Genomic DNA, 72,089 nt, shown 5'->3' with positions numbered 1-72,089 from the left:
ATGCAGTGGCCGCAAGCAAAGTAAGTAAGTCTCACACAAGGGGAAATCCCCAAAGAGGATTATCTCGTGGAAGCCTCAACGGGATAAATATTGATGAATATCTGGGTAGAAGATATTGACTGTGGGAAAGGTGACCACTAACTCGTGCGATAAGCAAAACTTTGTCTCTCTTCTTTGAGTCCTGTGATTTGCTCACGGAGGATATTAACCAGCTGGCACAAAGTAGGTACGTGTAACCTCCCGCATTCGTTTTCTTCGTGCGTGCTGGATGATGTGTGCTCGCCTAAGCATTATGTCTTCTCTATAAACGACGAAAGCTGTCAGTAGAAATGCTATTTATACGTCGCGTGCCGCAAATTTGAACGGAGGAAGGACTGATGTAGGGAAGGTAATCAGAACAGAGCTTCTTTTTACAAACTTTTGTGAATCACAATTATACAAACATACGGCATAATTGGGAGTTAGTCCAAGGATGGGCTCAAACACATTCATAATTTTAGTTGACCGTTGACAGCGCCTAACGCTAAGAGTGTGCGTGCTCGCAATATCTCGGAAACGACGGCACATTTAGTTTTACGTTAGATCAACCGACCACAAAATAACCTGGGGTGCTAGCCCACTGGAAGATCAGCTTCCTGTCAGGCGGAAGTTTCCTCAAGGTTGGTTACTAGTTAGGCACGAGCTAGTCAGTTAGACAGTTATTAATTGAACTGAACACGTGTGCCAGGATGGGATATTCCAAAGTAAGTTGAATACACAACCGCCAAAGTTGTTTTCACTGAGCAGAGATTAATAGAATGCTTGTGCTATCCTTAAACCCAACCAAACCGAGACCAGTTTCTCGAAATGCGGAAATACCAGCTTCGAGACAACCAGTGGGCGAAGATGGAATAAAGTTGAATTTCATCCATAAAAAATCAGGCAAACAAAACTGATAATGATTGAAAGAATGCGACCGTCACGTGTCATGTGTCCGAAGCCTGTACTGACTATATTAAAAAGCAAACCGTTTAGTGGATAACGACGATCGAAAAAAACCTATGAGGGTGTACACAAAAGGGTTCAGTACATTTTCATTCTCGCTGATAAAGAACATCTTTCTGGTGCTTCGAATGGAACATAGGGTCCAAAATAAAACGCCTACGGGGATAATGGTTTCCCATGGAATATAGCTCAGCTCAGGGGGACCACAAACTATACTATGGTGAACGGGGAATAGTCTTGTGGAACCTTCATGCGCCCCATTAGATCCACGCGTAGCTGCTAGATTGCCGCCGATTTTGTGCGTTGTTAACTCATGCATGGCAAGCCAGCGTCGTGGGCACGTATGACAACTGCTGACTAACGCAACACTGAATGAAAGTATGTGTTTTCCTGCACACAAAAANATGAAAGTATTGTTTTCCTGCACACAAAAAAAAATCTGAAACTACCTTAAACTTCAGCGAATCTCATTAGGTTTCAGCTATTTTGACTGAGGCTACATTACAACAATTTGTTTCCACCTATCCAACTGTGGAATTTTATGCAGCTTAGAAGTATTGATTTTGTATGTAGATTCCATTCTCATTATAGCTGCTCTGTCACATGGATTCACAATGGATTATCAGTCATCAGGCAAATATCATGTCAAAATGGTACGTATATTACACGACAAACCACAAGTCTCATAATTTGTCAATTGGGCTCAGGAGGGGTAAATCCTTCATGATTAGAAACATATGTGAATTCAGACACTGACGTAGAAGTATCGCAACTTCAAACTACCCTAGGTATTCTTACAGCGTCCTTTGAAGGCGGAAGCATTCTTCTATGTAAATGAATAAACAGCACCTTCGACAAAAACAGCAAGAATGCAGTACTCTCTCGTTGATGCTTCCTCAAAAGAATCAATCAGATTCAGGCGTATAGTGATGGCGATGATAATATGAAACCAATAGAAGCTCAACATTGAAATAACCGTGCACAACGGGGTTTTCTTAAAATAATTGTCTTTAGAGATAAGTAATTCCATTATAATGGTTAAACCTTTTCTCATTCACGTTTTTCCCTTCTTGAGTGACCGAGAGCAAGTAACCCTTTTTAGTAACATTAGAAGAGAGATGACAGTTGTTGCCATGCCTGCTCTAAGACAAAAAGGCATATTTTGTTCTCTTGAAGAATTCTCATGGTTTCGGTCTATATCGTTCACTTTTACGTCGGGTAATCCAGTAAATTATGTGGTCAAGAGTTCAGTCCTTTGACGTCCAATCAGTTAACTACCTACTAAAAGTGTATCATTTCATATCAACTGTGACGAGACACAATCCAATGCGTGCTACTGAAGACGCATGGTGTGTCCTAGCCAAACCGTACTGTGGGTCATCTCAGCCTTGAAAGAAACGGTTGTAAAAACCTGGAAAATATTATATGGAACTGTAAACGTCAGTGGACAAATCGTCATCGTGAATCCCTCTCTGACCAGTGTTATGGAGCTGAGTAACAGCATAGAATTGCGATGCCAGGTAAGATAAAAATTTATAGTAGTAAAGAGTGGCCTCATCGCAATCAACGAGACTACATTTGGCTGTCTGGAGTTTTTTAGACAATGATCACAACAATTAGAGGCAGCGGGTGAAGCTTACAATAGACTGTGGCTGCACGCTATTGACAGTCTGTTAGGTTGAGGTGCCGGTTTAGGTACGAATCAAATTAATTCTTGCTTGAACTGCGGAACAAGGAACATGGGGCCGGTAGTTTCCATAACCCCTGAAGATCATACCTTGCATAAAATGGCTGGCGTCAGAATAGCATTAATGTTGCAAAATCAATGAAAAGCGCTATTCATGCTACTCTATGCCACACATTCCAGTCTTATTGGACGCAACAAAATGTCTATGGATTTAAAAGTACTTCGTGCTTTCTGTCACACAGTAAACGCAAGTACAAGTCTTACCGAGGATTCCTTTTTGCGTTGCAGAAAAAGTAGGAAGTTTGCTTGTCGATCGGTCCACTTTGCTGAGGAGGCCTGGAGGTTCGCATGTCCAACAAACCCCTCAGTTTGTACTGGAAGATGCAGGCGTAGCATTCTCCATCCCTCCCAGAGCTCAGAGGGGTTGGGGCAGACGCAGCAAATTTCTCTTAACTATCAGATCATTCTGATTAGTCTAGCCAATTATCGTGGCTTCGCTGTTAGACATATGAACCACAGGTATTGGATGAAGATGGTTAGTGGAATGACGATGATGACGATGGTACCGAAGATACTGATGATAACGATAGTGATGATGACTGTCAAATTGTTATTGTTATCGGTATTAAAACGATGGGGAGTCGAATGCATTAGACTACTTTCACAAAACGAATCAACCACTGCTGAGTAAGTAAAATCATACCATATTCGAATTAAACTAGATATGTTGATTAGTGGCCAACTTTTCTCCAAAACAATTAGTTTGGGACTGTGAGACATAAATAACTTATGAGTGTCCAAATTACGGTGAACCGGATCAACCCTGAAAATCAGTGACTTCTGTGCGATCCTCAAATTAGTCAACAGACAGCCACTTGGATGATTTCCTCCCTAGTCTGTGGTTTAGTCATTCGGAACCTCAGTGAATTATTTCGTCTTGGTCTTACAACAGCGCACTAGTCAGTCACAACTCGTGTGCCCAACTCAGTTTCTCTTGATGGTGGTTGGAATCCATCATATGAAACAAAATATCCAAACACATTCAAGTATGATCCATGGTTTTCCATTTACCAAAATAAAGAGCTGCCTGTAGTTACCGTTTGCATTTGAACAGAAACAAATGAACAATTCAATGAGGGTTTATCCTCTGTCCAGAGAGTTAATACATCCGACACTCCAATAAATCCTCGATTATAGAAAACGAAACATGGATAAATGAGTTGAAAGTGCAACTCAGTTTAGGTGAAAACGAAATAAACACCAATCTTGTTCCTCAAGCATTCTAATAGAAAAGCTCTCCCGCAATTCTGCATTCACAACACAAGCAGACGAACCACATTCCTTTTCTCTTGGACCTGATTATTTTTCCACCCACTACGTAACTTGGCCTCCTCTGTTTCCTCATCTCAAGAAGTGCTGCTCTATAAGCATGTAGATGTAAAAGAGAAATTTTATTATTGTTATTATTCATACCATCTTGGTTTCCTCTTTAAGTACAGATAAACTGGACCATGATCGTTACTCGATGATTTGACGTCAACAAAAGTGACATCCTCCAATTCGCACACACTACGAAGATTACTGAATTCGGGAGAAGTGGCAGAGATAGGTCCGCTCTCGAGGAGGAAATGGCGGCGAACAGGAGTATTTTCCCATTGAATTGCTGATTCGCGGGAAATAAAAACGGTTGGAGGGGTTGTGGCGCCACTAGAGTGGGATTCGTTTTGCGTACTGACTGGCAATGAATCCCCTGAAGTCACACAAGCTTCGTCACCTGGCCACATATTAGAGTTCATGTACATATGGTTGGTGATGTTACTGTTTCTTAAGCCATTAACGCTTGCGTGGTACTGTCCACCTTTCAATTCTTCTTCATTAGAAGTTTCTCCTTCCGAAACATTCTCTAGACAAACGCCTTCAATAGTTCTCCGTTTTTCCTGATATTCTGGCACTGTGACAATATCAATCGGAGTTCCACAGTGAATGCGATATCCTGGATCCTGCAGTGCTGTCTGAATATAATGTTCAACTTGCGCGGCTTCGTCCTTTTTGTTGCACCTGTAAACTTCATAATATCGATGGTCTTCACGATTTGTGATAATAGACAGAACAAATACTTCTCTCTTTCTGGGACTTCGGTTGATGTCTTGTATCTCCTCGTAGGCTATCCACGAACGAAAGGGTTCTTTCCCTTTCGGTTTATGCTTCTCAAATATCAGACGATCCTCCAGCATAAAACAAACGCAGCGAGCAACTCTTTTACGTATATGCTTCTTCATCACAGCTATGGCTTCCTCGGGTCCAAGCTGTTCTCCAGCCTCCAAAGTTTTCCTGAACACCGTATACACACACACATAGTAGAACAGTCTTTGTCTGGTATCAGTGTGCACGAGGTAACCGTCGACCATATGTGAACCTCTTGGTGGGTCGGTTTTACTAGACTTTTTTGACGTCCCTTTTCTTGACATTGTTTTACAAGAATCAGATACAACACGCATACACAAATATTTTCAGCATATATAAGGCTGTGAATTTGGTCACGTTACACGCGTTGGCGACATCTGATCACGTGTCTGCTGTTTAGAAGCTAGCCATTATCAGAACCTGAATCAAACACAAATGGCAACAAATAACGGATTGTTCTACGTGATTCCAGTTGGCACCTTCCTTTGCGCCATGCCCTGACTCCTGTGCACACGATCTTGATCAGCATCAACTTCGATAGATGAACTCATGCTACTTATGCGTTTTCCAGTAGTACGATATGTGATTGCAGCTCTGCGTGCTTCCCAAGCAGAGGAAAAAAGAACCTGGTACATAATCCACTGACACAAATCCGCTAGATCATGCACCAAAATTCAATCTCAATAGAGAAGTAGCTAACATTTTCCCCAACTAGCACATTCCGAAGGAAACTCATCACAATTATTCGAGCGTAATTTTCTAACTCACATGGTCAGCTTGATACACAAAATGTAAGCAAAATAGTGATTGTAAAAGCTATTGATCCTTAATGAGGTTGGCATGTAATACAATACACTCTGTAGATCTGCGACAGATCATCTAGGAGATGGATGACCTTTCGTGTTTAAATGGTTTATGATGTATGGTAGCCCACTGAGAAAGAGAACAAGCGTGACGAGAAAATTCTTTCTTAAGGAAAACGGTGCAATGAAGTGAATACTCCGAATAAGAACTTCCACCGAAGAACAGCACGAATAAAGCTACCCGTAAGGTTTCTGAGAAACTCCGGGTTTGCCCTTCTCGAGCCTCAGTAGATAGGCTAATTCCACTGTATATTCTACCTGAATCAGCACTGTACGCAGGTCTTGAAATGAAATAAGTTGTTAACTAATTTGCTTTCAACGAGAGATTACGCCGACTCCCAGCTGAACTTCCTATTTATTATATGCCCCAGTTGGGTCTCTCATTAAAAAAAATTCGTTTATAAGTGTGTGAGATTCAATCCTTCCTAGTAATTGTACCGAACTCAATGATAAACTAGCAAAATACGGTCATTTGCAAATAAATTTGGTTTTGCGAGACTCATTATCTGAATCCCTCGTTTATGATGCTTTTAATTCCGCGCCACTTGGGTTCAAGTAGAACATAAGGTTGACGGAAACTCGGAGACTGCGTCTATCAGATGAGCTCCGTGGAGGGAGAAATCGGTCGTGGGTTTTCGAAGAGTTTTCAGCCACCTTGTGAGTAGTGAAGTACGTCTAGAGGAAGAACTCCTTATTCACGACAACCGAAAATTAGCAATGATAATGTTCCCTGAAAAGAAAATTGTAAGAGTCTACCAACTGGCTTTGGGTAGAAAACCTATCTAGGCGCTGCGAGCTTGGAGCGCAAAGAGAGCTTGGTAACCTGTGGCTAAAAATGGGAAATTTCCCGGCTATATTATCGCCCGCGTTTTACGCCCGAATAATTACACACAGGCAACTCACTTTCGGTATGCGCATGAGGAGAATCACGGGTCTCTACGAGATTCCCAAAGGTACATGTCTGTACTCGCTATTCGACTACTCCACCGAAGTCACCTTGTTATTTTGTATAGAAAGATGCCGTGTAATTTAAAAAACGGCTCTGAGGCCAACAGACGCATGTCAATCAGGCGCTCCAATGAGACGTCAAAAATCAGGTTATCGTAAGGGGCTTGGTCATTAGAAATGTAGGCTGCTCTGATGGTCTTACGCCAGCCACCACTTCACTGCGACATCGGTTGAGAGCCCTCGTTATCCTTTCGTCTAGGTTCGGGCGCCTTGGCAGAATCCCACCCCACGTACAACCATGAATTATACACCTGCAAATAAACTCAGGCCACATCACCGTCCCGTGGTGCCATCGATTGAATCACCATAGTGGCTGCATACAGCAGCAAGAGCAATCAGAGCTAGGATCCTACTAATATCTCCCTTCTTCCTCTTTCATAAATTTCCTCCACTCCCTCTTCTAACCCGTTTCTAGCGACATATCCGTAGACCCAATCTCAAGGCCTGACGGATCCGTTCGCCGCTGACTGCCGTTAGCTTCAACTTCTACAGCCTCCTCCTTCGAAATCATCCTTCAAACTCAGACGGTCAGTTCAGCCTCTGGACTTTCGCACTCTGAAACCAACTGGACAGCAAAACGTTGGACTCACTTTCTATTGATGTGCGGTTTGTTTGACCAAATTATGCTCATTGAACTGGCAGGTTTCCTCCAGACTTCGGTGGCCCAACTCTGGTGATCCGGGTGCCGCTACTACCGGCTTTGCAGGGTTGTTCAATGTCCTAAGCCAGTGAAGCAGAAGGTCTCTGCTTGAACGATTGCCTGTTGATAGTCGCCTCTATGTGTTCGTTTACCAACGTCTATCAACTTATCCCGTAAACTCAACGATAATCGCTGCCTGTTCATTGTATCTGCTTACGCCCAAACAGCCTGTAGCTCTGACACATTCAAAGACAGTTTTCACAACGCTTTGAGTGTATTGTTGTGTGCTAAGCTGGTATTATTGTTGTTGCTGCTGCTCCTGATGATGACGATGATGATGATGATGACATTAGTGAGTGGACTAAACTCTTCTGAGACTCAATTTGGTGGTCGTCTAGGACTGGATAGAAGACGTACAGACAACGGCGAACGTCTACCGTGATGACGATATGATGATGACATTAGTGAGTGGACTAAACTCTTCTGAGACTCAATTTGGTGGTCGTCTAGGACTGGATAGAAGACGTACAGACAACGGCGAACGTCTACCGCTACTAAGTGTTGACCAGTATCTGATTCTGTGCAGCACTAACTTCCGAAACGAACGAAGCCTTTTGCTCGCATGGTATCCCCACACATGCAAGTCAACCTACAACACAAAGTGATCACATCACTTTGGGCTATAGGTGGTGTGGGCCAGTTACTGGAACAGCTACATGGATTCGGACCACATGGTTGTTTATTGTCGCTCGCAAATGAACCATTTAAGAGCGTTCGAAATGAGAGCACCTCGTTTGGCTAATAAGGTCACTGACTCTGAATTGGCGGCATTTTTGTACGACTGCGATAGTTGACGTTTCCAGGCCTAGGATCTGAAACATCTCAGGTTTTTGACTACGATGTCTCAGGACTATAGCTGGAATCGTTGAGACAGGCGAATTCTCAGTGAGGTGATTAGGAGAAGGGTTGTCGTCGGAGCAGAGTATAGTTCACTTAAAGAATGCGTCCAACATTGCTAGATGTGTTGCTTAGGCCAGGTGTTACGCAAGCCTAATTACCGCCTGCCAAAATGAAGGCTATTTTTCATGCCTGATGTAGAGTGCAGGAAACCTGGAGGTGGACCGAATTTGAGATAGCGGATGGGGATAAATGATGTTACAGAAAGCTTTGGTGCTGTTGTTTCTGTTCGGCTTCCGGCATGATGTCCGCGTGACCCTATTTGTGCTTGACTGGAGACGCTGGAGGATGTGATGGCTAACCAATACCAGTGAAAGAAAGAAGGCCTCCGCTGCGTAGTTGTATATTAGGAAACACCAACTAAACAGTTGCAGGCTGTTGGAGAGGGAAGCAAAACTCATATATGCATCTTGTTTACAAAAACCGAACATCCATCTTCTACTTGAAGGCGTCTTCCTAAACTTTCCTGAATATTCATTGACTGTCACTCAAATGGAAGCAAAGGCTACAAAGCGACTCCACAAATTCTGTAACAGATCTAGCTTTTCAAGAGACGCGAAGCGGAGTTACGAGAAAACATACTATTCGCATGCCCATCAGTAGTATCCACCGTTACACCAGCAGCATATCAACCGTCAGTTTCTACCTAGCTGGTCTAACAGAATGTTGGTGTACACACTTCGGATGTCTGTCGTAGGTTAGCTCTAGGTCCCTCTGCCTGTTTTATTTTTTGGTCTTACCATTATAAGGCTTTGATGAAGCAAACTGGTCCCACGGCAGCGGAGCCCCAAGTTTCTCATCATGTGTTGCCGTCAATGATGGTGGTGATGCTCAGGAAATAAAACTTGGGAATAATATCTTGAAAAGGCAATAATCGAGAAGGAGAATGTTTGATTGGGGAATTGAAATTCACTTCGGCGGTATATCATGATGCTTTGAGACTAATAAATGAGGTTTTCACGCTTGACAATTCAGATAAATGCATTGGCCACACGACGAAAGAGTGTATATCACGAACGAGGGATTTAGCTGGGTTTCAGGTGGGCCTCTCTCAATACTAAATTTATTGCAAACGAGTGTATTTCGCTGATGTATATTTACCCGTTTAGCAGTGACCCATTGGGGCGTAGAGATGATGTAACAGACCTCGAAGCCCACAACTTACACCCCCAAGCTATGTGGCTGAAGAAATTCACAGAAGGGGATTGGTTAAATGGAGTAAATAACCCAGTCCCCGTAGGAAGGTATTAACAAATTTCACGGATTCGGTAATGAAGGATCTTTGTGTATTTACTCTGGGGAACCGTGGATTTGTTTGACTAGGGTTCCTGAGGAAGGTGGAAATCGACTGAGATAAAGGTCCTCCAGGGATGTGACCGGAAAATGGACTTACAGCGAATTTGAAACATGAGCTGAACAAACAAAAAGCAACGCATCGACGGAACCTCGGTAACAAGAAAGACAACCGCGTGAGATAGAAGCTACACGAGTCAACAGATAACCAGAAGACTGAAAACTGTGTGAGTATAGACTGCGTGGGCGCCCTGTATTTGATGCATCGCAAAGTTTGATGCATTTCACAGCTATGTGTACTAACGTGTCTATCTTCCGTTCGTGCACGTTCATCGGAGAAACTTACTCACAGACAAGGATGGGTTAACACTAGGAAGTACATGCATTTCTTTTTCGAAACCGACTGAATGTTATCGCAAATGTACCTGAATTATTCAGAATTACTCTGTAACAATTTATTCTGAAATTATCGAGACACATACGAAAATCTATTTTTATACTTTGGCGTTTTGGAGCTCGAATGTACACCGAAAATTGCTGCACCAATATCATCTAATACGTCCAATACTAACTACAGAACCTAATTTGAAAGTGCAACGCGGAATGCATCTGGCTTGCTCGCTGTAGGGCACGGAATATATAACTCTTTCTAAGCATTATGTTCCCAGTGAACTAGATCTTACCATCAACCAACAATTCTGGTTTTACAGTAATCAACACTCGAGTGTTCCAACAGAGTTTGCCGACTTATTGATTATTTTTCAGTGAGTCATGATACGGCCTTTGTAATGACAAACAAAAATAACAGGAATCAAAATGTTGAAGTTTTTGCCACATATATCTACAAACAGGCTGGACCTCAAGTATGAGTCGAAATACCATAGATGAACCTAACAGTGATTGATTAGAGCCATAGTGAACCCAGTGGCGAAGGTCTGCATTCTTAAAGCACCAGTATTTCGAACTGGACCTCCGTGAATGCTCTCTTGACGTTTCAAATGAACGAACAAATTCGTTGTGCATGCCTAGTCTGTGGCAGAATAACGTGAGTGGTGCTAGAGAAGTCCAGCCAAAGTAAACGATGGTGAAATACAATACCACGAAGATGAACTGACCGTCAACAGTGGTGACGAATTCCACTTCGATAGTAGAGTTCATCGCTCGTGGCATCTACAAAGTAAATTTATAGTTGTGAGTGAAGTGTTGTGCATACACAACCAGGATTGTTCTACGGTTCCCAATGTAGGCTTCGATTTTCGCTATTGAAATTTACAATGGAATCGGTGGATTAATGTTTTGACACATGTAACAATTTCTGACAGGTGCAGTACCCCAATCGTTAGTATTTGGATAGAACTGTCGTGTAGATTACTTTAGTTCAGTTCGCCAAAATGGGCAGTTTAGCTGCGAACATTTGACCAACCGAGATGAAATCATCGGTGTACGCGTTCTGATTGACCGGAACACAGAGGCTGCGAACTGCACTGCTTTGATTCATACACGTCTTTTTGATTTTCATTTAATTCCATTCCTTTTGGTTGGCTTGCTCTGTATAGCCTGAATTCTAAGTGACCTTTGAGCTTGACCATTCTTAGTCTCACCCACTGATATTTCCCCTTAGGGTTCCACGTTTACCATAATTACCAGTCAATTCTCCAGTATGAAAGGCGATTTCTTCTGAGTCGCAAAGTTAAACCGAAGATTCTTTGCTCATTGTAGTCTGTAGATTGAGTCGATTTCAATTAATCGGTTGATTGGGTCTGCACTGCTGTACCACGCTTCAGGGAATTCTCCCTTATCTCTCATAGTTCCACATGTCAAGTTCTTCACTTTTTCTGGACAGATTGTTTGTCCCTCTGGACTTTCGTGCACGGAATACAGATCTTCTTGTGGTCGCATTGTGTTCTTTCATCCTCTAAAAATATCTTCACCCAGCTTCTCTAGCATAACATATATATGACATTCCATTCGACTCAGCAGCCTACTTTGCTTCTTGCTTACTCCTTGGCCTTGTCTTTGAGTCTTGAAATCAATTTTCACAATGTAGCAGTTGGTTTTGGGATAACTGAATTTCTTTGGCTGTAGTCGCCTTGTTGTGATTTCGGACATATTTTTTATGTACAGTAGGATAACTTTTTTCTGGTTCAATCGCTCTGTTGTCGCTTATTCTAGCGAAATATGTTCTAAAATATTCGATTTTCCTCAGTTCTGCTATAATGCAGCACATTTCTAATTTTCTCAACACATTATGAGGACACCTCTTCCTCCGGTTCATTTGATGTTTGCTGCGGTAGTTTAGTATCTTGCCCGTGTCTATTTATTCCCGATAGACGCAGTTCTGGAGTTTCCCGTCCGTAATCCTGCCAAGAATGATGGCGAGTGTCTTCTAAAAGTTCAGTTGTACTTTTAGTACTGAGAATTTCACGTGCTTTATGTGTAACTGTCAGTTTTCCATTGTCCAAAACTTTGTCGACGTAAACAATCCAAGGTTTGGGGTTGGTGATTACCAGGTGACGTTTTCTAGTGTTCACGTCAAAAATCCGATGAAATTATTACACTTTCTTCCCTTCGATATGGATTGTCGTGGTTGATTTTGTAGGCCTCAGAAACATCAACATGTGTAGTCCAGGATATTCGCAGTCACTCGATTTCTGGATTTTGGGGATTCCCCTTTGACCAGAGCAGGTATTGGGTTTGTTAGTCATTACCAAACTTCACATGTAATTCTTCGTTGAAATAGGTAAACAACCAAGGCAATCGCTCTCGATCGGAAAGTAGGTTTTTTAGTCTACCAATAACAGTGAGAGTGCCGGAGATGAACTTAAATGCAGTAAACGTAACTTCCACAAGTTGCACTCTGGTCCAGCAGCACAACACTCCTGAAGAGAATACACTCCGAACAACAGCACAATGCACTTATTGGCAGTCAGATTACAGTCTACAGAGTGCACTTCCAAACCGATTCACAATTTACTCATCAAGTCGCTACTTTTTGGGTACATTCAGTGCAGTGTCTCTCTCAATCTCACAAGCAGTTGAATTCGTGACCAACCTCACATATGTTCCATCCCACGGGGCAGAGAAACAGGTCTCCAACTGTCAGCACTTACGCGAAGAAAATGCGACAAACTGCCATCAATGATTTAAATCAGTTCCTCATGCTTTGGTTTTGGAACATTCGGTAGCCAACTTATGATTACGGAAAACTGACTACACGGGTGCCGTTTCAGGGGGCTAGTGTCCTTCCTCTACATTCGTAAACTGAACCATGGAAGACTTTCTAACCTGCTCTACAGTCAACCGTAAAATGTTTATGTACGTCTGGAGTTGCGTACGACAAACTATTGTGTAAACTGCTCAAGTGCTGAACGGGCACTTACATTTTATGTTTTGAGGAAGAATCTATTACAGCAGTTTTAGGGAAGGAGTTGCTTTCTAAATTGGAGTTAGATGAGTTAACAATGTTTCTTCATTTCCGGTTGAAAGTAAAAATTTGGTATTCACGGCAGACCCAAGTGAATCTCTCGTTTATGATGTCCTTCAACTAAATGTGCTACACTCAGGCCACCTCAAGTTTTAATAGGTACGATATACGAGGTATCATAGTATATTCGTCGCACTCAGTCCAATATGGGTTCAAGTAAAACATAAGGTTGACGGAAACTCGGGACTGCACCCAACTGATGAGCCCCAAGAGGAGTGAATCCGGTGATGGGCTATCGAAGACTTTTCAGAAACCTTGTGAGTAGTTTTCTTTTGTGGGAATAAAACTTTGGCACCTTTTCTGTTTCATTAAAAATATCTATCTCGGAATTGGGTGACACTATTCGTCCAAAATGTTCACTAAAATCGGGCAGAATTTGACATCCATAATTGGTATACAGAAGTTCCTCCAACGAGCTATGCCTTTCGGGATCGCTGTTTCATTGTCTGTTGCGAATGTTTGATTGTTGATCTGTTCGCCGAACCTGGCAGTTGGATTGCAAACGTTTCATCACCAATCGGGGTGACGTCGTCAGTGCCGGGTTGAGTGGGATGTCGTGTATTGTAGGAACCTCGATAAATTAACTGAGGTAGATTTTGTGGACTAATTTTACTTGTCACACTGATAGTGCGAAAATTATTGCTTACAGTGAAAGGTACTTCAATGTCTTGATTGCCGCTCGCTTGTAACCACGTACAGTCCTCGGACCCCACCATTAGCTGAAGGACATGAAATGAAAGTTGATAAACCCGTCCAGCTCCTAAATAAGTCTCCCATATTTACATGAGTGAGTTATTCTCTCACAGATAGTGATTAAACAACCAACGCCCGTGTAACCGGACAAGAGCAAGGAATAAATTTATAATCAAGGCCAAAGCCGTACAGAGTTCCTGTACCTCGCAGACTTTCTCCGTATTTGAGAGTCGTCCTCTGAACACATCCAGTACAAGTATAGGGCAAGAAATTCAAACAAAACGGCGTCTGGTGGACACAGTATTTCCGATAGGTGAAGTGGAGCTAAGCAAGCACTACCGAGTACCGAATTAACAGTTGACTTTCTGCCAACCGTAGCGGAGATCACACTCAGACAACACATACAATCAACCAACAAAGCATACGCATCCCGGGTATCCTGGAGAAAGAGCTTCAAGAAAATTTGTTTGGTTTATGGGCATGTCTATCCATAACCTTGTTTGAGTTGTAGTTACCCCGAGGAGGGGAGTGAATCGAAAAGATCTCAACGACTACCATAAATCTACATGTGTATGGGAAGTTGATGGGGATTTCGGATACCCTGAACTCGGTGGAAAATAAACTTACGCAATGAGTGTGCTCATTGTCATTAATGATGGGAGTCAAAGGAGAGGTGTGTTCAGCAGATGATGCAGCATGGAGTATGAAATCACTCTGAAGTGATCGAGAGTCAAACTACCTGTTAACTAGGCCATGGGCGAATTCCATACAAGATTGGTGTGACAGTTGAAAAAAAAACGGGCAGCCAGATCCATCCAACACAATTCCATCATAGTTTACAGTAGTGTCCAGTGGATAACAACTGCTACTTTTTAGTTAATCACGAAAAGCGATACGGCTTATGTGGTCTTGAGGAAATGCACCCGGTTGTGGATGGTTTCTATTTGTTGGAGATAACAACAAGCGCCTAAAAGTAGACAGATTAGGCCTGTACTCCCCCGCCCAGAATTCTGTCGAAATTATTTGACACGTTTTTAAGGAATGACTGAAGACTGACTTGGATCACATGGTTTCTACCTCACGTCACAGGGACCGCTCGCCATGTGTTCTAGTGCCGTTTCCTGTGTATAGAAAGCCTACACTTCTCTTTGCTGTATGTGAACAGTTATTGACCAGCTATTTGCACTTATTACTTGGTTTAAGACGTTTCTCAATGCGCGGATCTGTGGGGTAGTAAATCCTTCGGGGGCAGCCAACTTTGGGAGTCCAGTATATATATGAGCCGGATTTCTTATAATGGATTATACAATGATCTCACTGAATACTCTCGAGTGGAACATAGAATGGTGCACAGAACTTTGACTCACTTGTTAGCATCAACGAGTACTTCTTTATCCAACAGCATCTGAACCTCGGATTTTACTCCAAGGCCATAATAAAACTACACAATCACTGACCAGAAGAACGAGTAGAAGGTTATTTCAGTTGACTATTCAGTGTCGGGCACCCGTAGCAGCTACTCAGATCCACATATCCATAGCCCAAACCCTGTTATTTTCTAACACCGACGGGTTAGTGTACACTTTTCACTAAGGATCCTTTATTGTAAGGATAGCAGTGTTCGGTGGGTTTCCGTGGGTTACTCAAAAAGGCAACATACGTAACCTTACTGACAGAACCGTCTGTTGCAACGTTAACGCTGAAATCTGTTTAATTTTGTTCAGTACATGTTGACTAAATGGACCTGAAGCTAATTTGGGTCGGCTTAAGCCATTCCTGTCAACATGAGGGAGTTTTGCTCCCCATTTTTTCTCCTAGGGATTTACTCCAATGATGGGGCTAAAATTATTATTGGTTACTTTGGGTTACTTTTGGAGAACTCACAGACATGGTTCACTCCTGACTGAACACCATTCATCACTTGAAATTTTGAGAACAGAGGAGCCAAATCAATAAAATCAGGCATCTTGCAACAGAATGCGCTTTCGCCAAGTCTAGCCTTTATATTGCGGAATTAAAACTGCTTTACACTGGAGATTAACAATCGAAATTCTCAGTGAATCCATCACAACTCAGTCAGTCAACTGCTACGTCACCATCAAAGCAGTTGGCAATTACAATGCGTAGTGGTAAGCGTACAGTGATTTAGTGCATTGGTGAGAAATTCCCGTCAAGTCGTAAATCAAACTTCAGCTGCACAGTTGCTGCGACGCTGAAAACGCGATATGTCTTATGTATCGTTCGTGTACCCCTTTAGTCTCTTTCGTCGGCTGTGAATGACAAAACTACCACCGACAAAAAACTTCGCAAAATGTAATGTTTTTTTCTTCCCGAACGTTTCAAGAAAAATTTCTGTGCAGTGAAAAGTGTTGATTCACCAGCCAATAACCAACAGTTTCCAGGAATTCACAATGCTGCGTGCAAACGCAAAAGGACGGGTGTACGAAGGTATCTTTTGGACAGAACTCTAAACACTAGATTTCATTTCCTTGTAGGGTGTATTGTTATCTTGACCCCGGGTGCCACCGGAAAATTGAGAGGGTCCGGTTGGAAGAGCAGGTCAGTAATGCCGAGATATGCCAGATGGTTTTCGGGAAAGTCCATTCCGCCTTGATTGATCAGCTGTCACATTCCACGGGTTAAGGCAGTTAGGCTGTATACTTCGCGTGCCAGAGGACTTTTGCCACGTGAAGCCCTCTTTGCCCAAGCTGATGGAGACGCCCAGGGGGTGTATGCGAAGTATGCAACCCATAACAGTGAAATCAATCGCTTTGGCAAATGTAATCTCCTCACATGAGGACCGCACGGCGACACACCAACGGTTAATGACCCTGAGAGATACGATCATTTAACGCAATTAATGGCGGTGTTTCACCGAATCTATTGTCTTCATTGCGTAGCTCTCAATCCCCAACATATCATCATCATGGACGGCACGACATCAGTGTTCAATACTGATGCTTCGCTGCCGTACAACCATGATTTATTTGAAAGCCTTATTATGAAGAAAATAATGAAGGTTGATGAGGAAGGGACTTAGTGCTACCGATGCGCCCGCACATCCAGACAATCCCCCAAGCAACCTGGGCGGAAACTGACAACAAGAATGCCACCAACATCTATTAGCAACCACATCTTGCAGCGTAGTCTGTCAGGTGCAGTGGAGTTCAATTGGTTCCCATCCTTGAAAGAGAGTCGCACCAACAGCACCCAGACTTTTCGCAATCTCTTTTATACCACTCTGCTGCGTCAAAGTATGGCCACCTCTCTGCTTCCACCACTCCGAATAGCGCACAGAAAAAAGCGCCGTTTGACGAACGATGGTTTGGCGTGCGTGATACATGGCACAACCAACGTAACTTCTGATGTTGGACACATTTTTCAGTGGAAGTTCTCGTTGTACAACCGAAAACTCGCTTTCTAGTTGCCTCGTTGCGAATTCTCCGATACCAACCCACACGAGCTATGGTTCTGATGCAACGAGTATCGAACACCTAAAGACGTCTCAGTTCTGCTGCTCGAACAGGCCAAGTCTCACGGTCATATAACGTCCCTTGAGATTCATGGATATACCACTTTGACGCCACAGGTGTCACAAATTAGCAAACGTGACCCGAGTCTTGCAGATTCATTCATCGCCCTCATCTACCACGCTACAATAAGAACTAATACAAATTCCAAGCTATGTATAACGGCCCACAACTTGGAGTGTCACTTCCTGGATTGTAAGTGGCGTGTTTAATGACTGGATATCTAGGAACATGACCCTATATTTCGTGAGTGCAAAGTGCATACCAAAAGATTCTGGCCAGCTCATTCGAAGACAGCTGCGCCTTCTCCTGCTTTTCGGAAACGATTACGATGTCTTCTGCATGTCCTAGATAGACTAGGTTTAAGAGAGGGACCATTTGAACGTCATGGTTTTGAAGAGCATCCAACGTTTGTCACATTTTCTCATCGATCACGAAATTAACTAGGAATGGAGGGAGCAGGTATCCCTGACAGACACCGCATTGTGTACGTGCGGACTTCTGAGAATACAGAGAACCCATTATGTTCACAAACTTCCGGAGTATTGCTTGAAGGGCCAGTGTGTTAAAGAGAACATACCGGTTAGCCGAGTCATATGCGTCTTGGAACTCCAGGAATGTTAAGACTGTGGGTTGTTTGTATGTTTGACGTTTTCCTAACATTGACGGAGTGTGAAGGTCTGGTCAACGCAACACCTACCAGGTCCGAATCCCGCTTGCTGCTCTCGCGTCAGTGTCTTACGAGCTACCATTAGGCGGTCAAGCGAAAGTAATGCTATCAATCTCATTACGACCGAGATCAGGTTTATCCCCCTGTGGCTACCACACTCACTATGAGCCCCTTTTTAGAGGGTACACTAACCTCCCCAGTTGACTGTGACCGTCTCCTTTTCCCAAATGCAAGCAAACAAATCAGACAAGTGGCGATCTTTGAACATCTTTGAACAATGCAGGTGAGAGGTCATCCAGACCGAAAGCTCGATGGCGCTTGAGAGGACGTTTGCAGTCATAAACTTCCGAGGCCGTACGGGGTCCCGCGTTCACCGTCCAGGGCTCTAGTCAACTGCGGGCTCTAGATGGGTAGCAGCTGGTGGCCACGATGAGTGTTGCTTGAAGTATTCGGTCCGTTGGTCCATTCCGGTTCCTGATGGCCTCACTCACAGGTGGTTTCCGGGGACCGGTCGCATGGATTAACTGAAGTAATTTTCGAGCATTCTCGGCTTTCTGGGGCCTCTTCCATTTCCTTGGATTTCCGTGTCCACCAGACTTCACGGTCTGTTCGTTCGTCCACTTGCACTTGACGTCTGATAATTCGCCACACCAAGTTATGTTCCGCACAGGCTTGGAGATTTATCTCAGAGTTGAACAGTACTTGACATGTCAGTCAAACAGAACAATTCGAGGCCAATGGTCTGACTGGGCCGTCGGCTTCTAGCATGTGACCTTCATTTCCTCATTCTCCTCAATGTCGGTGAATGGAGCTGGACCCACTAGCACCCCCTGGACTGCTGTAATCGGTCTTTGAGTTAAAAAACTAAACAAAAGAGCATGAATAGTGTCTCCAAGATTTCCAGTCAATCCCATATGATTACGCTGAATCAACCAAACCGGAGGTGCACGAAACATTCAGGCATCCTATTCAAACACCAGGCACTTTGTCGAGTCATTAATTAAGGCTGTTCGTGTGACGAATGTATTATTTCATCCGGTGAAACGAATGAGGATGAAACTTTTTCCCCTTCCTGGAACTTTCTTATTTGTTGCGGTTCTCTGGCTTTCCCTAGCTCTGGCGTTCCATGGATATGTTTGCCTCGTCTCACCAGCGAAGATTTTAAAGCATCTATCATAGTCAGTGAGCCAAATGGTATTCAGTGTTAATCTGGCCTTGCCGGTGATGTAGTGCACATGGGCTTACGCATTACAGGCATAATTTGTTCTACTACTGAAGTAAGTAGTATGGAACGTTTGCTCAAGATCCGCAGGCATCCCACTAACTGTTTCTCGTGTTTGGAGTCCATCGCGTAGCCACAATTCTTGAAAAATGAAAAGATCGGTCGCTGAATTGAACAGCGGTTTGGTCATATGTATGGTGAATTTATCGGTGATAGACACTCGACGTAATCCCTTACAGTCAATGATAGGTTGCCATTCTCTTCCATAATGTCCAGTACATATACTGCCTAGAGTTTGCATTGCCAGGGAGTTCAATCAAGCCTCTGTTTCGAGTGAGATTTCATCTTGTCATTGAGGCCAATCTATACCAAAAGCCATGAAGCATTGCAATACTGTTTCGTTCTTGTTGAAATTCATCAGCAATACGCATCTAACCGAGCTCAGAGAGTTTTGAAGAAGCGACACTCCGGCAAGCGGTTAAAAACTTAACAATGTGATTAGCTCTCACGCGGGCGACCGAGGTTTTAATTAATGGCGGGTAGGTCGGTGGTTCGAACCTTTCCGAGCTTCGTGAGATATGCACTACTGGTGATTCCCAACAAGGATGAGAGTGTATTACAATGCTTCTCTGCTTTGAAACATAGACTGGCGTCACTGATAGGACGAAAGCCTAATTGGAATTGAAAAATCTCCTCACAAAACAAAGCTCCTCTTGTTGCTGAATTAAGCAGCGTATGACGGTTGTTCAGAAGGCTCACAGACAGTCTACGACCGGCATCATCCGCCTCACATTGCACAAGATCTTAAATCTAAACACTCGGCTTAGGTCAGGGACTGAGTTTTTCGGCTCCCGGGGACTACGCCTACCTGATTCATCTATGTATCGTGCGAGCGTTGATACTGAAGATCGCTGGTACATAGCAAAAGACGATTATCAGCAAATAGTTAGAGAAGCCACCGTTCGCAGCGACTCTGGATCTAACTCAGCCGATAAGACTGAGGATCCGAATTGCTGACAAGTGTGACTTCTGGATGAATCAGCTCGGAGGAATCCCGACGGAAAGCATCTTTCGCAGCCTTCGAGTTAGTCACAACACTAAAGACGAGCACTGCTTACCACAGCGCAAACAATTTCTTTCTGCTGAAATCAGGCCAAGCTTGGAGCGTTTAGCATTGGAACCGAATTCAACTACCATGTCACATGTGTCGTTAAGAGTGAAATGTAGAAGTTGGATGCTCTCACTGTGATTTAGGGTGTACTTTCAGGTCTAGGTCTTATGTTGATGCTTCAGGAACAAAGCATATCGATTTTGGGTGAGTACGAATAAGGTGTCTGCTATCTTGCTGGAAGCGGCATAGCTGGAAGTCAACTTAAGGTAAACCTCATTTGCATATCAACTTGGTTTTTACGGGGGACTCAGCTGAATCCTGGCTCTCTAGTGCCCAGCTCAGCGGGTAAGCTAACGAGCAGGATGCCCTTTCCTTGTCAAATTATTTGTCGGGTTTTGTGCAAACTTTGGGTCCAAGTGGAACATGAAGTTGACAAAAACTCGAGAACTACGCCTACTCAGTGGGCCCGAATAAGGAAGAAATCGGTGGTGAACTGTCGAAGAGTTTTCAGTCACCATATAAGCAGTGTGTGACGCCACTGGAAACCTTTTTTGTGAATTGACTTCTGTGAATCCGGTAAACGTTCGTTATATCTGATTCTAATTGACGGTGGATTAGGTAAGGTAGTTCGGGTAGACAGCTGTAGAAATTGACAGTGCCTGCTTGGGGTGAGGAAAGTTCAAAGGGAAACAGCAATAAACAGAGAACAGTGAAAGCGAATCCTAGTTTTCGACTGTCCATGTTAATGAAGTGGGTTAATTGAGGGAATTCCACATCAAGCCTTCAACTCAAATCACTGAACTTGAGGACTGCCTGTTACGATTTCTCTGGAAGGAAGAATGCCGAACTTCCAGTGGTTCTACGCTATTCTGCTAAGTAAGGTTTTTCATCAGCTCTTTATGTTAGGCGTAGACCAATAAAACCCAGCCAAACCAATCACTAGGAACAACAACTGAGTGGCATTTCAGAAGCAATACGAAAGAGACCCTGCATTGGTCGCAACCAGAACATTTTTGTCCTACTCCGTATACAACATAAGGCAGACAACTTGGCAGGCGTCTATCATTCTATATGCATAAGATTATCCTTTTTAGGGAAGTAGAGGGTCTAATAATAAGTGGGCGCGGTATTTGGACACAATCGGCTTAATTAAAAGATGGGAAGAATGCACTGGTTGATGGACAGTTTGGGTTATTTGGTCAATGTATTCGGCAAACGCCATTCGTTACCGACTGACTGACTGATCGACAGAGCGGAAGGTTTTTGGAGAACGTCTGGGGACGATAAAAACAAAGTACCTGGATTCGTTCTCCAATGTTTCTTTTTAACTTACAGCATCATCAATTTGGGGCGTGTAATGTATTGCCTGTAGGGATGATTTCAATTTAGTGGCCTCAAATGAAGTACATCATAACAAAGAACTCTTCGATACCCTAAAAATTGGCACAAATCGACCTTGACACAGCCACTGAGCAGCAAATCTCGTAGATGAAAACATAAATGAAAGAGTAATTTTCAACTGTCTTTTACCACTATCTCAAATCGCAAGTGAGTTTTTAACTAAAAAAACATGAGCGCAGACCTAAAGTACGTATTCTGTAGTTCACATAAGCAGGAATTTCCCGTTTGTGTATTGTTGCTTCAATAATCTTAGAATCTATGCGAGGAGGTGATCAGTGGTACTGGCGTTCTCCAGAGGCTTATCCCATTAGTTAAATGCGCGGCGAAGCGCATGTGCAGTTGAGTTACGTTTGGTAACGTCGTGGTAGCTCATAGGCTACAGCAACCATCTGGGAGTCAGAGTGGGTCGGTTTGCGTCCAATCCGCGTTACATGTAATTATAATTTATTATTGTAAGTCTGTCGAGCGGCTTGCCTCCTCAGAGAAATCACGCATCTGTATGAAAGCTGGTCAGCCACAATATGCTTTACTCTAGTGGAAAATACAACCTTCGATTGCTAAGCGTTAAGTTCCGGAGTGCCGTAGTTCAAATCATCCATGGCTTGAATGAAGAAGAGTGACTAAGTGCATTCTGAGCCAGCTGTGATTGAACCGTTTTGAGCACTAATAATTTGAATGATGCCGCTCAGCAAGCCGTTTGTGCTACTTCCTCGAGTTAGAGTGGAAGCCGGGTACTCAAGGCATCATTTCATCCAATGGCCCGGCGGTTGATTGGTGTGTCAAACTGTTGTTTCAAACAACAGTTTTAAACAACCTGTGAATTTTATAACTGCCTTAGCTTCTTGATTTGTTCACTGCTAAGCCTACATGCATTGGTGGACCGGTCTAAAAAATAAACTGTTTCGCACAATATGAATGTGCTAAGAAAACGCGAAATAAAATGATAACCTTTCTTTTTTTGAAACAATTTAGGCGTAATTTGCTCGTTGGTGTCTGACAGATCGATGAACGCAGTTGGCAAACATCTCACAGCCTCCGTGTTTGGCGCGTGTATGCGCGCGTGTATGCGGAAGGTAGGAGGAGGCAAACTCAACTCGAATACAACACTGGCTACAGGAACAGCGAGCGCACTGATGAGAAAACGACTTGACTTCAATGCACAGAACCGGTGTGCAATTTGATACCTGCAGGTCGATACACAAGTGTGTGTGTATCTAGGCTGCTCTGACGATGATTCGATTATGTGGGTCCTCGTGTCCCGTAGGCGAAGAGTAGCAGCCCAACGTTTTGTGAATAAAGAAAAGTCGCTTGCAGCTTAGCAGTTGCATCAAATTTATGGTTAATTTATCACAAAACTGACGAATTCCAGACTAGAGATAACACTTCAAAAGCTTATCGAAACCTGTTCGATAGCCCCCTGGCCGCTTGGTGTGTCTGAGGAGACAGTTCCAGAGTCCCCATTAATTTTAGCTCCTGATTGATTAACAATTCGTAAGTGTGAGAATTCCTGGAGTGTTGGTACTGAGCGGACAATGACAGGGTATTTCATAGCCTTATAAGTGACGTTTCGCTTTGAAACAGTATTGTGAATATTTTCCGTTTCAGCTGAAGATTACTATGGACGACAGACTGGGTGAATGCATGGTTCATTCCTCCGTTAAGAGTAGGATAACATCACTGAGTGAAAGAACGGAATCCTCCATTTGCAGTACACGTTAACTTCACACAAGTTCGTTTCTTACCCTTCGTTGGTTCTAGCTACATGCGGACCTTGAACGGTCCGCCAAAGTAACGAGCAACTGAACGTCGGTAAATGAATTAACGTTCTTACCTTTTTTTATACCCGTTGTACCATTAATATGAATCTGTGTGCTATGGAAGCATTCAACACAGCTGAATGCGATTGCGACCTAAATGTCCAAGTCCTTTTTGATACAGGGTATAGGCGTAAAATGAGAAACGTAAGATTTTGCGAAGCATAAACCTATCGAAACAGCATAATGTCTACGCAGGTTTTGTAGTATATTGTCTGTTAAATCGCTGTGGTTTGGTGTTTTTAATTAGAAGAGACTGAGTTGGAGATACCTGGATTTTGAATTCATGGAATTCAGGACAGAGTTGACTAGAACGGAACCTACCATCTCTCACTTGTTAAATGCACATACTGCCAGTCAAGCTATTCTGGACGCCTGTTCAAATATGGCCTGCGTTCCACAGAAAGCTCTCTCTGATAGATTCGGTGCCGATGACTTTTAGAAACATTGACGGGCCCTTTTGCTTCTGCGTTGTTTACGTGGATGATCATTCGTTATTACCGGAGTTCTCAGTACTTCCAACCGTTTCAAGTTAGCATCTTTCGGAAACCTGGATTGTACCGGTCCCAGATCATTGGAGACGTAACACACAAAAGCTAGCACACCAGAGGCAACACACATCCGTCTATGATCTAACGGATGTCAGCTGTCAACTTTTTGAGAATCATATGGGAATCATATGAGAACGTTTAACGTGGACCAGTGACTACGGCAGTCTGGCATGTAGGACACTCCTCTAAGAAGTAAGCACTCACTCCCCGAAAGCTGTGGTTCTGTCTGTAATGTTTAACCAGACAGTCTTACCAATAAGTTTTTTTAACTTTTTTCACCACGCAATTCTGATTATAATGGTTGAGGAGTTGACAGTCCCCGGTTATCTTGTGCACAAAGTCCATTGGAAATCGAGGAGAAAATAGTGGTGTAACAGTGCATCCATAACCGATTAGTGGGCTATCAATGAACTCTGAAAGAAACAGCTAACAATTTCTATACGAGCTGAGAGCGGCGACACAATTTCCAGTCAGGGATCGCACTGATCTGCAGACGGATCAATCGGATATCGATCGCAATCAAGAAGCGTGTTTTTCACTAGTTAGCAGATGTCTCTATACTCTCAAGTTTACAGGAGAATACAATTAGAACGAAATTCATTGCAAAGTACCTCCTTCTTTCTGCAACATATTTTGGAGCCTCGACTGTTGTTCACATTGGAAATGTTCTGTTCTATGTGAGCTCTTGTCCAGGTGATTAAGCACATGAACTTTTCTAGAAGTATGCTGGCTCAACTATCTCGGTTTTCATGAGGTGTAAACAGAAGTAAACTAGGTACAGGCGTGCTAGTGATCAATTAAATGCAGTAGCCTCGTTGCATGTGGGAAGGCCATTACAATGCAATCGTAGTATTTCTCACCTCAGCGTATTGCTTAGATGGATGGTCGACCTGAAACCAACTGGGAATAAGCGGGCACAGAATAGCCTCATTTGTAAACTTTGAATCTTGAAACCGGCTGTAACCAGTAAATGTGTATTGTTCTAGCCCCCAAGCAGAGCATTTCCTTACACAATCCACTTTCATCGCAGTGACTCAACCTTTAGTTCAATTGTTCATAACGTTTTTTTTTCATTTTACTCTGAACATGTTGCCTAAAACTGGCTCACAACGGATGCTTACACAATATCCTGTTGCTGTGAAACTAGCGTTTGACTGCGCATTGATGATCGCAAAACGGATTTTGGATTGTTTTGGGTCAGAGGAATCCAGTCAGTCCCGGTCGGTCCGGCGAGCAAGATGGGAGCAAGAAGATAGGGAGACTAAGCTCTGTAGAACCTATTTATGGTGCCTGATTATTGGATGATGATACTGTCCAAGAGAAACCGTACTGTGCAAATCCAAAGATTCTTTGGTGGAATTTACCTGTGAAGGGTTGTGTTTCGTTTACAACATTAAGCAGTCATTAATGGCTCAAACTATTTTTTCTGCATGTTGATCAGATGCGAATATCCATCTTAGACACAATGTTGAACTGACGACTGTACTAACCAGCTGCAACTCCGTTTTAAGGCGCTCGCAAGCACTTGAAACCGACTGAATAAAAATTATTGAGATTGTTGCTGATGACGGGGTTGTTGAACTGGTTACTAGCATTCACAACCAACGGACATTGTGAGGAATCCAAGTGGTAAACAAACATTCACATTCGGAGCGTCTTTGGAGTTCTTGAGACCCACACAGTTCATTTATGGCACAACCACTAGGAAATGTTCGTGGTCTCACCAGCATGTAGATACTTGGTGTCTTGGAATCTTCTAGTCCTCGGAACAGTCTCCTTGACTACGGCGTGGAAGTTCAGAGCTTCCGACCTACAAAGCTTAGGTGGTTTTGGTTAGAAATTCAGTGTCCTGTGGTATCAGAGGTCAGAACATCAAAGCTCACCAATCATATAGAAGCGCACCACTCATCGTGATCGTTGCAGCAACAGAATTCGAAAACAGCTTGGCTTCCTGTGCATATATGCAGAGATCGCGAGTCCTAAATTTACTGCGTCAGTCGGGTCATCGAAGGAGGAACACTTGGGCAGGACAGAGGAAAAATTACGGGCAAGATTATAACACCAATATATTTTTTCATTCGTCAAGTGAGTAGCACGCAAATTTACTGACAGGAAGATCCGTGGTTCGAACCCGACCTCTGCCTCTCGACTTACTCTGTCTAGGTTTATGCAACCTGGCAGTATCCAGCCCTTGTGTTTCCTTTGGGTGGCATGGCAGCTGGACACCGAAAGGGTGTTACAGCTGAATGACGCTTAACACATCATAAAACATGACTTTTTACGTCTAGAGCTTGGCACCGTCTATCTAAAAAAGCATAAAATCATTCAAACATGGAGTGGATTTTCTAGATCAATTTGACCTTCATAATAACACGTTTTGGGATTTGTTCACAGTTTACTTATTTCCATCCCTGTGCCCACACAAAGAGATGTTCGGTGGTCTTGGCAAGTTCTGACCGAAAACGCAGAACTGATGGACAGTATTTACGACAGAATGTTAAGGTCTACACATTTTGTTTACTGGATTTTAGCAAGTGACATTACTGAGTCATCTCCTCTACGCAACACGCTACTCTTAAGGTCACCGAAAACTCCTCGATGGCCCATGACCTATTTCGTTCTTCTTGGGGCTTATCAGGTGGTCAATGTTGTATTCCATTTGAACCCAAAGTGCGCATATTTTAACAAATACTCTCGTTTGTAAACCAATTTGGTCTTGACAGAAAACTCTACGGAATCCAGCTAAATCTTTTGTTTATGATCATCTGCAGACCATCACAAAAAAGAGATTCCGTTAAATCCAGCTGAGTCACCTGTCAAAGCCAAATTCGTGTGCAGACGAAATTATTTGGGTCACTCATATTTCTTTATCAGGTTGAGTCGTCTCCATAGACAATGTTAGTCTTTATCTCATATCAGAAAATGTATGATCCTCTTTGAAGGGCAGTGGTATGACGACCTTCGTTTGAACGGATCGGTCGTATATTCAGGGGTATCGCCCTCTAGAATAGTACGCTCCAGACATCTCTTTTCCCTATTTATCCTAACTATACGATGTTCCTTCCTGTTTGGAATTGTCATAGCCAAGGGACGCTTGTGAGTCACAGGGCAAAAGTTGAAATAGGTACATCCTGAGCACTACGGGATGTTTTACTAGGCTATTATTCCGGAGTCTTCTGACAGTGGTATTGCTGAACTACCGCTCAGCTGCTAAGCTAGGATGAATAGTATTCATATGAGCTACAGAAAGTTTGCATAGCATGGCATTTGTAGTATGTTTACAAGCTTAATCCTCTACCATGGCTAAGGACGTAAGTAAGCAACTTTTTCAGGAGTTTGAAGGATATCTCCTACGTTGTCTTCAATAGGTTCAGTTGAGTTCATAGTGCAATAGTATGCCTAAACATAAGGGATGAATGACACAGACATGAACGTGAGTTAATGCGCATAATGCGAAAGAGGAAAACAGATGCAATTAAATAATAATCGAATCCAGGTCTCATAATGAAACATTCATCGCCTTCAGGCAATAGAACAGATACTGATAATCTGAGAGATACGAAAAGTCGCTCACACCTGTATACCTGATAGTGCGTAGAAATATCACTTGTTTAGTGACGTGAATGTGCGTACTCAGTTTTGATAATCTAAGTATCTCACAGGCTGTGGAGGTACCCATAATCAGCATCCGTTAGGCTTGTGGGGAAAAGGTTTTGATATTATCATCAAGGAACGGAATTCTGTACTGACCCTGAATGAAAAATAAATCATTGCAGGAGGATAGGAAGTGAACCCGACAACTTTCTTTATTTGTTTGTAGTTCACAAAAATGCAACTTTGTGTACTTCTGATCAGAAAGTGGCTTCTTCGTTAATATCAGCTACTGTCCTCTGGGAACTAGTGAGTTTCCACTTATACTCCAAGCTTATAAAATGTGAAAATTAGCAAGAGTGGATGGTGCCATTGTAAATAACCGGATATAATCGAGTAAAACTGGAAGCAGAAGCTACTGGTCAAATGTGGTTGCCCCACCGGTTGATGGCACATAGACGATGAGATCAGGATTTATAGGCGTTGTTGAATGAGGTGATGCTGAGTAACCCCGAAGGGACAAAGCTGGCAGGCGAAAACGTCGAGGCTCGACACCAGCCTTCTCAGAAACAATGGTGCGTCAATGAACACTACAACAAAATATCTTTTCATCATTCATATGCGGCCATTATCCACCATCTCTCAAGTCCTAGTCAACTGCACCATTGGCCCGAAATAATGTTGCACCAGGAGTCCCGAAAGAGCGAGTTTGCGTACTATTTCGACGATAACCTGGAAGCATTCCAGTAGATTTCTGATAATCCATATTACCATTTTTAAGATAAAAATGGTACCCGCAGTTACTAGTTAATGACTAGAACGGTCTTAAGTCAGCCAGTCAGGATTGGCAACCAAACTTGTGTATGTTAGCACATACGTACCACCGATCAACACGTTACACGGTTTTACAACATGCGACGCACCGAATATGTTCTTTAAGTGGATGGTGAAAGGCGTATAATCAAATTGGTCAGCAAAAAAATCACGCCCACATTTAGCAGGTAGATCGGTGTGAGTAGGTTGGCGACTCACAGGAACGTAGCCACGAATGTTCTCTCCTCTGCATTTTTCGAACTTCCGTATTCTAGTGGTTGCAATGAGAGGGCTGAATTTCTACTGAATGGTTCCTCCTTTCCCGAACTATTTTGACTTGTCAGGTACCAGAAATTCTGGCGCCTGCAAAGATGACGTCTTCTCGCGCCATCTTGTTAACTTTCAGGTCCCACCACGATCTAACATATAGATGAATTACTGCATGGTTAGTTCAGCAACATAATTCACCGTTAGGTTAAACTCAGTTTTTTCAGCTGACCGCAGCTACGTTACACGGTGACGCAGTTCTTAACTGCTTGTCTCCGATAACCTAATGATTGGAGTAAATTCTTCATCCGACCCCATTGAAACCCATTAACCTTAGCGTTCGAAATTCGCTCGGTGAATTTTAGAAAGACCGTGTGTGAGCACTGTGAAGGAAATTCGTCAGGCACCCAAACATATCGTCTGTAGAGTGCCCAGGTACTAGTAACAAGAGTACCGTATCGTGTTATCTCGATTCCTACCACAGCTCGGCTGGACTCCACGATTCATGCTTCCGGTTCACTGGCAGCATGAGAACTGTGGACCGTATGTTAATAAGATTNATGCTCAACATGCTTTTTAGCTATTTACAAGAATGGCTGGTGGTTGGATCATCGGTACCTGCTCGCAATTGACTGGTGTTTTTGAAGTAATCATATTGAGACAAAAACAACGTACCGTTGAAGCCCAGACTGAAAATCCACTTCAGAATGCAAATATAAAAAGAAGTCGTGTGTAAAGCATCATAATTCGGGCACTGTACCCGGTCAGCGGTGTTCAGTTCGAGAAACGATCTAAAATGATTGAATGGTTATACAGCCGGGTAGTGAACTGGGTACAAAGATCTGATAGATCTAAGGGTGCTAGGTGTAGACTGAACAGAGGTAGGCAAGGATAAAAGCTTGTGGGAATATTTACGCATATTCGTAACAGAACTTTTATATTGGCCGGAAACTATTGGCTCTGGTTTGTGACGCCGTACATTCTAAGTCCATTTGAAAAATGACTTTTCAACTTTTGTGCACATAAATTCTATTGTTTCTGATTCAGTAGAGTAGCTTTTTTGAATACAAGGTGTGTTGGAATCCACACAAAAAATCGTCCTAGAAGCGTGTGTGATTGCGGCGGGATCACAGGTCACTGTGTACTATAATCTGATAGTTTTGGGGAAGTCCTTCTCACACTCAGTCATTGCGACCAGATTCGCCTCACCAAGAGATTTACAAGGATATAATCAGATCAATTTGGACACAGTTTCGAGGAAATGTTGCCTGCAAGTAGGGTGATTACCCATGTGCGAAGGACAAGTGTGGAATATCAACCGCTTTAATGGGATGCATTACAGAACCTCTGCATGAATAAGTGAAAGATAAATAAATCAGAGGGAACGATAAGAGGATACTTCAAAGAGTTGATGTATCCAAGCCACTTGTTATGGTAAATGTTACGCGCACTGTTTGATGTCGGTAGTAAATTACCACCAGTTTTCGAATTATATCTGCTAGCTAGTGAGCAAAGTAAACTGGTTTCATAGCGCGGCCACGAGTAGTCTGTTTGAGAACAAATTTTAAAGGAAGCGTGCGTAATACGAGTGGCTTAGGTAACGTAAAACTGAGTAGACTTCCAAGTTGTTAAGTTCAGCACACAGTTAATACGGCTAACAAGTTGATGTTGGAAGAACTTTGGTGTTTTACTCAACTACACGGTTAACAGATGCTTATGTCCGTTCTCAAAATTCTCTGTCGTGTCAACTCGGTAGACTCTACGCCAAGACAGTTACTGTCAAACCGCATTAGAAACAGCCGAAGCAAACTGTAGCCTGCTAAATTAGAAGGTATAAGACCCAAAGCCAAAAAATGAGGAAAGTTCAAGTGCCAAAGACATTCAGAGCCAGAAGACTGTGGGTGTTCAATATGGACTCACGCGTGTTGCACTCATAAATTGTGGATGGTACACTGAAGTCTTTTCAAGCCGTATTCTTGTCACTGGTTTGCATGGCTGCATATTTTCCTAGGATGTACTAACCCAAGTAACTACAGACGCTCTGTGGTCCCGCTCGCTAAATCGGAGGCGGATGTGCATCTGAAGAGTTTTCCTCCTACCACTTATAAGCACAATAACGGTAAGACCGATAAAATATCGAGAAACCTGGATGTGAAAGATAGTTCAGATAAGTTGTGTCATACAAAGGGATTGTTCTGTTCGATGCCCGCACGAAACGCTTCTTTCTAGTACGCTACGTTTTTGATGACACTAAAACTGAAATCTTTTCAAAGTCGTTGTTGAGATCGAGCTGTATACCACTTCACCAGTCTGAATTTGTTGGAGCTCATCTGTCTACCTCGTACACACGCAATGTCGCCTAACCGTTTGTTTCTTCTAAAAGCATTTAAGAACACTCCAGCAAAACGCGGTCATCGCCAAATCACTTTCTGGGTGTACAGAAAAGATATGGTAAGTTGACGCTTGTGAAAGACCTCCGTGGTTCGCACTTGTCCAATACAGGAAGAAAGAGTCTTTTCCCCTCTATATTTCCACACGGTAAAAGAGCAACTCAGTACGCGGGTACTTTATTCTCACTGACAGCTCCGTGCTGTCTTCCGACTTCTTATGGGACAAACAATGATGTTAGCGTCGGGTTTCGAAGAAATCGAGTACATCTCCTTTTTCCTATTCGGTTCATACCATAGGGATAGTTGCCTGCATTTTTGTGCGATTTATCCTTCGGCCCTCCACATAGCTGGGTATACACCTACTTATCAATGGCGACCGTATGCGCAGTTATCTTGTAGGTACTCAACTTTGTAGCAACTTCGTGCCAACGTCTAACCATTACCTGGTATTCATTTCTATATCAAAGTGCATAGATCACTCACTCATGACACTCTCAATGGATGGTATCTCTGCATGAACCTCCCTCATCCTTTGGAAGCATTAGAAACTAACATGGCTTATCTACCGGAACGTTCGACTGACTATGGCGTGGGAGTTAAATGCTCAAGTACTATTTAAAGTATTCTGATGAAACGGTTCTATACGCGCTATGACAGGTCGACAAAGTTCACAACGTAAGTTTCAAGAATAAGCCACGTCACACAAAAAGGCTTTTGAGTTCAACAGCTTTTTCAGAAGATCTACCTTTGTTGTAGGGGCTTAATCAACTTTCCCTGTAGAAATCAAGACACAGTGAGTGATCGGCAGCGTGAGCTTCACTGGATTCTATTTGATCCACTTCCTCCTCCGACTGGTCGATCAAGACATCCCTGTTTACTGACTTGGAGATAAATGGAGTTCTGTTCATGGGAATGACCCCTGCGGACAGCATCTGAGCTAACGTTATATGCGCTGTTGAGAGCGCCCACATCTCGATGCGCTGCGCATGTGCATCCAACCCAAATATGCGTAGATGGCGTAGTTTAGAGTAAAACATTGCTGTCTGGTACCCAGTCGCCGATTCTTTTCTCTTTGACAATATAAGTGCAATCGATATAACGATAATAAAGTTTCCTTTAAGAAAACATACTGCGATATCTCGAATATCGTGCCAACTGAAACATGAGGCGGCCTGTGTGTAGCACATTCAGTTGTAGAATACCATAAACGAGAAATTCAGTTGAGTCTGTCGTGAAAACCAAATTGATTTGAAAATGAGTGTATTTTTCGGAAACAGTCCAATTTGGGTTCAAGTAGATGATAAGGTTGACGGAAACTCGGGGACTGCGCCTACCTGATGAGCCCCGAGAAAGGCAAAACCGGTCGTGGGCTATCGAAGAGTTTTCAGCAACCTTGTGAGTAGTTTCCTTTATGAAAATATACTGCGATATCTCGAATATCGTGCCCACTGAAACACGAGGCGGTCTCTTTGTAGCACTTTTATTTGTAGAATATCATAAACGAGAGATTCAGTTGAGTCTCCCGTGAAAACGAAATTGATTTGCAAATGAGTGTATTTCTCGCAAACTCACCAATCACACTTTCAACTCCCAGCCCCCAATCCCATTACACATCTAAAACCCATATGACGAAGGTGAGTATTCATAAAGAAACCACTCCCTCACGTGACGTTGCATCGCCATTTATATCGGACATAACTGTGCCGGGTGCGGTTTGCTTATCATACGAATTATACCAGTAGTTAATTACCCAATCATTTCAGAATTTTTGAGCTTAGTTTGTCTTGATTTTAATATGAAACATAGGCATTGACTATCAGTTCAAAAGCATCGAAATCGGAACACTGTCTGGAATTAAATCTATCAATTGTTGACCACCCTTTTATGAGAGGAGTTACAAGGGTTTCCTATCGAATTCCTACTTACTAGCTAGATAATTTGCTTATCATTGAGGATGAACGCATTCTGGTCATGTACTGAAGCGCTAGTATGGACTACTCAGCCACGGAAGACACATTATTTTCGGAATTTAATGACACCCGGAAACTGGTCGTTTGGTTTCACGTTAATCATGTGGCCTTGAGTTCGTACTCATTGCAATGAATCCAAAGACCATGTTGGCTATACTTACTAAGTTCCTAAGCTAATAATCAGTTAGGTTCTTTGGTGCCAGTAGTTTGAGCTGGTCCGCTCGGTTTGTTGGTCCAGTGAGGGACCTGACACGAACTAATGAGGGGACCTGACACTCCAGTGATTTACAAACAAGCCTTATCTGATTTTAAGTGAGAACACTTACAACAGTAGTAAAATTAAAACACCTGTTTTGGTCAATTAGTCCACTAATATCAAACTACCAGAAACAAGTTCCTTTCGGCTTTTGTTTGAGCCAACGAATGAGCATTCCGCCAATCACATCTCACAGTAAAATTTTAATTACGCCGATATCGCTTCCAACATTATTGAGGGAGCGCGATCACGAAGTTGTAAAAGCGGCATCACTTGCTTGGCTTGGGTATTCTTTGAAAAACAACTGTCAGCTCACCTCGACACACCGGGGAACCATAGCCCAGAAAAGTGCATCTTGTCGCAGTGTGTAGAGGAACAGTACATCCAAGGTCATAGTAGCTCAGCCGTAACATATCCTGGAACAATTGATTCCGGATTCACTCTCCCGGGGCACCATATTTTGCAACGGGGCCATTTTGATTTCGAACCACATTGTTCTCAAAATCGCATCAACTAGCCATTTCAAAAGTTAAAATAGGGCCTTTCCACTGTGAAGCGTCACTTGCGATCCTAGTGTCACCCCTAGTCAACCACAGAAATAATGTGACCGTTCACAGTATTTTCGTCGGTGGTTCGATCGACACATCCAGGCTGAGCATGAATTGTTAGAGTTTCTGCATTTTGACGTTGTGCATGCCGTGTTAGATATGCGCGGTATAGTTTGGTTTTGAAAAAAATAGCAAGGTAATGAAATGCAGTTTTTCCTAGTTTGTAAAGTTGCTGGAATTATGGGGTGGAAAAATGGCCACTCGTAAGCACAATACATCCAACGTATCCGACTTTGCAATGAACCAGCATTAATGTCGTTCCCAGCTGAAATGCTATCCTGATCTCACCCGGAGCTGAAAGTAGACCTCAGCAACAGAGTACTTCCAACTTTATTTTCGCGGTTAGACTAACTGAGTCACCATAAGCTCCCCCATTGCATCAACTGGAGGTGATACTTTTCTGAAACGTTTGCAGTTCAATGTCAGTGAATTACTTGAATGACTACCGCATGTCCGGTGGTGATATAGTAACCTTCATTAGCACTCTATGCAACGGTGTAAAAGTAATGACTTAACCAGAGGCTGACGAGCGTTCAATGGAGTTCATTATTCGCCAAGAACCGAGTGACTCAACTCTGGTTGTTGACCTTGTTACTAGGTCGGTATTAGAATCGCTGATAAGAGAGAGCGAACTTAATTCTGGTCATATGAGTCCCCACACAATAAAAAATGACGAAAGACATTCAAGTAGAATGACTGCTTTACTGCTCCCACAGGAAAAACCATCAATTCACATGTGGGTTATATGCCAGAAATTACAAATGGTCAAATTTACTGTACGCCTGAAGGACGTACAGTCTAGTCTGAATTTAATGTATGCACCAAACAACGCAATAAGCAAGCACTGAGTACATCCGAAAGAGGCCTGATTCTCCCACCACCTATGTATACAATACAATGCACTGACTGTGAAGTTAGTCTTGTAGGTGAAACAGGACCGGTACATTATCCACTCGAGAATTCCATGCGACTCTATGAACCAGGAAAAAGGGCTTGCAAGTCGCGCTCGGTGCACTGGCGCTTGACCGCAGAGCACCGTCGCTCCAGCCCATCACAGGTAAGTCCGTGTGTCGTTGCTCAAGTAGCTCATGCTTAGCCCTGATGTGCCGACCCAGCTGATGGCCAATAGCCATATCCCTTGTGGGTATGACTGATCCATAGCGAAGTACAGGAACACGAGCCACATTTACGAATATGAAGGTGCCCGGTCAGGAAGGTGAATAGGGCATTGACTGTTTCAGTGATGGTAGCAGTCGGTGCAAGTTCATTTGCCCATAATTTTCATTGTTCTGCACCTTATCTAGTTAGCTGACCTGAATTTTGCCCAAAATATTTGTGTTCGTTCCCGACATGGCACTAACCCAAACTGTGCAGATTATGGAAACTATCCTACCGTTGTGTCTGCTACTGAAATGGTAGTTCTGTACACAATGTGCCTCTCGCCTTTTTTGGCTTGTGTATTTGAATGTACTTATTCTTCGTTTCCTCTCTCACACAGCAGGATGTCTCTCTAGTGGGAGCTTATATTCGTTTGTCACGAGTGTTTGTTTCCTCAGGAGGGGCATTGCAAAGAAATCCAATGTGATCACGACAACTAGCTAGCTGAAAGGAACCTATCCTCTTAGGACCTCTTACCCTTAGGTTATGTTTCTCTTTACAGTTTCTTCATAATTTACTATAAATAGCAGACTGCTTACACTTTCTGACCTCAGAGGACTGAAAATCTTGACTGATGTTGCACAAATCGGTGACTCTTACCCCATGATATTCTGCAATAACTCAAAGCTTCTTGAATGGAGGCAGATACCTTTGGACCACAACGTTACGATATGCTAGAAATGGTTGTATGCTGTCTTCAGATGATGCAGATGAATGGGTAAAGATTGTCATGAAAAACTGAACACTGGATGTGTTCACAAGTATACATTATTTCACATCTTATCTTGAAAGCAAGGTCGATTTATAGGCACGCTCAGCCGAATTTTCGAGAAAAATTACTGTCATTTGATCAAATACCCGGAGAAAGACGTGTGGTTTCCCGACATTTGATTTAAACGTGGTAAATGTATGCAAATATTTGAATGCTCTCGAGGACTTGGGTAAATACGAGCTATGGTAACCTGAATTTGAGTCGCCATGATGACTGTGGCACAGAGCACTTGTCGCAGTTTACGAGCAAATGAGAGTCCAGCTACGTCAACGTGTGGTGTGCGCACCAATCAGACAGTTCTCCACTAATAAGTCAAAATGTGCTGAGTTTGTAGTGTCTGCTCGCAACGTCTGAAGCCTGTGCAAAAGGCACTTAAACTTGTTGCACACCCAGAGGCTCAGTTGTTCGACGTTCGAAGTGGAGTATGGGAACAATGCCTTCGCGGAAAAGCAAATCACTCATCGTCAACCAACAGCCCCCAGATTCTAGATATTCGTTGGATCAAAGTGTCTTGAGAAAATCTTTGGATCAAAAGACCAAACAACAACTATTCTTCGAATGCCATGTGTGTATTTTGGGTCGAGTCGCTTTACACCGAGATGAGCAATTTTCGCAAGCCAAAGCGGATGTTTTGATGAAACGTCTACATTCGAAACGTCAATCACATTGCATTGCCTACTTTCTAGAGGATATGATCCGCTTCCGAAAGACAAAACTACTTGGATCTCAACCGGCAAGAAATTTCGTCACCTACAGAGCAATCAAGCATGTTTTTCTCTTTGAAGATAAACCAGACACGTTTATGCTGTGCATTGACAATGGTCGCTCTATCAAAAAAACCTACGAGGCATTCAAGTGTAAAAGCAGGGAGGATGTGCTCGCCATTTGCGAAATTATCTACAAGGCCTCCCTAGATTCGGACTACAGGCTCCGGGATGTGACACCCATTAGAGAGTTTTCGCGCTTGTCCGAACTGTCCCTACCGGCGCATTATCATTCCACCACAGAACTAGATAGAACCGAACGCTTGGCACGGTCCACAACGAGCCTCGTGGTGGATGGACCTTCCCAACGAGTGTCCGATCCCGTCATTGATGACTATCAGCCAAGAAGATATGATAGTACACCATTAGAACTTTATCGAGTACCGGTAGTAAAGACTTCTCCGAAGGGATATCAAAAAGTCTATGAACGCAAACAAACGGCATCGCCAGACGCGAGGCGGAAACCTTACGAATGGAGAGAAGCGATCGACCATTTGGACAATCTGAACCTTGCCGAAAAGAAGGAGTACTCTGATGATTGGGAAGTGAATGTGACGTACCTTAAGTGGGATAACCAATTTGGTGCCGTCGTTAATGATTGTGGTCCAATTTATATGTATTTTGCACGTCGCTTAAATCCACACGCAAACTATGGATGAACTGTCAAAGTTTCCTGATGAGTAGCTTCCTGGAGAAGCCACCCATGGGCGCCGAGAGTACTATACTCCGCTTTTAATTCAGTTTTGTTTCTGTGCGACCGTACAAGATAAGTTTAACTGCTTTTAATCGAACAAACTGTTTTTATCGCATTCCCAATATGCTACCAAGCGCTTTGTGTACCGAAGTTCAATTCTATTAGTCTACATCATTATATTTTTTCCATTGGAGGAACGTAATAAAAGCTTAGGTTTTGATAATGGAAACGTTGCACCCAAACTGACTGAGTGGTTTTTGTTTTTAAGTGCACTGTTCCCCGAGGGTCTTACACTGATTACTTACTACTCATAGTGTCTTTGAAAACCCCGGACAACTATGCGCTTCTTGGAGCTCATCAGGTAGGCCTATTCAATAAATTTCCATCAATCTTAGTTTCTAATACGGAAATGTTCCAGATTATACAGACACGCAACGTGGTTTATGTATCTTCTCCAGTTAATTGAAGAATTTTAACCCTTCGCATTTACACTACATTTACCTACGTGATTGCCACAGTACAAGAAATCAAACGGGGAGCTATTTTGAAGGTCTGAACCAGCGTGGGGAGATAGTCTCGTATTTTAAGCCAGACGATATGTATGCCTCACGTCGAACAAGGAACCTTGGCCGCAGCAGTGTAACGTGTTTAGCACGTGATTCCTGCACCGCGCTGACCAAGCTAATACAAAAGCTGCACTTGTTCCAGACGCTTCTGAAAGCTAATCTTCGCGATGAGAATGCTAATGATAATGGAGTCGTCGGAGTTCTTTTGGGCATTGATTACTTCAGTTTTGTTTCGCAAAACAGTGAAAATGAAGGCGTAAATTGCAGACGTGTTTAGTGTCTTCCAGGGGAAACAAAAGTGAGTCACGGATGCTTCTTGCGAGATATCTTGTCAGTCCATTTGAAGATGTTAGAAGATTTACAGTCAAAGGGATGAATACTTGATACCGAGGTAAGTGCTGAAAATGATGCAGAGGAGCAGCACTGTCAAAATCATTCACAGTTACAATAATGCACTTCTAGGAATATCACACCGATAAGTTTGCCGGTGCACGCGAGGGACTGGAAGCAAAGATATGTAGTGAAGACTCAGGTAGCACACTTCCAGGGCTTAAACACCGTCATGTTGCATGAAGCCGAATCTCCCGTATGGCTTGCAATACTAAATGAAAAACAAACAGGTGTACCGCAAATTTAAACGTTCTCTATGTAGTTAGATTAGGGTTCCGGCAAGCCTTCTGGTTAATTGCGGCACTTTACAGTAAGCCTTTCATTGAGGTGCATCGTCTCACTTCTCCAATTGCGGTGTTTTCTTCTTGATTGTACTGTACCGGATCTAACATCGGTACAGCGGGTCATGGAAAAACCGTGCAAAATATTTTGAGTGCTTCCAGTAGATTTTGTACCAGACATTTGATGATCTTCGAGATAGTGTAACTATAGCATAATTCGTACCGAAAATTCCTAAGTTCAGTCGTAAAATTTTTGGCCATTTAAAGGCAAACTGTTTCAATAACTCGGTGGTCTAAGAAGCATTGTTCAACTTCATTTTCTGCTTTCGCTTGTTGTGACCTAGTAATTTTTAAAGACTGCGATTGAAATCCCCATTCACATCCACCTTCATTCTAGCAAAAACGATGTCGTAGTCTAAAATCATTTCATTCGGGTGACACAGACACTTGGCGCTCACAAGTGAGCTTTTTCCCCAGATTTAGTCACTTTTATTTCCAAACTACAGACGGTTTGTAATGCAGGCTTATCCGCTTCCAGAGCACTTTCAAGCTAACTACACTACAGTAATAAGATGGCTGAAAGGAGACGCACCTGGAATATTACTTTGTATCTTAACCGCTGAAAAAGCCGACTGCATCGTCGAGAAAATGCTGCGTTATAGGAGCAAAAACATCATGAGGATGCGAGAGTAACACGCATTCGCAAACGGCGTCAACTAAAGGAAGTGTGGGTGTCCCCTCGAAACTCTCGCTGGGGAGAATTTGATTGACAAGGGACTATAACATGACTATGGACGTAAACTGAATGTGGCTGCAGTCAAACTGGATGCCGCTGCTAGATCTGTGCACCCTCCTCATAGAATGTGGGTAAAAACCTACAGGAAACTTAATCTCACTAACCTCAGTGACGAGCTTGCTGCCGTTTCCTAGTCAGACTAACGTTAATCTCTCACGGTGCCTGTCTAATTTTGCTAATGACATCTTGGTCCTGGAGATTGTCCACATGTTCTTCTTTAGTTACCGTTCGAATGCGCAAATATCTTATTATTTATGTATGTGTGATATTCTGTTAGAGCTAAAGGCCTTAGTGCACCAGGTTTAGATATTTCTTATTCCCTCGTCTCTTTTATTAACACGTTCCTTCATGGTCACTGTGTGGAATGGAAGTGGGATTATCTGTTAACGGTGTACTGCATGCGATTAAGGTTTTGCCTCCACTCCCGCGCAACACATCGTTCTCCAAAAACTTTGGGGTTCACAAGTATACGATTATTAGTCGCATGTCCAAGCGAATGACTACTGAAAGACCAACTGAAGCTAAAGACTGTCCCTCATAAATTAAGAGAGGGCTCAAGCTGGACTGAAAACTAACCTGATATTGAGTATTTGAATTAGGCCAACCACGTTTTTGGCATAAATGCTTTGCACTGCGTCCCAAGCTTAAGTGGTTCAGTAATGACAAAACCTGAATTGTTTTTTGATATACTTGGCCACGGGAGATTGAGTTTATTACCTATCTAGGGGGAGTGGAATCGATCCTTGAGAAACAACGTCTTGGATGACTTATGAGTGGTTCCTTCAGAGGTAAAACTTCGCACCAAGTACATAATGTGGACACCCCTGAGATATTGGCCTCCCTCTGAGTGGGTCCTCTCTGAGAATATACCTCACTTCTATTTATGAGCCAAACAGTACTACTTCACTGTTGTTCCGTAATTTAATGGGTCCATTGCATTCTTTTTAGTACGCCCAAACGTGTTCCAGCGAAGCACAACTCAACAAGAGATCTTACTATCTAGAATTGGCGGTGACCTCAAGGAAAAGACGATCTACCGATGCATCTCCTTGATCGACACTAAGTCAATACCTTATACTCTCAGAAATCAAAAAAATTGCGGTCCTTGAACTAAGATTAGATTTAGTATTCTGCTTGGTACGCCAGTTTCACAACTAATCGTAATTTTGCTAAATGTCTTTCACGGTTCCAAAGCATTTTCGCAATATTTCCACTTGACTGTAGACCTTAGTTAATTACCAAATTGTTCAACTCATCTGAAAGTCTATTCTTCCGAGCCAGCCTGTTCAGTTGGCCTAATGAAGCTTTTGTGTCAGAAGCGAAACGTTACCCAAATAAGAACTACCGGTTGTTCACCAACCTCTTCTGAAACGAAACAGCCTATATATTCTTTGTTGTCATGTCATTCTGTCTTAGAGAAGCTTTGACTAAAATCAGTAAAGCTTTTTCCAGAACAGGTAACCCACCCAACAATCTTTTGCTAGTGTCTCAGAAATCACCTCACCAATGATCAGGCAATGGGAGTTAACTGCGGGGTCTTCAGGTATAGAAATTCCCACCCAAGTTATTTTCCTCAGTAATTACAGATTATGAATGCAATTCCAATACGATTTTCCGTTGCGGAAACAGATGAGTATAACATAAAAATCTTGTGTACAATGGTCTCTTCAAGCTGCATTTAGTTCGCAGGCTACTCTCTGAGGCAACGTTTTTATTCCAATAGCCAGTTTAGAGTACGCTGGAAGGACAGGTTGATGGTCGAATTTTATAAAAAATTAAGCTGTCCTAATAAGCACAAAACAGTATTGTCCAGAGGTAACAGGTTACTCATAAGTTTGCTAGAAACTCCTCGGCGGCTCCTTTTGGGGCCGAGGTGGGCGGCAATCCCCTAACCTAGAGAACCCAAATTGGACGGATTTCGGCAAATATTTCCTTTTGCACACGAATTTGGTTTTGACAGGAAGCTCAATCGAATGTAGCCAAATCTCCCCCTTAAAGATGGTCCATCTCAACTAAGTGTGTTGCACCAGGCTATCCCGTGTTTCAGTTGGCACGATAGCTGAAACATTGCAATACGTTTTTGCCCAGACGTAACACAACAACCTTAGAAATTTCTTGACAGCCAGCGGTTAATTTTTCTCTTCTTGAGGCTCATCAGATAGGTGCAGTCTTCCGGTTTTCGTCAACTAAATGGTCTACTTGAACCCAAATTGAAGATCTCGAATATCGTAATGAGGCCACCTGATTTAACACACCATTATGAACGAGAAATTCAGCTGGGTTCAGTTCAGCCTCATAACAAAATTAGATTCATGTGCAAATGTGAATATCTGTCCAGCATGATGAAAACAAAGGAGTGGTTTCGATGCTGAGGGTTTTGACCATCAACAGGACTCGATTTAATCAAGCCAACCCATCAATTCTTTTGTGGTCTTCAGGTGATCCACACTTTCTCACCGGTTTGCTTACACATGTCGGTCTGCGAACAAGCATGTTTTCTAGACACTCAACGGATATTTGTTGTCCCATCTAAGCAACAATATAGACTGAACAGCTGCAAGTTCTTTGATGTCCCCAAGTTGCAGCTTATGAATTCTGGGCGATATCTCAGCGGCCGCTACATGATATTCTAAAATAGATATCAGTTCCCAAAGTGAAGCATTCTGGTTTTTCTGGCTACCTGTAATTACCTGTCCTTGTGCAGTCCGTCCCCCGCAATATGCCTATTCGTAGTTTTGTTCTGTGTACATTTCTTACCCGATATAACTATGGTCACAGCAGTTGTGGTTGTCAATACTGGGGAAAGAAAAACGCCCCCCGCTGCGGAATTGCTTACTAGCGAACACGAACTGAGCAGTAACAAGCAATTAGATACGAAAGTAAATTACCTCATCTGCACATATTTTTTGGAAAGCGAAAACTCCCAAACGTCCTCTTGAACTTTCCTGGACGTTCTTCGAACCCGAAACAATGATTAACAAACACTACAAAATGGTTTCATAATCCTCCCATTAGCCTTTACTTTTCATAGGATGCGGGGGCGGATGTTAAACACTAAGCCAGGCGCTACTCGCCCGCGTCCTCAGTAGTATACACTAGTAGTATCAGTTTGGCAACAAGAGGTGCCGTAATCCAGAAGGTTACAGCACTTACGGGTGTTTGGCAGCTTTGTACACACCACCTGGTTTTTAGCTCGGCTATGTACAAAGGAAATGTCATGACATCTTCACCCAATCCAGATAACATAAGGATTCTACCCATTAGTTAATTAGTTATACAATGGAGGAGGGAAATCCCGATTCCCGTAAGTTGTGGTACAAAATGGGTTGCGCTAAAGAAACTCGGAAATCGGATGAATGATGCAACTTTGCTACTGAAAGATCGAATGCCCCTCATTGTTGTTTACCCATGGGTTTGAACTGGTTGCTTCTCAAACGATGCCATCCATATAATCAAGCTTCTGGAACCAAGCGAGGGTCACGTGAACCTTTCAACAAACCAACTACTACCTGTCTCGTAAAATTAACCTTTTGCCTTATCTCCTTAGAGAAATAAGTTGTGGGAACCGCAAAAGCTCTTCTTAATCGATTTGTCGATGTGTGTCATTAGCGTACACTGTAAGTTCCTGTACTCCTAAAACTAATGATCCCTATGAAAGATCTATCAGTCAGTTTGAGTACTGTTGTAGCCTACACGATGTAAGTAAAAAGTGGAATCAAGTACTCCACCCACTCAACCACGCACCGGTGATGTCTCCTCGATTGGTCACGAACCGTTTGCAATCCAGTCACCACGACTAACCCAACAGTCAGTCCACTAAGCTCCTTGTATGCACAGGCTCGATCTCCCAGTGTTTGCTTACCAACCAGTGTGCTGAGCATGATTAACATACTGGAATACGAGCCACAAAAGATCGATTTCCCTCTACCCACTCTATCAGCTCCACTTAGGAAAAGCACGTGGTATGGTAAACCTGACAAATTGGCAACATCTCCTTCCTCACTGAAACCAACCGTATTCTGCCATTTAGTGATGAAAGCCAGTAACAGTGTATGTTTTTCTGAAATGATCAATTTTAACAATACGCGATCCCGTCATTTTAATGGAAGAATAACATTGTTTGGGAATCGAAGATTTCCCTATATAGACTTCCGTAACAAAGCATTCCAAACGAATCCTTTTGTAAACTGATCGCGAAATCTGAGCCTCAGATCTTAGAAGGTTCTTGTGATTGACAACACAGTTATTCAATTTACAAGGCAAACATTTAATGGGAATTACTTGATGAACACAATCAGCAGACAACATTGAAACATCAATAACATCTTGAAATCACTTTCTTCCTAGTAAGCCGAGATTTCACATAGGTTACTGAATGATTCATTTCTCCTAAATATGGCCGGCTGAGAATGTGACCGATTTCGTAGATTTCTTGAGTTTGTAACAGTTGGGGGGATGACGCGCCACTTTAAATTTATTCGAATTCTATTTTGCCCTAAATGTTAATGCAGTGACAAGGCAAACTTGTGTTTTTTCGATGATTCTTCATGAGTTAGGTGGAGGATGGATCGAACTACCAACTGGGCACCGAAACGCGAGCTCTGAGCTACACGCCGTCAGCTTATTCACAAGGCGAAGAAATGAAAATTTCAATGCCGACAAAACGCAGTTTCCAGTTTTTGGAGTCTATTTATTGGTTCTTAGTAAACCAGCTTAAGCATATCACCAATCTACAGCATCAGTCGACAGTTTTTACTCGATCTGCTGTGCATTTTCTCACCAGCCAAATCGAAATAGCGCTAGGGAAAATGAGGCCACTAGCATTGCCCAGTGTTCAGTATATACCAAAAAATCCAGCTCAGCTATAAAGTAAACCTACACAGTCGCATTTCTGGGTTGATTTGGTGAGACTCGAAAAATTTCCTTGAGTGGTTCTATCATGACCTTGGTCCTTCGAGGGTCACCAGATCATCTTATGGAACCCTCCGAACGGCTAAATTTCTCTCCACGCCGACATTTGTTAGCATACAGAAATAGCTTAGTTCTGTTTCCCTGGTTCCCGCATGCCGAAAGCTTGTCCCGTTCGCATTCGATTGTTGCCCCTACCTCTGTCAACCAAGAGCTTTAGCCTGCTATGTTACATCTGGTAGTTCTACAGTGCAACATATAGATCAACAGTTGGTTGTTTAAAGGGGCGTTTCCAAAGCGTTTTCAAATCCCATTTTGATCATCTTTAGCAATTTTGTCGGTCGTGTCTACTGACGGTTTGAAAAGCCAAGACATATGATGAAAATGAGTATGTAGGTTGCACAAGCAGAATGGATGCTGAAATAAAGAAAATAAATCTCGCGTTCTGGCTGGCAACGTAGTTAAGTTTTGACCAAAGGAAAATTCAAAAGCTGCTCAAAAACCTTTATTCAGTGTGCCGTCGAGTTTTTTAAGCGCGCCAGAAACAATGCCGTGTGATCGAACGGGATAAGTAGCACATTGGCGTCTGACGCCAAAAAAAAGCCACGAGGTTTCTTTTTTTCACAGAATCGAAGATAGTAAGAAACGCAGTCACTGGATCTCACAGAAATGCAACCACATTAAGAAGTTCAGAAGAACTAATTAATTTTCGGAGCTGATTGGGAAGCTGATGGAGTTACACTGTTTTGTCCAGACTCACTTCTATGACAACCTGATTCTCACGCCATGAAAACTATGTACTTGTACTCTCAAGGTTAACGTGAACCAAATTTCAAGAAATCGTAGTATAAAAAATGTACTTTATTGTAAAATGCTATTTCGGTGGTTCATTTGTTTGATATAAATAGTTTCAGAATTGTAAATGACTCCGCATGCTCTTTTCAGAATCCCGTTCTACTTCATAGGAGTAGGTTGCTGTCTTTGATGCAGGCAAACCTAAGATTTTGTTTGTCTTCGAGTAGCATAGCAGGAATTTGCCTGTCGTGAGTAGGCCAAGCAAGCAACTTTTGTAATAAAGTACTACAGCATGAAGCAAGACGTGACTATGAGGACAATGAAGTTCTCGAGTCCAAAAATCAGCTTCAAAGGCTAGTGACTCTCTAATAAAAATGGTCTGTGCTGTCAGGTTAGGAAGATTTTCTCTAGTGCAAGCGGTTTAGGACGTTTCAGGGGTATACGTTTTCTCAAGGGGTGCGGACTAATAGAACTGTTGACTTTATGTAAGACTCACACTACCCAAGTTCGGGTCTTTCATAGCGTTACTGGATGGTTAACTGGCTGCAAAATAGGTCAAACTGTAGCATTGGTGTTGTCTATAGAGTAATTCTAATCTCTGGGAGACACTGAACACTTCTTGCTATAAGGTACACTTGAACTGTCTGTATGTACATTGGTATACGCTGTCAGATGTCAGTGAATGACGCTCGGAGTTTTATTGGACTGCCTAAGCATCAAAATTGGGTGCATTCTCGTTATGATCTGGAGCATCAAATACACATAGCGGAAAGCAGCCCACAGTCCAACAATACCTGATTATTTCACAGAATACACTCACCCGCAAAACAACTTTATTTTATTCAGGAAATTAAGTGACTCTCAACCGGCCATTTTTCAGCCCGGTGTTCTCATCTAGTGATTTCAAGGTCATTTCTCGCGGCGTTTGCAGGTACCATTTGCAAGGGTGGGTAAAGTCGGCAGAGCAGAAAGTGCTCGCGTTACCTCTATATTGTCAAACCAGCCATCAATACGAAGCGGTGACCACGTGACCAAACACGTCGCTCCACTACACATCCTATTCTCACTAAGACCGTCACCGACAAGTGAGTTATTTCGCTCATTAGCGGACCGTGAAGTCTGACTGTTGCAATCCATGATTAAAACAAGAAGGGTTGTCTGCACCATTTAATGCACTTGACAGATGAGTGCTTCTCATTTATTGGGGGGAGTTTGGAACAAACACATTTTTCTAACAGCTGCTCACTAACCTGTGAGCACTAACCAGTGAACGTTACGGAGTCACTGATTGAAAGGTCTGTGGTTGGTGCCGAAATTGTTACACAGCTGCAAAATTATTAATAGTTAGCACTCCCCAAAAGCATTACAACAAGGACGTCGCGCAGGAGTTAAACAAGAATCTTCGTGAGAGTTGTGTCTACCCAACATTTAACCTCTGAGCACATCTGTGAATGTCATCTGTATAAACTCGAATGACCGGGAGTTTCACTAACATTGCTGCCTCGCAAAAGTGGTTTACAGTCTTTGAAAGCAGGGTAGTTTCACTCGCAATCGTAAATTCACTCATCCAGCTATATTGAGCTGTCAGGGGGGTTGCAAAACCCAGAAATTTCCATTTGGATTATTTACCGGGGACAGCTGGTCACCTGTCAAGCACATCCACATTGAAATTTTGCGTTCCAAACTAAGGGTATGTTTCAGAGGTAGTGTCTGAGATTCAATGATGGAACACTGTGTGAAAAAATTTTCAAACAATAATGCTGCTGATGGTCATTTACAGCTACAACTTATCTCAGAAAGAAAATCTGGTCAAACTAATTATTCTGTATCACAAATAACAGGTGTCGCTGAAAATTACTGGTTGCAATGAACGTTGGCAGCTTGGCCGGCACTAAAAAACTCATGGGATTGTAGGGCTCATGATCTCCAAAGTAACACGGTGTAATGTGTTGGAACTCAATCGTCTGCAGCATGAGCCTCAATTGATGGAATTATGACTTCGAAGTTAGGGAGAAGCACCACACCAGAAAAGCGGTGGGTCGTGGGGCCGTTGCGCATGGTTTGTTGGTTCTCACTAACTAAAACAACCCATTGCGATGTCGTTTACTGCACGGTAAACAGAGGACGCTCGCCTGAGGATGAGAACGGCAGCGGAAACCAAACTCAAGAAATGGGTTCACAATCATTGTACTTTCTCAATGCAGATGAATATTGTTCAAGCGCCTGTCATGAGTTAGGTCTGTTGAACGGGTTACCATTCCAAGCAGAGCGAAAAAAGGAAAAAAACCTACCTCGACAATAATACTCATCTGCACATCAGTTTTGTTTTCACGAAAGGCTCAAATGAATCTCTTGTTTATGATATTCATCAACTGAATGTGCTGTACCAAAGCAATATCATGTATCAGCTTGTACGGTATTCGAGATGTCGCAGTATATTTCCATGAAGGAAACTACTTACGAGGTTTCTGTAAATTCTTCGACAGTCCATGATGGGTTTCGTCCTTCTTGGGGATAATCAGGTAGGCGCAGTCCCCGAGTATCCGTCAACCTTATGTTCCTCTATGAAAATGTGCGGCGATATCTCGAATATCTTACTAACTGAAACATGAAATGTTCTTTGCACAGCGCCTCACGGAGACACTCTTGTTTCATTGGGCACGATATTCGGCGTGGGCGCAACGTGATTAGTCGCGGACGAGATCACTCCGAGGTTTGGAGCTGCTAATTTACTGACCGGAAGGTCTGTCGTTCGAACCCGACCTCTGCTTCTCGAATTCCCCAGTCTAGGTTTGGGGAGCCTGGCAGCATCTCAGCCCTCGTGCCTCCTCGTCCTGCTACATGCACGGAGCTATCGTACAACGGATATGAGAGAAGTTACGTGAAAACATATGACCCTTCAGCCTGTAGCGCGTGACCGGTAACTACCCTATATGGTCCACTCAACTCAGGTATTTTTACTTTTGTTAACTTTTTTCAATTGTTGTTAACATAATTCATCCCAAGACAAAATTTCTCGTCGCCGGATGGCCTACCGAAAAGACACAGAAGTTCGAAAATAGTGCGGAAGGAAAGCGACGGAATCCCAAACGTCCAGAACGTATACTTTGTAAGCCACCAGACCCGCAGGAAAGGAGTTATAAATGAACAGTGAGATAGTTGGAAGGCTGTGATGGCTATGGTGGCCTCAGACGACACATTAATGCACACAATGCCGTGCTCATTTGTACCTCGCGCCACCTCACACAGTAAAACAGTTGCACTGCCTTCCCAAATATCTTAGAATACTTTTTACCAACAAGTTACACTACTTTTCTACATCTGTCTTTTATTTAGCTGAAATAGATTCTTTGTATGTGACACCAGACAAGAAACCTTCAAGTTCATCCTTTGGGAGCCACACTGCTTGAGTTCTTCTTCAACCTTTGTTTTGCATATTTCTCATCCAAGAATTAGGCAGTGATAACGAATAAGGATATTATTTTGTCATCAGCAGTATACCTGCCAGCCTAAATTCAGTTTATATATTCGTCATGCATATTCGGTGACTGGAAGAAACGTGACACTCATCGAAAAGTTGACGACATGTTATGTAGTTGGCTCAAATAGAACTCGCAATCGAGCGAGTATTTGCAGAGTGTCTTTAGAGTGCCCGGGACCTCGTAAAGTTCACGGACTAGTAATCCATGTCTTCTACAAACAGAAACGAATGCATGAACGCAATGCCATGCTTCAGGTACAAAACCAGATGTGGATCGATAGACTTACAAAGAACCAATAGTGAACTGAATTCAAATCTTACTCAAACACAGTGTGATGATTAAATTAAGGCGGATGTTAACCGTGAACACGCAGTTGATGAGTCACCTCAGTCAACTAGTTCTAGAAGACAGCATACTAAGTGACTTGCAAAGTCAGAAAACAATAGCCTCACCCTGGTTTGATTCAGATTCCGCTTTGTATGCATCACATCTCGCATAAATCATACTTCATTTAAATGCCATATTAGAATTCATAATTGAACGTACCGAGCCTACGGGGCCATGGTGAATCGAAAGCCTTTAGTCCGTACATGTGACTTCAGTTGTCAAATTAATGGGGCTAAAGTGATTGTCAGTACTTTGTAAGACGAGTAAACGCGTGTGGTTGAATGATTTGCTAAATTCGCCAGATTGCCTTCCAAAAGAAAAGCGAAATTAGTATGGACAATGTGCTGTGTTGGGATGTAGAACACAACATCTAACAGCACACAAGAAAATTTTACAGTGGATCGTTTGCTTTCGATCCCGCTGAATTTATTTTCATATACTCCCAGTGTAACGTGATTCAATACGGACAACGCGAGCTTTAACGCGCTTTCGCAGCCAAGAAGCGGTATTCATAGCTCAATAGCTGTTGAATCTGTGTGTGAATTTTCAGTCCTTCCTCAACGGATGATGCGTGGACATCCTGTCAGTATCCTAGCCCACGTACAACTGTAGCGGTCACTTACCACATTACGCGTCACAAACACTTAAACCACGTGCCAATTCCTTAGCCTGAAACATGTACCGTACAACTTCCCATCCACTTATGTTTATGCGGCTACCACCTGCATCTACACATCAGGCCAACTTGTATTCATGTTCGTACAAGTATCAAACACGAAGGGGCACTCGGCCCCCGTTCACACAATAAATAGGCATACAACTCAGCCCAACACACTCGCGCGCGCAGGACTGAGAGTCAGCCGAGTTCCGTAACTTTCCACGGCCAAACATGGAACACATGTAGCAGCTCTACTGAAGAGAAAACACGTCCTGCGTCCGGAACTTCACTCAGGAACTCTCAAAAATAGCCTTCAAACGATAAGTCACTTTTTGGCTTATTCCATTTTTCGCATTGTCTATTTTTATCAAGTGCACTTAACTATTGTATTCATCATCATTCTGGTAAAACAGACATTGTTTAGTGCTTCTCACCTTCTCGTAATCAATTTAATTACGTTACAACTACAGCACTAACACAACCACACACACAACCACAAATGAACTCAGGCCACCTCGGCCGTCGCGTGGTGCCATCGACCGAATGAATCACGATACTTGTTGCATACAGAAGCAAGAGCAATCAGAAATAGGATCCTACTGGCACCTCCCTTCTTTCTCTTTCATAAATTCCCTCCACTCCCTCTACTCACCGCGTTTCTAGCGACATATTCGTAGGCCCAATCTCAAGGCCTGACGGATCCGTTCGTCGCTGATTGCCGTTAGCTTCAACATCTACGGCTTCCTCGGTCATCACAGCCACAAACACTTCGAAATCATCGCAGCTTGTTCATTGTGTCTGCTTACGCCCCAACAGAGTGTAGCTTTGGTATATTCAAATACAGCTTTCACGACACTTTGAGTGCCATGTTGTGATCCAAGTTATTATTATTATTATTGCTGTTGCTGATGGTGATGATGAAATTAATGAACAATTAGGTAGACTAAACACTGCTGAGACTCATTTGGGTGATCGAATAGAACTGGAATCAAGACACACAGACAACGGTGAACGTCTACCGCTACTAAGTATTGACCATTACCTGATTCTGTGCAGTACTAACTTCCGAAACGAACGAAGCCGTTTGCTCGCATGATGCCCCCCACTTGCGAGCCAACCTGCAACACGGAGAGACCACACCACTTTCGGCTATAGGTGGTGTTGGCCAGTTACTAACTGTCTTTCGTTCTGAAGCACTTATGTGGATTCGGACCACAAGATTGTTTGTTGCCGCTCCTAACTGCGCTCAAAATGAGAGCTCATCGTTTGGCTAATAAGAAGTTCACTAACCCTAACGTTAAACAAGTCCACAAGAATCACTTACTGAACTCCCTTTCAGACATGTTTTCTTATATGAGTTCTTACTCGGAGTTACTGCTTGTAGTTTGGCAAGATGCTGGACACTGCTGGTTCAACCAACTGGACCTAGGCAGTGAATCTCGAGCAGGAATGTAACGTTTACCGAAGCTTGGCATGTATTCCTTCTGGTCAAGAATACAATGCCTCTAACCGAACTGTCAAACTTCAGGTGAAATGAGGCATCGGCGTTGATCGAGAAGTGTGTTTGATCCAGAATGCTGAAGAGGCAGAGGCAAAAACTCTGGGGATGTGCGTAAACTCTTCAGACTGATACGTGCAACGGATCAAGATAGGTCCCTTTTGTGTAAAACAACGGCTCGCTTATCTGTTTGGTGAATATTTTTATGGAAGATTTTGAACAGAAGGCTTTAGCCTGATTCCCCTACCCACTCAAGATATTCTGGTGTTATGTAGAGGATAATTCTGTCGTTGTAAAGGTCAGTGAAGGTTACAATTATCTCAATGATTTAAATCCATACATCAAATTTAGTGCGGAGATAGAGTCAATCCAGATATACTGACCTTGTACTGCACGACACTAAAGATCTGTATGCGGGAAGACAATTGATACTGTCGCAATTTTGAAATACTCATCTTCTCATTAGAAGTCGGTATTCGCTAGTAGTTCCTCATCAATATTTGGGCATGTAAGGGCCCTGTGCACAAAAGAAGCTGATCGGACAACGGCTCATACTGAAGTAAAGAGTAGACTTCGGGGTATTGGCCATCTAGCTAGTTGTGAAGGGTGCTGGTACCGGTGGCGAACCTAACAAGGAATGGATTGGGACTGTTGTCATCCCATATAAACCATGGATATCGGAGGTCGTTCGAAGGATTCTAAACACGGCCAGCATAAGAGTAGCTTTCCAGAAGGGAAACACTGCTCTCTGTACTGGTATGATTGCAGGATCGCATTCCGATGAACAGAATCAGAGACGGTGCCTACAAAATTAAGTGTAATGACTGCATGAAGGTCTATATAGGACAGACGGTTAAGGAAATTCACTCCAGAATCGGAGGGCACAGGAGAAAAATAAACAGGCCACCGAGGAACGCAAATAAATTTTAAAAAAACGCAATAAAAATAAAGTTACTGAAAGACCCGGCAATGACGGAATATGCACTGGACACGGGGCACAAAATTGACCTAGGAATGTTGAAGTTTTGAGGGGAGGACAATGGCCCACGTCACAGAGATTGATGGTTGAGGCGGTGGAAATCGCTATGCATCCCAGTGTAGATAGAATAGAAGGTGTATAACTGGCACGTGTGAAGAACTTGCCGAGCTGACACGTGTTGGTGTGCGATTATCAGGAGGAAGAGTTATCTGAAATGCACCTAATCTCACCCGCCTACTCACTTAACTAGATTGTCGTCGCACTCACAAGCCCACACAGATTAACGAAATCTATCACTGGGAGCCAAGGTGAATCATCAGTTGAACAACCTTGAGGTGTGCGATATCAGGAGGAAGAGTTATCTGAAATGCACCTAATCTCACCCGCCTACTCACTTAACTAGATTGTCGTCGCACTCACAAGCCCACACAGATTAACGAAATCTATCACTGGGAGCCAAGGTGAATCATCAGTTGAACAACCTTGAAGTGGAAGCTTAAGGAACCAAACTCGATCAAAAGTAGATTCCAACTCATAAAGGAAACTGCTCACATTCCGCCTGTTGATGTTTGATTATTTCATAACAAGTCGCCTTTTTGGAACTAAGTTATCTTCAATTCACAGAAGGAATATTTATGCCCCAAGTTTACTTTTATTCACGACATTTTTGTCACTGTACTTTCAACCGTCCACATTCCGCCTTCTCCTTGGTGCTATTCAGGTTAGGAAGAAACATTTGGAGCCCACAGAGTCGCATCCAAATTTGTGGACAATATGCGTTTCTCCACCCACTCTTACTCCTGTTAATCATCTAAGCTGTATGCAAAAGTGAAGCTCCAGAGTGCCATTTCTACCCGTAGCACAAATTACCAGGTGCGTCACTTTTACCGGGGACCAGGGTAGTCTCGTTATCAGATCTCTGAGCCTTCCTAATTTTTAGACACGTAGTTCGTCCCCTAAGACGGATCTGCTAAAATCAGTTGGTGGAGTAAGCCACGTGGTCTTGTAGATGAACGAGTGATTTTTCCCACTGGACCCCCGGAATTCGGACTTCCATAGAACATGTTCTGCATCTGCGCCATGCTGGTTACAAAACTCATTAGGTAGCGATGGGGCATGTACATCTAGCAACCATCGACCGGCGTTATGCACTTTCCATCACTTGTTTTACAGAAGCATACTGAACTTGCAGAAAGATACCAACACTAGTGCCACATCCACTTGCTCTCACACATATGGTTTTCGAGATTCGGAATACCCATATTTCGGAACATTCCTGTTGAATTGTACCCATTCTTTATCACCGGAACCGTCTCCGCAAGTGTGAGAATCCGTGCTACATAGTTTGTGCTCGCGCTGTTATGTCACAGACCGCTCCTGGATATTCCTCCTTGTTACCATACACATTATGTCGAATATTTTTTCATATGCCGGAAGTAGTGACATTAGATTCTACTTTTTTGTTTTCCTATTTAAGCGTGAAGCCGCAGCTCCCACAAAGAAATGTGTTTTATGATACTGCAGCGAATTCCAATGTTTTGCCATTCATCATACAATCCAAAAAAAACCTGGATTGGTAGATATTAAACCGCAGCATAAAACGGATAACGCCTAACTGTGTGTTAGTCGACATCATAGTACACCTAGTACATTAGCAAAGGCACGAAGCTGAGAGGTTCAGCCACTCATTCCAGTTTCGAATGTCTTGAGGTCGTTTTATTCCTCATTGGGACACCCCTTTCGAAAAGGAACATCAATATTCATGCGAAAAGTATTGGTCTATTTCATGCTTGAATTAAATTCGGAACCAGCTTCGTGTACCAGGTCTCAGATGATAGGAGTGGCTGTGATTTTCCCCAGATCTAATGTTTCGATTTATTGTGGCACAAGATGAGGCAGATGAAAGCCAGCACGTTTTTTCCGTCATTCCTCACTCATAGAGAAGTTCACGATGACCAAACTCATCAAGATTTCTGGAGAGTTGTTCTCTTCTGGATATAGTAAATCTGTCTACCTGAATAGCCCATAATTTCGTTTTATGAGGAGAGAGTTTTCTGCCTTCATGGAGAACGGCTGTGATCCATAAAAAAACTGCGTCAAAGATCGAATGACAGTCATAAGCGACTTGTATTTTGAACAAAAGGAGACGCACCATAGCTGTTCACTACTTCGTTATACACATCTAAGAAGCAATTTAGAGACCCTATTGGCCCTGTTCAGCTTAGTTTCATACTGTATGGAAAAATATTCAACTTTAGTTTCCTCCACATACTGGCGAAGACGGCCTTACGCCTTGTACGCAGAAAGATGAACCCCATCTGGAACTGATGTTGCTTACCTTAGCTAAAACATGCCGAACAAGATCTCCGTGTAACAGGCTTCATCAGCATGCTTAATTCTACGTTGAACTATCTCAGTCTAAATCAGTTATCCCGTATTATTTCACTGTGATGTGAGAACGTAGGCTACAGTTACCCTCGACCAGCGTGATTTGCTGCTCCTCAAGTGATATGGACTTCCTCAGCCTGCGAATTCTTTAGTGGATTGAAGCTGAAAAAAGACCATACTTCAACAGAATCTTGATGCCTGATATTCGTTTGAATTTTTCCGTGAGAAACAAAAGTTGATTTGTTTGAGGCCGGAGTCCAAATAACTAACCCATTTGATCATGTTTATTTGAAAGCTAGCCTCTATTTTGCTATTCTTATATCATTTCTAAAGAGGATCATCAAAACTGTTACTCAACATCTGTACAGGTAGCTAGTTCTGAGCCGAAAATGTTTACTGCAATTCGTTAGGGAAAATCAAAGGAAAATATAGCTAGCTCCGCTTCGTGCAGCTACAGCATCAGTGCCTATTTTTTCAGATCTGACCAAAGGGCACAGCTCAAGGTTTGTTTCCCCAAATGTGCCACCAGCACGGGGTTATACCCAGAAGTCAGCTTCGTGAATTTTCATTGAAAAAAGAGAGAAAATCTACCGTTCATTAGTTATCTTTAGCGGTTGTGGTTCCCTTCTTCATACATTTATTGGCCACGAAAATTTCAAAAGCCACCAAAAGCTGCGTCTGGCCGAATCACACTAATTCAACAATGTCCCCTCAATACTGTCGTTTTCCCTTAGTTGAAGCAACTTTACTGGGGCTATACTATACATAAATATCATTTGAAGACTTGCCCCAATCTTTTTAAAATAGAAGCTACAAGATTGATCCGGAATGAAAAAGCTTTCCGTTTGGTTCTTTTTTTTCAATAGTTCTAAGTAACACGACTTGACTTCTGCGGAAACCTTAGCATGAAGCGAAAACGCAATCGTTTCACCGACAAGTTATCGAGATTTTCACTACTCGTGAGTAGCATGAAATTTGTCAGATTGAGAATTCTGATGTGTAGCAAAACCAAGAATCTGTCACGAGCATTGAAGAGTGTAACGGCAGAGGCAGCGCATATTGGCTTCGTGGTTCGACCCTGTTAGCAATATATTACAAGAACCTCCATATTAGACATGCCTTTTGACTCGATGCGCTAGGGAGGACTGAGGTGTGAATTGAAGGGACTTCAATTAAGTGAACTGAACCATAAGGCATCTGACGATGCTGGGTATCCACATTCTAATGAGTTCAGCTGGGTGAATTCCGTACAAGCCCATTATGTAACCAATGAGAGATGGTCTTCTTAAATGATGTCTGCCGATCCCTTCCCCCTCCCTAAAAATCACCCGGTATCACTAAGTTTTTTTCCTCAGCAACAGAAATATTCCTATCTTCGAAGTGATCTATTCACCACCTTTTCTTGCTCAACCACGGTAAGTTTGGGTTCTGTACCATGACCTGAATTCCATATTTCTCTAACCTAGATGATATTTGGTAACATGTGACTTGGCAGGCCGAATTGGAGGCATCATATTTTTATTTCAGTTGCTTTTCAATGGTAGCTTATACGGGATATTATGTTGCAACCCACATTGATGTGTCACGGGAACCACTTATGTATATAATTAAACTGGGGATTTATTGTGATTCGGGTGGTTTTACCTCAGCCAACAATTTCAATGTCTTGTATGCATGTTGTACGCATACTCTGGTATAATGAACGAGGCCTGTTCCAGAAGAGACGTACCAGTGGTTTCTGGTGGGACCTCAGGACCCAAAACCCATATGGCAAAGCAAGGTCAGTACAAAAACCCCGGTAATACATACTCCGAAATATATTTGATGTTAGTAAGCAGTTGCACACGACGAGATGTAAGAGGCAATCAGCTGGCTTGTAAACACGAAACGGAGATTCTTTCCAACCCAAAGCAACTTGCTTTCCCTGTCTTGACTCACCGTGTGGAAATGTTCAAGCAAATCCAATCAGCTCGATCAATAACGCCACGCTCATCTTCTCTCCAGTGACGTAGAATGTGGTCCCGAAAAACTAACCTACTTCGTTATATTACCTGATCTTACGTGGTGCATAGGTGTATTCATATTGAGAGGAGTCATTTTTCTGAAACGCACTGCTCGTAAGGTTGCTCAAATTCTCGTCCCTCTTTGAGTTCATCAGCCAGGCTCAGTTTTCGAGTTTCCGTTGGTCTTATGTTCTACCTGAAGACCGAATTGCAACAACTAGCGGAGGATATTCATCTGCAAATTAGGTTGCTGTTAACGGAGCCTTCTTCCACTGGGATACACTGAAGTCACCCGTTACACCAACCTAATACGCAAAATATTGAATTCCATCTGCTGCATCCACTTTATTTGTTCCACTTTGTTCCCGGTCTCAGAAGATTCATGACTTATTTTTTCTACTCGCTTAGTTTAGTTAGCAAGTCAGTTAGTTAACTGGTTAATTAGTTAGTTAGTTGGTTAGTTAGTTAGTCAGTTAGTTAGTTAGTTAGTTAGTTAGTTAGTTAATTAGTTAGTTAGTTAGTTAGTTAGTTAGCTAGATTTATTCAAGGGAATTAAAGAGAACCAACTCATAGATGCTAGTTATTACACAGCAGCCAGTCTCCCGGTTCCACAGAATGCGGGCCTATTTTCTGGGAGTGGGCTATGGTTTCTGCGCTAGTTTTGACCGCCCCTTTCAAAGAAAGACAGCTTGTCTTAATAATGGGACTACAACAAAGTTTTCGACACCAGAAGTGCAGTGTGCCAATGCTCAGAAAAATTGATTTACACCTTGGTAGCGGATAAGCTGCAAATTCTTGGGCCTTCCAACTCCTAATAAATGAAGTGGAAATGGAACAAAATACTTCCGAGAGGTTTCCTTATAGGATACTGAATGCATTTACCGATTCAGTTTAACAAATGCCTACTCAATTTGAGACGTAGTGTCTCTTGTATCAACAGCCTGAATTAAAAATAGAGCAGAACTAAAGTTCACTGGTAGCTCTGAATTTTGCAGGCCAAATGTTACGAATGAAAACTTAAGGCAACTGTATTGGTTGTCACCGCCTCACTTCTTTATCGCTATCAGCGTTGACACCATTGCCAGGCGATATCTCTAATGAAGAAGAGAAAACAACCACTTGACTTGGCAATGCTATAAGGTCCTCCACGTCCCTATGGGGAAACTGGGATATCTCCTTTTGTGTGAGTTTACTGACTTAAGTTTCAGACTTTATTGCTGGCTCTTAGATTGCTCTCCATGGCCTCTGCTTCAAAATTTACTGATTGAAAAACCTATCTGTGAAGCAAACTGTGATTTGGTGGGCCAGTCAGTGACTCATTTTGAGTAGGATTCGCTCGTTTATCATAGATCGAGTCCTACTTCCACAGACCATCTCAGCATTGTTGTTGTCAAAGTTCTCAAACCAGCCTTGATAAGTGATGTAGCAATTTTCCGCCTTTCCTGAAAAATGTGAAACCATTGAAAAATAATAGTTAATTTATTGGTAAGATATTTTTCATTTTTTTATGGTTTTCATGTCGTGCCTGTCACTACTGAAATTTCGGCAATATAGTTCTACAGACAGAACGGTGAATCTAGGGCACTCAGTTACATTGATGAATCCTACAACAACCGATGGACCATACTGATATATCCCATGGATACTACCACATCATACTGTGCATAATGCCATGGGCTAGATTTCTGGGCGGAATTCTCCGTCAGTATCAATTTGACTCAAGTCTTCTTTTAATTCCAAGGATCTTCTGAATTCTGTTCCCAGGTGGGACAAGGATACAGTTAAATCACTGTTTACTCCATAAACGAAAGTCCTCTCGAAATTTCCCTATGAAGAACTTTACCCCGACATCCTTAATCTGTATTTCCTCTGCGCTTTATCGTTACCTTTCGCAGATCACAGTAAAATCTACTCTCAAGAGCATTTTGGTTAAGTAGTTGTCTTCAGGAGCGACCTGCCTTGTCCATGTTCTTGGCAGGGCAAAATACAAACGTGAAAATTCGGCAATGACAGTGGAAGCCGTGCAATTCTGGTCTTCGGTGCAATCTCCCATCCTCTTCCGTTGTTTTTTCACAAACTATCTGTTGAACAGTATATGTGTTCAAAAATTGGGAAGCGTTGGTTACTGTAATCTTAGGTTCACAACACATCACAATTCAAAGTAGGATAAGAACGATTTGTTAAATTTGGTCCATTGGACTATTGAACCTTCCCAATTGGAAGTCACCCAGTGTCACTGGTTTAGACTCCATGCCTCACTGTAGACGTAATCTGCTGAAATTAATACACCAAACTTTACAGATTACAATCCAAACAAGAAGGGAATGCACAACCCACCTGTCAGTCATTCGAGGACAATTTTCACTGAATAAAAAAAGATGTACACACTTTAGTAGGTTGAGGAGAATAGCAGATGATGCGGATCCAGGCACGAGCTGCACAAACCTTCCCTTCATTACCGGATATTTGCAGTGCAGTGTTCCATTTAGGTCTAGTTGAGCTTTGTTGATATCTTATCACGTTGAATTGCACCCTCAACGCAGACTTTTTCAAAGGAAAACGCTTTATCTGAGTGGATGGCTTTTAAGCCGCGAAATGTTTCTTCTACTCTTGAGGGTCAAAGCCGCAGAACTGAATAGAAGATAATTTCTAGCTGCCACATTGACTGATTTGTCCCCCGGAATTGAACAAAACCATATCAGTACATTTCGTCACTAACCTAATCTTATCAACCATTTTTATGGACAGGCGATTGACTTTCTACCTCCGCTGTATCCCAGCCTGTCGACGGGGAGTATTTGTGGATTGGTTTGCTTTGGCCGGAATTCTAACAAGGTGACAGTTTAAAACAGGTTACAAGGCTTTAATTGATTTACCGTACTGGATGTCGATACTGGGAACCTGAAACGAACCACAACTCAGTAGTAATTGGGTTCCCCCTAATTACGCCGAGAAAAAATAATCTAAAAGTCCCTAGAACAAATTTTGTTTTCCTCTTGTTTTCACAAGGAGCTTTCACTTCATGCGTGGACGAAGCAATGTAAACATCATTAGATATTCAGAATTCTTTGAACAGACTGTAGCAATATTTTTTTAAGCTAGCACCTATAAACCTGTATCCTCAGACGAACGGCGTTTTCCTAAGTAGTAGGTTCGCATATCTGGGTTTCTCAACACAATTTGAACTTTGATATACTTGTTGTAGAGAGACTGGCGGTGACCGGGCTTTGCAAGCAGCATGGCTTTTTCCGTCACACCTACTACGTTAGTTTGTTGGACAATGTATGTGCACCAAGATTGCTGTAAAAACGCTTGCAAGCAAATTGTCAAGCTCGGTGAACAGATCAACAGCCACCTAATCTTCAACCGATTTACCCACCCGAGCCACCAAAATAACTGGATCTATTGTCCAGTATCCTTACTGAAACTACTTGACTTTATTTCCAAACAAGAATTTGAAACCATGCAAACGTTGAACTCACCAATCTTATGCTGGACTTCTGTAAGATCTGATGAGGTGATATCCAGATTGTGGTAATCCTGATTAAACATGAATTTTTAAAGTGAACATCTTGAACTCTGAAGCTTTCCTTGAGAGTTACCACCAGCACCTCGGCTAGTCGTAAAGAGAAACTCATTGGCGTAATTCGCTCGTGCGCCTTACGACTATGATGGCATTCACTGCTCCAGATATCTGTGGCAGGAAAGGCTCCTGTTTTGGTCATCAGCTGCGACGAAGTAAACTTCAAAGGCAATATTAACTCCGTTTCTCCCCTACCATACTGCCTCAAGGAGAAAAATTTAACACAATCTCACGAGAACGATGTGTAATAGCAATTGTTGGTCCCATTGTTCAGCGTGGCAACTAGGTTTCTAAACTCTGTTCACATCGGGCGGGAACCCACCTAACCATCCACTGGCGATACCTTCTCGGCTGGCAATGAAGAGTTTTCAACCCAAGTGTGAAGCAAAGTAGAAATGAAAAAACAACCAGCGTACTCGAGCTACCTATATTCTGTGATATTGCCAGTACGTGATAGTTTAACTGTATGGGTATCCTCTTCTGATAGACCGCAGTCAAAACTGAAAAATGAGACATAAATGAAATCTGATTTTGTTTGAGTAATATTTTTCTACCCAGAGAAGAACCCCTTGCGAATTTTCTTGGGAGCCAAATCCGCTCATCTACTTGGAAGCCGATAGGATGACAATTCAACACAACCCAAGCCCTCCAGAGCTTTCTTTTCTGCCTCAGATAAGCTATCAGGTTGCCCTTACTCCAAAATGTAGAGCATTGGAACAAATAAATAAGTGACAGATTTATTCATTTGAGATTCTTGTTGAGTTCCACTGGAGACACCAAATACGATCAGCACCCTTATTACAGATGCTACCAACAGTCTCTACGAATAATCTGCCAGTTCCTGGGATTGTAGTGGCAACCTGGCCCAGATGTGGTTGTGCTGATGAATGATGAACAGGAGAGAGTGGCTGATATCAGTGACAAAACTGGCAGGGCCTTGGCGGGTGAGTGACGTGATTAAGTTTGGAAGTCACCCTAAAGAGTTTCATTGTGTTCCAATCTGATCTAATAAACAGGATCGGTGAAAGATCTGATTACGTGTTGTGATCCCGGTGAAGAATGAAGCCATACTGTCTCACCATGGCTTTGAAAACATCAGGGAAATCTCTCGAGCCCCTGCATCATGACCATCATCGCTTGTTTATAAATTGAAACTGCTCACAAGTGTAAAAACAGCCTCATCCTAGTGGGTTTCACAATGCCCTCCATCGACTGGTATACAAACAGTTGTTCAGTCGGAGCTGATCAGTACACAGCCATATGAGTAAATATGCTAATATATTTAGATAAATGCATGCGTATAAATATGTATATGTAGGTGCATGCATTTATCTGTATACATATATACATACGGCCATTCCAGATGTTTCACGTCTTTGGCGCATGCAGAGGCCGGAAAATCAGGTGCAACATCGACCAACATTCTTGTGTCCGCGAGCGAGTCGGACGTGAATGATTTTCAAGTATTTCCACATATGGGAAGTAGTGATAGCGCATTGATAATATTTTATCGAGGTGGATCATCACCTCCTGAACGAAGCATCAAGTCTGTTGGCGTCTGTAATATTTCTTTTTCTACCAGCTGGTGTGACCAGCTGTGTACTTCCGTGATCCTCTGAGCTATGTTGGGGGTGTCCCTGCGACACTCACTGGTGAGTGGTTCCAGACATGACCAGCAACTTATCTCAGTCCACAAAGTTGGGCGTCAGAACACATGGGGAAACCTTTTTGAATGATGCACTGACATTTCCAACCAAATACTGCCGCCTTCCTGTCAGGCTTTTGGGCCGTATCCTAACCCTCCTCCCGTTTAGGTCTGCGCGCCCTGGCGGCATTTCAGATCACGTACAACCACAAACCACACACCTACAGATAAACACATGCCACATCGGCCGTTGCATGGTGCCACCATCTGGGTCGCCTTACTCGCTGCAAACAGTCGCATGAGTCGGTGAAAACCGGCTACTTATGACGCCTCTCTTATTTCTCTATCACATACTATCTCCCCCCTCTCATCCAATCAAAAACTCTCCTTGCGGATCCATCAGTTAGGAATGATGACCCCGTTCGTCTTGCATGGTTTTTGATTGCAACATTTATACGTTATCCGGCCTGAGGTATCTTGAAATAAGTCTCCAAGGCGCGGAGCAGTCTTCAAAACACTGGTGTTATACTGGTGTTCAAATTGCCGCTGAGGAAAACCTTGTTGATCCTGATTACTTCTCTTTGGAAGAGAAGAAATAGGTACTGTTTTCTTCGGCTGGCCTGACCAAATTCAGCCCTTTCTTTGGGCTGCATTTTGCGCCCACGGCGTGTAAGGTCATTCTTCTGGACATGAATCCACTGAACTCACCACTTATAATCCAAGGAGAGGCACTCGAGGATGTGGTGTGTTTTATCTATCCTGAAAGTTGTATTAGTTCGGATTCCTACGTGGCAGACGTGGTTAATGCACAAATCCCTAAGACTTGGATTATGTTTGCCAATTTTGGCGTCAAAGCCGTACATCTCTGAATCCCAAGGGTCATGTGCATGAGGCTATTGCACGGACTGTTTTTGCTGTGTGACTGTGAGAATTCGCGACAATCGAAGTTTATTCTCAGATTTTCCAGCCGGGTGGCAATTTCCCCACACAGTGGGTTGTTCTGGCATTTCGAAAGACCCGTCTTTGATCCTTTACTGTTTCAACCAATCTTAGTGACCTACTGGCAAATACCCAGTCTCAATATTTGGCCCATGCAGACCATATTCAGATGTACACGATGCACTTCTGGTTGTGCTGGTCCCGATTTTCCTCATACAGACCTAAAACACCTTGGGGAGGGGTCAAAAAAGTGCAACGGGTCTACAAGTGCGTATAATTGCGCGCAGACGCGTATCTGTAGTGAAGCTAATATGAACGCCTTCTATGTTCATAAGATGCCTCTAATGTTATTGTAGCGAGAAAAGTAGAGCTTTGCTTTGTGATGAGGAATATGGTTTGAAATAAACTGAACGAGCCATATGTGTGCTCTGGTTCTGAATATGCTAACCTGCACGTTTGTTGCCAAACTTGCACCAGAGGCATACGGGCACACTTGTGCCCGCATCTGAAATGTGACTGGGGCGCAGTTTACTACCGTGTATCAGGTGAACTACAACAAATATAGTGCTAAGGGCTGTAACACTTCTGATAGAAGGGCAGCGGAATTTGGGGCGTAAAGACACGCGGTTTCTAAATATATGCTCTCAATATCACCATCCAGCTTGAGGTGACGCAAACATCCTCCGACAAGTAATAGTACTTTGCACTCGAACTGTTAACCGACACACCTCCGACCATCGGCGATCGACAAAAGGAAATTCGGTCCTTATCTTTGAAAACCGAGTTTGCAAACCCTTCGCAACCATCAATTTGTCATTCGGTGTCGTTACTATCTGGAGCTCACTGACTGCAGCATTGGTGGAAGAGACTGGCCTCCAAATACAGTCTAGATAAACTTTTAACAGGTATGTGACACCGATCCCAGTATCCTCGGAGGGCAAGACAGAGTTCTCAAACGGACTCTCAAAGTTCCCCATACCAACCGAATATCGACATTTCTTACGGGAGTTACATGCGGTAGCCTAGGTTTCAGAATTCATCTGAGCAAACGCTGTACACGCAAAAACAGTCATTGTATTCGATTCCGACGTGTTGGACGCAGATAAGATAGTGGTTTTTTTGACAAAGTGACTAAGGTTTCCAAAGGTTTGTGTTCAACGTATTAGAGAATATCAATTTACGATTTGGCGATTTCCTAAATGGCTTGATCTTCTAGGGTGATAGATCAGCGTTATTTTGGCCATTCACGCTTGATAGCGTTGGAGCAAATTCAACGATAATCATCAGATAATGGCGCGACATCAACGCACATCTGTCCTGCGTATCTCAGATGATAAGCTAGTGAAATGTAGTAGAAACGGAGGTACACTTTCGTCTGTCATATATTCTGGTTTCTTTAATGAAAATAAACACATTAACTTATCATTTTCAGGATTTATAAATTCAGTATTTGACAGCGCAAATTCTCGGAGGCATAAAACATGTAAGATATCCTCCGGCTTTGGTGAGTTTTGTTAACTGGACACTGGTTGTCTCGCAAGGTCGATGCTAATGCCCGAGTCATTGGACGAAAATCAACTATTTTCGTAGCGTCTTTATTGCAAGGTAGAAACTAATATTAGTGGCCAACAAAATTTACTCCGTAACACAGCTGAGACTATTCAGAACTACTGTAAAAATGTTGCGTAATAGTTAGCACATAGGTAGGTTTTTCGCAAACTCGTCATACCATTGTTGAAGCAAAAATATAAGCTTACTAACTTACTGTCTGTGGCAACGACCACCGTGACACCTTCCAACAGGAGGCTCTTCTCATTAGATCAGGTCAGTGTGAGGCTTGTGCGTGTACACGGATCTTCCTTGATTCTCACTGCAAACATGTATATTGGCCCAGTTGCTGATAAGCGTGGGCCGCGCTTTGGATCACATTGCAAAAACGTAACGTTGTCAGTCCAGTTATCTTCGGGAGTGGAAGGTTTCGGAACTGAACTGAACCTATAATGGGCTATTGGTGACTGAACACCTTCCAGATACGGGAGTGTCTTTCTCCGTCTAACCATCAACGGCTCAGTAGATGTGCTTTGCGTGGCTTCCAAGTCAGATTTATAATACCGCGCATCGTAAGAATATCGTGCCTTGAATGGTCCATACTTCGGCTGCTCTGGCTGTAAGTCCGTCTGTTGAGCATCATCAACCATATGCATCCGCATTTCCGACAAACTTGAATCTGGACCAAAAAACGTCTTCAATGCGGAAGGGGCTGAAAATGGGCTTCGCAATTTGCCGAACATACAGTTTGGTTCTTGTTTTACTCTGCTCAAGAGATAACTTATATTTTCCGCATCTTGCTGGCTTGTACACTGGTAAATTTCAAACGTTTGTTTGTCGGATTTTGGCTCTTTCACAAGCAGGCAGATTGCATCCACATAGCGAGAACTCAGAGTCCAACATTTGATAGATGAATACTTCAGAGTGAGACGAAATGTCGTGTTGTCAAACGCCAAAAGGCGAGAAAAGCGCATGTGATCTTCCAGACAGAACAACTGACATAAATGAGGCTTCGTAGTGTAATATTTATCCAGTAGTTCGTTTATCCGGTCATCAGTGAGTTCGGACTGTTTTGCAACCCGATATTGCTTCTTTTGAATAATGAAACACTGATATTCTATGTTCTGTTTGGTCTTCTTATCCACCAGATTATTCGACCTTATTGCTTCTGGCAAGCTTCCCACCCGTGCACGGAATCTCTCCTCATCGGCACTCCTAATCTCCACTGTGCTACGTTTTGACTCCATGGGCTGTTTCGTGCGCTTTTCTAACTGATGAACTGCAAGTGATTCATAACATCCTAGTTGCTGGTCTGTCCTGGTGAAAGTGTAAGTTAGGTGACTTACGCTGCATTTTATTACGTTCTTTCAGGGTCTTCGACCTCAGCCAATGCGGGTACTGACAGTCACGCCTGGACCGTCGTTCAACTCGTGAATATGAAAAGAACATGAAGTTGTGTGTTCTCATTGTTCTAGGATCCTTTCTTAACAATTCACAACTCAGTCTCAGGCAGCGTACAATGAATTCTACAGATTTTATGTTATTCAGTGAGTATGTGTTTTCTTCGCTTGTTTGATTTGGACCGGTCGATTATGAAAGTACTGAATTGAAACCTCTGTAAACTAAATGACCTCACAATCAGGGTGTACCGAGCTTCTACGGAGTTTACCAGTAATTGCTCATTAATCAACTGTCAGATTTCCTCAACGATTTAATTTACTAGAGCAAAATGTACTCAGACTATGTACAATAATAGCATTCCGTTTGTATCTTGCCTAGTATTTAGCTGCTGTATCAGAACTTGTGGTGCAGTGAAATCCTCCTTTTCCCATTTCGCCAGTGTTGACGCCCTTATTTTCATTGCGTAGAGGCAAATGTGGCGCTAACCACCTCAAGCTTGACATACGTAACCAGAGGAATGCAGATGACTGAGCAAAGGGCAAGACAGCTGGCCAGCAAGTGGACGACACAAAATATCCTTGCGCGGAACCATCTTCGAACGATTCGGCCAGCATGACATACAGCTGCGCAGATAACTATCCGCTGTGTGACCACTAACAATTAATGAAATGCTGAAAGGCATTCACACCATACCCAGCAATCTTTAAAACCCGATTGCTAAGTGTGCGACCGCCACAAATTTGATTTTGACTTGGTGGAATACTGCGGAGTTGATGGCCTTTTAGACAAGTCAGTTAAAATAATCAGGATTAAATACTGTATACCCCAATTCTTCAGGAAAATTATCCAAGCGGGAGACTGGTTGGTACGGTTTCCATGGTTAGATGGCTTACAGCGATTTCATTACAAACTCTTTTGTCAGTACTCATTATCAGAGATAACATCTGCCAAGTGCGGACCACATCGCACAGTAATTAGTCTGCATGGAAATCTACGGGTAAACTGGCACTATTTTAGTACTTTGTTTTATAAGATTAAACAGAAAGCCGTCAAAAGCATCGCCTCCCCCAGAGTAGCATTTTTTGGCTTCATGGAAGGCACAATGAAATGCCTTGGTCCGAACAACAAGGCAGTAAAATGTGAAATGCCAATCTGTTCTTAAACTTGCTAAGGTTGAGAACAGCATTTTGTCGTAAAAAAGGGTGAAGTTAAAGTGAAACAGAGCGCACTGTTGCACGATATTCTGATTTTATTTCGCTCTATCTTCAAGTCTTAGTACATATTATGAATAATAAAAAGCTTATAAACAAGCTATGTCATAAACAAAAAACTTATGACTCATAGGATTGCTTCGCAGATTACAAACAGTAGTGCCAGTGAAATCAATATTCCTAGCCGCTTGCATATATGTGGGTTCCATTTTTGAGTCAGTTGTTTGCTTCGCCCAACGCCATATCAAATGCAGTCGCTTGGTTGAGGCAGTGCTTACTCTCATCAGATGATGGGCTTCTGGTGACGATGACGGTATCTGATATGACACCGTTTGACTGATTTTTTTGTCGGTAAATCTGGTTGTTCCAACGCTCACCGGACCTCCCTCGATTCTAGGTAGGTGAATCGGTATAAGATGCTAGAGTTAGCGGACGACTGCAGTGGAAATTTGCCTGCAGCACAGGCCTACCTGGCGACCCTCAAAAAGGAATGACCCACTGTGAGCTGCCCAGGTGTTTTACCAGGCCGATAAGTTGCATTTTATGGAATCTCACCCGGTTCTCCAGATATAAGTTCACGGACTTAAACCTATGAGACTCGACTGTGTTTTCTATTTACCCAGTTTGAAACACTGAAGTCCACTCCTTACTTAATGGAATCTATTAGTGTTTATTAGTTATGGTGAAACAGATGAAAAAAATTGTGCTCACTAGCCGATCAATATCGTGAACAAGGTCGGACCTTGCAAGGGGCTAATCACACCAGTGTTGATTGCAAACCAGTTTTTCCTAATTTAATAGATGCCTAAGGCAAAGGCATAAGAGAAAAATGGCTTTTCTATTTCATTACAGCGCAAACTCTTGAGAACAAGTGGAACTCTTTCAATTTTTTGGAAAAAAAGAACCCCACCTTCGAGACATGAGATTTTTCTCCAGAACTGCTTCAACGTCCCTCTTGTGAGTATGCTCCATATTACAATCAGTGGTTTGAATTACGGTGCGTTTACTTCGTTACTGCCTGTCATTTAAGTGTCTTACCATAATGGATGTGAGCAATTTTCATTTGTTGTTTTACGTTGATGAGACATGAATGCTTTGTTTCTACTAGACGCTTGACATTTCAAGGTTTCGTGCTATTGATTTATATCAACCAAGATGAAATGAAGCCTAACTTCCTGAGTTGTGACCACGGCAGGGTGGTGAACAGAGCTGGTCAGACGTGTGTGATTGAACCTCATTCGGTCAATCCGTTCATTAGTTAGTCTGCGTGCTTCACTAAAAACCTATTTGTGATCTCGCCGAAAGAACCGGGTCTGCTGATGTCTTAATTTTATAATTTCCACTACTAAAACTATGATAAACCTGATCTAACCTTCAGCTTTCTAGTTTTAAGGAATAATAACTGTCACTGGTTTGCACCCTACTTTGCGGGTTCGAAAGGCTGATTAGTCCATTTTCTGTTTGACTGAAAATGTAGTCGTGGCATAGAAGTGCGCTGACAATGTTAAAACCAAAACAATAAGTTCGAATGTGCATTTTAACCCCCTAGTCACTAATGTGATCTTTGGTGAGGCCAACAGTAGCGTGAATCACGTGACATCTAGAAGAGATTCATCTCAGCATTCTGTTCAGGAAGTTCTCAACAAGGTTCATCTCAAGACTGTGGGCCAAATAATCACTATACCATGTACACCTGAGGTGGTCATATGTCGCCCAACGATTTGCTATGGCAGTCTTACTATAAAATGTCTCAGAGTTCAGATGTCGCGATTTCGCTTATACACCCATTTTCTTGCTGTTCATGTTCTTTTGATTTCTGTTGTGGCTATACTGTCATATGTCGAACCCACAAATGGCACAGGCGGAAGTTAAATCTTGACCTTCACAGACATTGAATATCTCATCACTTTACAAACCAACATGGGCTTCCGAATATGTCAACCCTGATAACTACCCACCTTAGTATTCACGCCTGCTAATTGGACGAAAGACCTGTATCTGCATATTTCTATCAATGCAGGGTTCAGACATGAAGAGTACATAGCAGGGAGGCAGAAGGCATACATACATATAATATTGCTCTGCAAGCGCCGAACGCTGAAGTTTTTAGTGTGTTATAACTGTGAAGAAGCTTAAACTGACATTCTGCGACTGGCATGTTTCAGACCAGACTGAATTATAGTCCATCCTAATTAGCTACATAAGTCTAATTTTGGTTGGAGTTGCAAGCCACAAAAATCCCACCCGAGCTCGCTTTTTTTTACGTCATGGTTAGTCTATTCCATATCCTGGCAAAGTGAACTATCATTAGTATCCAAGCCGTCCAGTTTTACAATGATCTTCCTCCCTGATGTTCTCACGGGACATAAATCTCCCTTCTATGTGAGTATTCATTAGTGTGTCTGAATGAACCTTATTCCAAACTTATCTGTACTGATCGTTGTACATTTGTGCAATAGAAAAAAACACAACAGCTGGACTTCATGTGGTCAGTTACAAACTCGGGCAAAATTTATCGGAATGTGCATTTAAAAGACCAGATTACATCCTAGCCAACACATGTACAACCAACAGACAATTAGAGTAACCGAATATTAAGAATTTCATATTGAACCCTACTTAGAAGTATTGTCGACGAATATGTGTATTACCCTCTTCTAAATAGCTCTCTTTTTTCACACCAACTAATCAGCCAAAGAACAGATAACACTTTGTGAATGCTTGCATGTTCAGAAAAGAAGTGTTAAACTATTATCCGCGGAAAGTCTTTAGAATTCGCCCACGAGAAAAATTATCGGTTTTTCACCCTCCATAATTCCATAAAGTAAAAGAATTAATCCATCCCTGCAACTGTCTGCATAGATAGTTTACACAAACACCACTCTTCCTCATACTTTTAAATTATTAAAAAGCAACAAGGATACTCTCCCCAAACATCTGACTGAATTTAAGGTGAGGTTTACTTGTTGACGCGCCATTTTTATGTGCTTCTGTAGCAAGTCCTTAGGTATAATATTGACCTGAGTGGTTTTACCACATATGCTGAAAAAACACGCAGTGGGGCTCTAAGTAGGCTCCTTGATGCAACAGCTTTTTCAAACAGCAAACTTCTTGGGGGTCGTCAGACGCTTCTTTATTGTATATGACAATGTCAGCCCCTCAGCAAAAGTCAAGATACTGTGAACAAAAAATTGATAAGCAGTGCATTTCATTTGATTCGCTTGTAGTCAACCTCTCCTCCCCCTCCCTGAGTGATCTGTCAAACCGCCTTATTTACTACACTTAAGGTTGACGAGGTGCCTTCAGTGGTCTTATCACTAGTATATTCTGCCAGGAAAGTAAACCGCTATATCTCAGAGAACAAAACAAATAGACCATAAGGTGGCCCCTGTGCAACACACTTAGTTGAAAAGCACCATGAATTGAGTCCTCCGTTAACACAAACTTATGTTTCCTATCGTATACATCGGTTACACAATTATTGACGGGGTGCATATTTCAACCCGGCTACACACTAGATTAGAGTATTGTTATACCATTGTAACAAATCACTGTTCACCTGTTTTACTGGAAAATTACAACCGGGTTGACAGCAACAAAGTGCATTCAGATGCATAAATAAACAAAGCTGTTTTCTAAGCAGAGCAGTCATCGCCCTCCAACCCCTAACCATATTTCGTCTACATCACTATCTCCACTGCATACGAAGGCAGCTAAGAAGAGCGGGTGTGGTAAAACTGAACGGCAGAGGACGTGTCATAATCACTGTGTCACCAGGGTTTATTGTGCCCTTAGCCTCAGGTGCTGCTTAGTTGTGAGCTGACTAAACCTGAACGAGTGTAAGTTTTCCATTTCGTGGGCATGTCGAATTGTCCACCTCACTGTCACAGTTTAATCTACTTCTGGAAACTGCATTCGCCTCAGCATGTATGCCACATTCCCAATTAGCCAACCTATCGATCAGTGACTTGCTCACACCCAGCTGACATCTACATCTACACAAACTCGTGAATTGAGTGAAACCTCTGCTTACGAGAGTAATCACATGTACATGTGTGTCCATCATCTAACAAAGGCAATGTAACCACCCAGGGACTCGCTTCACATGACAGACGATTCAGCCAGTTAGTGCAGTAATCAAGAACGGCAGATTGGCTACTTGTCCCAGCGGGATTCAGGAGTATGGTTAATGCTTATCGGCATAGTTGTCCGGGTGTTGTTCGTACGCAAAGTCCAAGTGAGGTTTGTAAGTGTAGGCGCCATAGATATTCGCCAACAAATTGTAGCCAGGCTTCAAAATCGTGGAAGACTTCGTGGCAGAAGCTAGCTAAAAATTTGTTAGGCCTGAATCTCACCCCCCCCCCTCCAGAGGCGCTACCCGAGCTTTCGGCTGGTTTTGGTGGTTGGTCTCTTATGGACTTTTTTCAACAGTTATTTTCAGACCCTTTTAAACGTTATTAATATTACTATAAATCAAGGAAATTAGGTGATCGTGGAACGCGGTTTGAACTTGACCAGTTAATCACTGTCGCTAAAAATTCGGTACATAATTGGTGAATGTGTTGTCGGGCGACGTTTCAGTTCCGACACAAAAGCTGCTTCAGCCCGAGTTCAAGGCAAACGGAAAAACAATGAACAGTAGCTGATTCGATCAACAGACCGACAAACCTACCAGTTCGTTTGAGGTTATTTTTAGTTAGTGGCAGTGGCTTCGTCTCACAACAGATGGATTGGGGTTCTGGAGAAGTGATATGGCATGACGATTTCTACAACTCCACAGTCTTGCAAATCGTTTTTTGACAGGAATAGAGCTTCTTTTTGGCATTACAACCTCCACAGATTAACCTCCTTTCAGTTAGCCCAAAGAACTGGCCCTCCCATTAGAAAAATGTGACAAATAGTCTGGCCACTTGATGTAGTTATTTTTTGAACGCGGTATATATTATCCAAATAATCTCGCAATTGTAATATACGGATTTTTAATCTAACTACTCTCGGAGGCTCTTATTGTTTTTAAAAAATGACTTTTTGATGACGACTTCGCTAGATGGAGTGCTGGGACAAAGCCATAAATTGCGACTGCTACAGTACATATGAAGCCCAATACTTATCAGGCACACAATATCTATTCTGTGTATTGAGGAATCTTGTCCTTGTTTGCTTTGTTCACATAGCTGGGCATGCCTGTTCGTGCCAATTCGTCACCAAATGACTCACAACTAAGCACAACGGGTGCCCCATTTTGTTTGGTGTGTT

The 72,089-nt window shown here is 42.7% G+C and overlaps 3 protein-coding genes across 3 annotated transcripts; 1 reads left to right on the top strand and 2 right to left on the bottom strand.

Annotated features, from left to right (window-relative positions):
* Window positions 1-4,134: 4,134 nt before the first annotated feature.
* On the bottom strand, window positions 4,135-5,139 carry T265_08365 (hypothetical protein; the record flags this gene model as incomplete). The annotated part of the gene is made up of 1 exon (XM_009174149.1): window positions 4,135-5,139. The coding sequence occupies one exon, from the start codon at window positions 5,137-5,139 to the stop codon at window positions 4,135-4,137; it is 1,005 nt and encodes a 334-aa protein (XP_009172413.1).
* Window positions 5,140-36,341: 31,202 nt separating this feature from the next.
* Window positions 36,342-37,337, top strand: T265_14556 (hypothetical protein; the record flags this gene model as incomplete). The annotated part of the gene is made up of 1 exon (XM_009174171.1): window positions 36,342-37,337. A coding segment is annotated over one exon (996 nt), but the record flags the coding sequence as incomplete, so codon positions are not given.
* A 27,156-nt stretch (window positions 37,338-64,493) lies between these two features.
* On the bottom strand, window positions 64,494-65,468 carry T265_08364 (hypothetical protein; the record flags this gene model as incomplete). Its single annotated transcript, XM_009174148.1, has 1 exon — window positions 64,494-65,468. The coding sequence occupies one exon, from the start codon at window positions 65,466-65,468 to the stop codon at window positions 64,494-64,496; it is 975 nt and encodes a 324-aa protein (XP_009172412.1).
* Between the last annotated feature and the right edge of the window lie 6,621 nt (window positions 65,469-72,089).

The sequence above is a fragment of the Opisthorchis viverrini genome (assembly GCF_000715545.1).
Source record: "Opisthorchis viverrini unplaced genomic scaffold opera_v5_213, whole genome shotgun sequence".
Classification (NCBI taxonomy): Eukaryota; Metazoa; Platyhelminthes; class Trematoda; order Opisthorchiida; family Opisthorchiidae; genus Opisthorchis; species Opisthorchis viverrini.
This window is presented reverse-complemented; position numbering and strand designations above follow the sequence as displayed.